At 38.7% G+C, this 71,909-nt stretch overlaps 3 protein-coding genes across 3 annotated transcripts; all 3 read left to right on the forward strand.

Annotated features, from left to right (window-relative positions):
• Window positions 1–18,412: 18,412 nt before the first annotated feature.
• Window positions 18,413–20,811, forward strand: LOC134856043 (IWS1-like protein). Its single transcript, XM_063872413.1, has one exon. It carries the CDS (start codon window positions 18,447–18,449, stop codon window positions 20,487–20,489), a length of 2,043 nt encoding a protein of 680 aa, XP_063728483.1. The 5' UTR covers window positions 18,413–18,446; the 3' UTR covers window positions 20,490–20,811.
• Window positions 20,812–20,954: 143 nt separating this feature from the next.
• On the forward strand, window positions 20,955–59,161 carry LOC134856042 (uncharacterized). Its single transcript, XM_063872412.1, has 12 exons — window positions 20,955–21,095; window positions 21,301–21,674; window positions 24,072–24,543; window positions 25,940–26,120; window positions 47,771–47,853; window positions 49,037–51,973; window positions 52,604–52,773; window positions 54,478–54,675; window positions 54,968–55,147; window positions 55,722–55,810; window positions 55,968–56,785; window positions 57,694–59,161. Exons 2-12 carry the CDS (start codon window positions 21,470–21,472, stop codon window positions 58,676–58,678), a joined length of 6,318 nt encoding a protein of 2,105 aa, XP_063728482.1. The 5' UTR covers window positions 20,955–21,095; window positions 21,301–21,469; the 3' UTR covers window positions 58,679–59,161.
• A 6,161-nt stretch (window positions 59,162–65,322) lies between these two features.
• On the forward strand, window positions 65,323–71,224 carry LOC134856044 (proteasomal ubiquitin receptor ADRM1-like). Its single transcript, XM_063872414.1, has 5 exons — window positions 65,323–65,610; window positions 66,251–66,794; window positions 66,954–67,384; window positions 69,920–70,463; window positions 70,611–71,224. The coding sequence occupies exons 1-5, from the start codon at window positions 65,373–65,375 to the stop codon at window positions 71,047–71,049; spliced, it is 2,196 nt and encodes a 731-aa protein (XP_063728484.1). The 5' UTR covers window positions 65,323–65,372; the 3' UTR covers window positions 71,050–71,224.
• The last annotated feature ends 685 nt before the right edge of the window (window positions 71,225–71,909 follow it).

The raw sequence follows: 71,909 nt of genomic DNA on the forward strand, positions 1-71,909 counted from the left end.
CTTCCAGCTCATCCAACCGTTCTTGGAAGACTCGATTCAACCAAGCTTGTCCTTCGACACTGTCGAAGTGGATGCCATCTGTGGTCAGTCTGGCTTGATCCATGGCTCTCAATTCATGTTCAATGTCCATGAGGATCATTCTTCCGGCGTTTCGATTTGCTAGGTTTCTCAAGATGTTGTTCCATCTCATGACTCCCTCGTTGTGCCTTCTTCCTGATACTGTCAGGCTTCTTGTGTTCATTGGCACCGTGCAAACGGTCAGTACCGCGCAACTGAACTTCTGCCAGAGAGTAGTAAACAAACACACCATCATTGCTTCCCACAGTGCTTCCTGCTCATCTGATCCTCTGGAGATGTCATTCGTCCCAACTAAGATCATCACATTGGGTATCTTCCCTGGATTCATCAGCTCCACCATGCGATATAATTGGGCAATCGTCGCGCCTCCAAAGGCCATCACCGTGGTGACCCATGAGGTCCTCAAATTCGACAGCACTCTGACTAAGCTGTCTCCCAATATCAGGTGAGATGTCCCGAGTGGTGGTTGCTGCAGGTTCACAGCCGGGCTCCAGGTAGCTCGATTGAAGCAGGCTCTCGGATCCGTCTCCGGAACTCCCGTGAAACTATACTTCAATTGATTATTCTTCTGCACGTCTATTACACGAGACACTTTCTTCGCTGGCATCTTCCTTACTTTCCTCTCTGGGATTCTCGAGTTCTCCATGAGTGGTGTCACGTTACTCATCCTTTGTCTGATTACTGTCTGGGAGAGTTGTACTCTGCCCGTATCGTCAATCGTTCCATAGGGTGCAGTCACCCCGGAACCTGGTGCATTCTTGTTAGCGACCAATCGTCCAGCGGTCTCTATCAGTTTTCTCACTGTCTGTTCTACGACGGGATCACCCAAGGTGTCACTAGGATCCGGGATTGTTACTCGGTTCGTCTCTGCTGGAAGCCGTGTCTCCGTTGTTTGACTCATTTCTCGAGGTGTCAAGAGCTCCATCGGGGACTGCCCACGAGGAATATCCCTTGCAGGTATCATTTTCTCAATGGACGTCGTCAACGCCACCTGCTCCGATCGCTCTTTGTATTCCTGCCTTAAGCGTTCGATCTCTTGACCCTGCTTTTTGTTGCAGTCTTCAAACAACTTTCTCCACATGTCCCGGTCTTCCTCCATCGCCAGCATGGTCTTCGTCATATCGTCTAACTCCTTCTTCGTACTTCTCAACTGATCGTTCATCTCGTCCAGATCTTGTATGGTTTGGTTCGTCTGAACCTTCTGTGTTACTTTCGCCCCTTTTGGTGGCACAGCTGCTCTCAGTGGTGAACCAGACGAGGTCGCCTCGCTGTTCATCTCCCGATGCATTCTCGTCAGCCCAGGTTTGGGCTTGGAGGGCATTGGCATCTCACCTGGTTGGTAAGTCCTAGAACTTCCCAACCCAGGCTCATTCGCCAAGTCACTCCCTGAGAGAGCCCCGTTTCTCCACCTCATCACTCTCATGTTCGGGCGGTCTAGTACTCCTCTTTCTCCATATGCTGCCATCAACAGGACTTCCGTGGGGCGGTCCCCACGGTTGTCGTGCCCCAAGATGTTAATCAGGGCGGTCAGCAACATGACCACCTCTGGGTCCTCCAGAGCGAAGTCTCGTTCGATCAGCCGACGATAGATCGCATCTACCATCGGTCCTACATATGCCTCTGCCAGGTCCATCAATTCATCCAGGTTGAAATTGTCCATACTGTTCTTTCCAAGTTTGATTTGATTTCGATTTCAAGTTTTGACTCAAGTGAGCAATTAAATGATCAATCAGGATCTAGAAAAGAAATCACGAATGTCACACCTGTCAATTTCACCTTAACATACATCGTTAAAATTTGCTTAAAGACAGTTCAGATAAAAAGATATTTATCCTAAAATTTATTAAAATCAATTGGTTTCTAAAATTTTGGAATTCGACCTAAGATTGGACAGTCCAAACTTTGGATCTATTCCCAAGATCGTCATTTAGTTGTTCATGGTCACTAACCCCTACTTACCCATGATCTTAATAACCTAACACATAACATAACATAACGCACCTCTCACATATTACACACAACTTAGTCTTTGGCCTAACACCCTCTCGCACATCACTCAGCCTATACTTAAGTAATATTTCTTATGTAGATATACTTGTATGTTCTTATCAGAGAATATCACGTGTACAAGCGCGTACAATTCACGAGGATGCAGTCTTCCTCTATTTGGATCGTACACTGGAAGCGAGAGCTCCTTCACGTCCATTTCCACAAGGAAGTCCCTCAGCCTCGTCAAAGACAAGACTAGGTTTTCTGGGTCCACGTGCTGCTTCTCCGTCGCCCTCGTTACCAAGAAGCACAAGTACTTTCCCGTTATCTGCGACACCGCCGGGGGTAAGGCTGCTACGCCCCCTATCCCTGGTCTTTGCTTCCAAAGGAATTCCACGTTTTTATATTCCCTCTTAAAATCTGCCGCTAGCGCCGTCCTAAAACTCATGTCTGCGGTGATAGCTACCGCACATGTTCTGTTTGTGAGTATGAAATCACTGTCTGTTAGTATTATGTTACTAGAATATTCATTTGGTAAATTAAAATATGACTCAACTACCCTGCCTATGTCAGGTTTCTTAGGTTCTTCACCTGTTTCTGCTTCTAAGTTTCCTGTTTCTCTTGCTATTCTCAATTTTTTTATTATCAAGTTTTCAGTGTGGGTAAGTCCTACCCCCACTCCCCGGACAAAAATATCCATCGGCGTCCCCGTCGATCGCATACCGGGTATTAAGTCAAGATTAGAAGCTGGAATGAGAAGTTGTCCTTCCTGGGCAGCCCAGGAAGGATCATCTCGTTCGGTCTTAATGTATTTCGCGCTTTCGCGATCTACGTCTTGAATCGTAACGCTGGTCTTTTCAGGGTCTGATGTCATTTCGTTCAGCCACTCTAAGACACGCAGGTTCGTCAGGTCTTGTTCATTTGACTGCTGTTGCTCATCGTCGAACTCCACCTCGGGTTTCGACCAGTCGTCAACCCACTCATCGTTGTGATCATCGACTATGTCAATGTCCTGTGACACTGTTATTTCCTCTAAACCCACTACTTCCTCCACTATTTTCTTTAGATCTATCCTATCCACTACAAAGTCGTCACCGTAAGGATTGTGTTTCTTTCTTAGTCTCGTCCCGTCTTTCTGACGAGTCTGCATCGTGAACGGAAGATCTGGTTCCATGTTCTTGGGAACCTCTGTCTGTTCGGAATCCTGCCAATCTTCCTCTGCGTAGGGCAAGGTTTCATCGTCCGCTTCGATCTGTTCGTTTGGATCCAGGTCCAATGGTGTATCCATACCTTCCTCTACGACTTCGTTTCCATCGTTCTTCTCCCTGGTGCCTTTTTCATTGACCTCACAAGCAGGATCCATCATTAGATAATCCCCTTCTTCCATGTCTGCAGGTATACACCAGTCTTCTGTCGATGGATTGTGTGGCTTGATGTTCTCGTAGTGGGCGGCTCGGTCAGTACTCAGTCTATAAAAGCGTCCCTCTTGGTGCACCTCTGTAATCATGAAGGGTCCCCTCCACTTCTTCAGAAGCTTTTTCGTCCCTTTCGGTGGTATAACGTTCTGAAATACCCATACGTAGTCTCCCACCGAGTAAGCCTTTGCACCAGCTGTTTTCTTGTCGAATCTTTTCCTCTGCCTTGCCTGTGCCTGCTGAGTGTTTCGTCTACACAAGTCGTTCAACTCCTGTTGGCGTCTGATCACATCCCTCACGTAGACCTGTGGGGATGTTTTCTTTCCCTCATACTCTGGGTAGAAGAATGTCAAGGGTAAAGACTTCTCGTGTCCCGTCAGCATCATGTGTGGACTGACTCCAGTGGTGGAGTGTTGCGTGCTATTATAAACTCCCATCACCTGTGGAAGGTATCTGTCCCAATCGGTCATGTACCTGGAACAATATACCCTCAGCATCGACACTAACGTCCTATTCTGTCTTTCCACTAAGCCATTCGTCTGAGGGTGGTATGTCGTGGAGTGAGCCTGAGCGACTTGTGACCGTCTCATAAGCTCTTTCGTAAGCTCGCCTACGAAAGCCGTTCCATTGTCCGATTGAAACGTCATTGGACATCCGTGTCTTGCTATCCACGTATTGATCAGGTGGTCGCATGTCTCTTCCGCCGAGGCAGTGATGCAGGGCACGGCCTCTGCATACTTCGTGAAGTGATCTATCATGACCAAGACTTGGTTGTAACCGCTGTCTGTCATGCATATCTTCTGGTGATCTATCTGCACCACCTCGTTGAATTCAGACGACTCAATTGATTGTAAAGGAAATCGCAACTTCCTAGGATCCTTGACCTGTTGGCATGACAGACATGCTGTCACCCATTTCTCGCATGCCTTTTTCATCCCAGGCCACTCAAAGCGCTTCAGGATCCTCTGATACACTTTGTCGATCCCTTGATGGCCCATCTGATCATGCGACCTGAATAATAGTTCTGTCTGATAGAGTTGCGGCAACACTATCGCGTTATATTTGTATAAGACCTTGTCTTCTTCTCTTCTCCTGCAAGCCACGATCCCGTCCTTGTTCAGATATAATCTCCCCTCCTTCTGCATGAAGTATTGTCTCAGGATCCTATAGCTGTCTTCTTCCAGATCACCTTTGTCAGGTGCACCGTTTTCTATCCACCTTTTTAGGTTGCTTGTCATGCGATCATTTCTCTGCGCCCTTAGAAGGTCCGAGAGTCTGTATCTCGCCTTCAAGTACGTCTTCATGACTCTCATCTGACTGTTCAGCTCGTTGGGCTGATGTGTGTCTTCTTCCATCTTAACGCACCAAATCTTCGCCAACGGTTGTGTTTCTTGTTGAAACGGCTGAAGATCAGTCCTGACTACCTCTTTCTGCGGCAACAGGCTTATCGAACGTTTCGATACCGCTATCGTTTCTAAGTCATCCGCTGCATTGTCAAAGACTCTTTCGCTTGGTATTAGGTAGCGATCACTGTCAGGATCCTGGTACACCTCTCTGTCCAGGTTTCTCGCCCGAGTTTCCACTAGTAGCGTGTGTATCGCTAGTTCTGACAGTTCTGATCCCGAGGTCGAATCCCTGTCTGAATAGGTGTTCATTCTCGAGCTTTCTGACTTATCATCCGTCGAAGGTGTTGTGCTGGAGACTGCACGCTCCTCCAGATCATGTCCGTATTTCCTTCGCATCCATCTGAACTCCCCGGACAAAACTTTGTTCTCTAGGTCCTGTTTCTCATCAGGAATTTTCTCGTCTATCTCGGACTCCCCGGACAAATTTCCTTGTCCCGGGTGTTGATCTTGTGATCGCTGGTTTTTCTCCTTATCCTTCTCCCCGGACAAATAGTCTTGCAGCAGATTTTGTTTTACAACTCCACCCTCTTTATCCCGGTCTACAAAGGTGACAGTTTTCTTTTGCTTGCCGCTCTCCCGTCCTTTCTGTCCGTAAGAAGTACTGGTTAAAATCTCTTGGGTATTGAGGATACTAGTTGCTGAACTATTGTCCTACAATCCCTCTTGTTCTCTTCGTGCTGTTGTCTGGACGGCATGATCTTCACTTTCTCACTGACTGTTAGCGATGCCACTGCTGCTGTCCACTCGGGGTCATCTCTGGTCACTTCTCTTTCTAACAATCCACCCAGTATCCGCATCACTTGTGGTGTGACTTGCACCGTTTTATCCAATAATGAGAGGCTGTTTATATTCATGCGAGAGAGTTCTTGCTGTACCAGGTTCGAGCGCAGCAACAAATCCAAGGGGACCGGGTCCTCCCTTGACAGGATCTTTATCTCGGCTGCTTTCTCTACAGGTAACTCAGGATGCCCCGGAATTGGATGTCCAGACTTATCCAACCATTTCGTTAAGGGAAGCGCTTCATAAGTTTCTTTGTCCAGAAACGAGAATCCCTCCTTTACGTCCGCCTGATTGGCCTGCTTCTGCTCCAATCTTTCATAGAACTCAGTTTTCTTGCTGAGACTGTCAGCATTCTGATGTTTATCACGCATCCTATGTTCGATTATCATATGGTAGCCATCCAATCTGACTATCCATCTACCAATATAACTCTGATCCATCGAGTAGGTCTTCAACCAGGATAACGCTCTGTTGTCCACGCGTAACTTGAAGGGAGCGCTCCCCAAATATGCACGGTACTTTTCCACGAAGGTGACTACTGCAAACATTTCTGCTTTCGGTGCGCCATATTTCATCTCTGTGTCACTCAAGACCTTGCTGCCGTATGCAATGGGACGGAGGACTGTTCTTCCGTTCCATTCTTGCTCTTGATGCAATATTCCTGAGATGGCCACCACCGATGCGTCTGTGTCAAGAACATACATGCCCTTTTCTGTAGGCATGCCCAGCACTGGCGCTTCGCACAGTTCCCGCTTTATGTTCTCGAAAGCAACTTGTGCCTCATCGTTCCATTCGAACTTTTTCCCTTTGTTGCGCATCAGCTTCTGCATCGGGTACACCTTGTCCGCGTATCCTTTTATGAATTCTCGGTAGTAATTGGCAAACCCTAGGAAGCTCATGAGCTGTGTGTCCGTTCTAGGAGCTTTCCATGTCAGCACAGCCTCTACTGCTTCTGGATCTGGCCTCACACCATGCCGGTCCACCATTCTTCCCAGGTACTTGATCGAATCCCTAAGGATTTCACATTTCGATGGTTTGCATTTCAAGCCTGCTCTTTTCATACATCCGAAGACCTCATCGAGTCGATCAATGTGATCCTCCAGGGTTGGTGTCGCTATGACTACGTCATCCACGTAGCACATCAAGAGATTCCCGTACTTTTTGGTCACTCCTGTCAAAGCCTGAGCCATCAGCCTTTGAAAGGTTGCTGTTGCATTGCACAAGCCGAAGGGCATCCTCTTCCACTGGTACAACCCCAATTCGCACGCGAATCCGGTTTTCTCCCTGTACTTCTTTCGCAGAGGAACCTGCCAGAAGGCAGAACCCAAGTCCAATGTGGTGAAGAACTTTGCATCACCAAGTTTGGATAGGCTCTCGTCTATTCGCGGTATCGGGTACGCATCTTTAATCGTTACCGCGTTCAAGTAATGAAAGTCGCAACAAAATCTAAGCTGCCCCCCCTTCTTTTTCGCCATTACTACTCCGCAAGCCCATGGTGATTTCGAGGGTTCTATCATGTCGTATTCAAGCAACATTTCTATTTCCGCTCGGCACGCTTCCGATTTATGTGGCGTCATTCGCCTTGCGCCTTCCCTATGGGGAACGGCGCCCTCTTCTAGTTCGATTTCGTGTTCGACGAAATTACAGCAACCGATGTCCGCCTTATGTTTTGAAAATACTTCGGCGTTCCGATCTAGGAGGTCCCGCAATTTTTCAAAATCTCCCTCACCTATTTTTCCTTTTAAATGTTCTATTTCTGGCAAAACCGGTTTGTCAGAATCTAGTTCATATGACGAGGGGCGTTCCGGAAAATTCGAGCAGCTTGATAAGCCGTCGTCCGTTTCGGATTTCATTGAAAACAATTTACGAATAGAATTTAATTCATTAATTCTCTTTAAGATTTTATCTTTATTTGCATGATAAGGACAGTCTTTCACACTATATTTCTTCAAGTTTTGTGTCTCTTCATAGTCGGTCCTCATCGGCAATGCGTAACCAAGCTTCTTTCCACGCTGGATTGAAACCGTGGTGTCCAGTGTGTTCAACAACACACTGACACACAGTCCGTTTCGCGTTACCGAGAAGCTCCGGCCTAAAATCACCGAACTCTGACTATTTGGATTCGGTACTAAGCAAACCTGTTTACTATCACTTAACGAATTTAAATTTCTCATTCTAAAAATCGCTACTACAGCTTGTCCTGGTTGTAACTTTACTTTTCTATCCAAAAAAACTGGTACCTTATTTTCATCTGTTATTATCCTATTAATGGGTCTCTTAACATACTTTCGGTCCGGGTTTCTAATCCGTATTAGACCGTTGTTCAAGTCAATCATCACGTCAAAATTCCTGACAAAATCTCTGCCCAAGATGAATTGGTCGGCGTCGTCCAGATTCTCTACCACCAGGAAGCTCATCCAAAGGTTCCGTCCTCCCATGTGAAGGACCGTCACCGGTGTTCTTCCGGCTACGTACGTAGATAGCTCCTCGATTTGCAGCGGCTAGTCGGAGATTCGTAGGAATCAAATCTTCCCGCGTGAAGCCCATTCTCTCCCAGGTTTTTATCGGCATCACACTCACCACCGCGCCTGTGTCCAGAAGCCCTGTGACTCCGATTTTTGTTCCGTTGGTGTCAAGCAGGTGTGCTGTCACATCTGCTTCATATCCAATATGTACCGCGTCTTGTTCCATCATGGCGTCATGGCCTATCCTGCGGACTTTGAGTTCCTCTTCACCCAAATAGATCTGCCCCATTTGGTCATCATCTGTTGTTATGTAAGTCCTGGTGTAGATGCTGATTCCATCCACGTTCAGCATGATTTGATACGGCCCATAGACCTCCAAATAGCGTCCATGAAGTTTCTTCATGCGAGGGCCACCCGTCGTTAGTAGTGCTCGCACAGCTCTCGACTCAGTGCGTGGCTCCACCTGCCTCAGATAATCTGCATATGTGTCCAAATGCATTAAAGTGAACTCTGATGGTTCACTCAAATTTCTTATTACCTGGTGTCCAGCCACTGAGATTATCGACTGTATCTTCTTTCCCTGCGGCGCCATGCCGAACCTCTTACCGGAGATCACTTTAAGTTTCATATCTAAACTGCTTGGTGTTTTCGTCTCTTCGAACTCCGTTGCCTCGAAGGTATTCAGTTGCTCCTGAAGCTTTTCATTTTCCAGTTCAAGTTTCACTTTTTGTTCGATCTCTTTCGTCACCAATTCCTGCTGTACTCTATTTAAAGCATCCTTTGCGGCTGCCTAATAATCGATCTTGAAGTCATCGGCCGCAGTTGCTGGTTCCGGTTCACGTGCTTCTTCTGTTACTGCTTGCATTTTCTTTGCCGCCAGCTCTTGAGGTTTGTCCTTCCTGCGTGCCTCTGCTTCGCCCAAAAGTCGAGCCTTGCTTGCTTTCACTCCTGACAAAGCTTCTCCATGCCTTGGATGCTTGATGTCTGCCACTGCATCCCAGAATTGCGGACAATCTGATTTAAAATGACCTTCCAAGTTACAAAAGAAACACCTCGGGCCAAATTTCGCAATTACTCCTCTCATGAAATCCTCATGATCCAACTCTGACGCATCTTCGTCCTCGAGGCTAAAGCCTATTGCTTTCATGCCTTGTTTGTAAGCTGGGCATGCTGACACATGATGGTCTGTTGAACTGCAATTAGCACAAGAACGTCTCTTGTCCATATCATCCCTCGGTTTGTACCAATTGTTCCCTTGGTTAGCTGGTCCGTTGTTGAAATTGCCATAATTGTTCTTGTAATATCCAGATCTCGAAGGAGGTTTCAACAAAAGATACTCTTTTGATTTGAGCCTCAACTCCTCCGGTGTTGGCGCATTAGTTGATAGTGGTGTGTAATGCGTTGCTAGCATCGTACGAAGTTCATCATTTTTCACACCATCGATGAATTTTGAGGCTACGGCCAGGTTCATCCTTCGGTTTGACTCATCCGGTTGGCTGCGTCTTCTCAGCATTTCCAAATCATCGAGAAACTTGTCTATTGTTTCATCTTCTCGTTGCCTCCGTTTCTCGAAGCGCATCATCGCCTGGTGCCCCTGCACCCCTGATCCGAAACGGTTTAACAAGATTTCGAAGATTTTCTCAGCAGTGTCACGTTGATACTGTTTCTTAGCCATGACACAGTTCAGGGCTGTCCCTTCTAAGTTGCTGGTGAGCGCGCTGCATTCCTGTCTCTCCGACAAGTCCTCTTCCTCGAAATGCAGCTTCATTACCTCTATCCAGGTATCAATACAGCCATCAGATTCGTCCTTGTAGCATCTTGGCTTCTTAAAGACTCTTCTGGGCTTTTCACTGCGTTCATTGGTTCTAGATAACCGCGTCAGGAATGTCTCCAAAGACCTGTTCAGGGGTTCAAATGCTGTGGCCATTGCCGTAGCATCCCTTGAGTGTCCCGCCTGAGTGTCCTCACACCTTGTCGTAGGCTCTGTGTGCGGTGCATCCCTGCAATCCGAATCACCATGAGCGTTTCCCGCTTGGCCCATGTGACTCCTCCTCGGGCTTGTATGCCCCATGTTGCCAGAATCGCTTCTCCCGGTCGCATGTGTGCTTTGCGTTGGTCGTTCGTTCGAGGTTTGTCTGTTCCCCGTTGAACTTGCTCTACTGTTCGGGCCCCATGCTGTATTACCCCTTGTGGCATAGCCTGATGAACTGCCCCTGCCTCTAGTGGATCCATTTGTCATCCTCCTTTGATGTTCATTGAAGTTCACCCTCGGTTCCCTGCTGGGACCTCCCGAGTTCGGCTCTCCTTCTTTTGGTCCACTCTTGCTGCTTAGTAGCCCGTCCAACCTATCCATGATAGCCTGCGTTCGCCTCTCCATCATCGCGTCTATCTTTGTGTCAAGAGACCCAAGAGACTGCTCTTGCTGAATTCTTAACTTCTCCATGTCGGCTCTTAAGCGTAACTCCCTCTGTTCCGCCTCTCTTGTCATTCGCGACAAGTTCCTCGTCATATGTTCGTCCGTTCTTTCTTTCAAGCGTTTTTCGCTTCTGCCAACTTCTTGTCTGTTGCGGTTTATTTCTTCCCGCAGACTTTCTCTTTCAATGTGAACTGCTCTTTCCAGTTCACTCATCCTTATCGACATCTGTTCATTTTGTTCTCCTAAACTGCCCACTATGTTGTTTAAGGCTTCCTCTAGTGCTGCCCCGTTATCCATGAGTGGCGTCACTAGTGGTGGTGTAACTCTGTCGGTCCCAGGTAGCTTCGTGCTGGTAGAGATCCGGGCCTTGACTCTCTGTCTTGACGTTTTATCATTATTTATTTCAGGATCCGCTAACGCGTTGCCAAGCCCTCTTGTTCTACTCTCTTCAGGTTGTGGCTCCGAACTTGTCCTAATCGTGAAGTCCTTCGACTGGCCCGGCGTGTTTGCCTCTTTGCTTATCGTTGTCACTTCACCAAATTTATCCATGGTTCCAGTCTCTCTTCCGACGTATGCCTCGTTCTCCTGGATCGAACTGTTGAGGCTGACCTGAGATCCAAGGTCCCCTTGCTCCTCTTCATCCTCTTCCTCCTGGGATTCACCGTCATTTCCTGCTCCTCTCCCATGCTGAATGGAAAGATGTTTCCGAAGGTGTTCTTCATTCTTTCTGAGAATGATGATGACGTTGTTTGTTTCCCCGTTCCGCCTGCCATCATAGTGTTGTCTGTCGGAGATCTTCTAGTTGCCGTTACTTCAGTTGAGATGTCGGACAGTTCCGACATCTCCTCTCGATCCAATGTCCCGGTGGAAGTGGCAAAATCATGGCCTTGTTCTACCGGGGTAGATTCACTCGCCAGCCTTCTGCCTCTCCCTTCCAGTTCATTTACTTCCTGGTTGTCATTCATGGTATGGTCCGTATTGACCTCCACTTCTAACAGTTCTCTTCGCTCTTCTGAGGTCTTTTGACTTCTCGTTTCAACCATTCTGCCTGAAACCGTCCCCCTTTTGTCAGACCGGGATCGCTTGATCCAATCCACAAAAGGATCGGTCGTCGTTTTTCTTTGCTTTTCAGGTATGAATTTCCTAGAGCTATTACCTCGTTTTGGTATCCTTGACTTGTCTAAACTCATTCTTTATTTGTCACTTTCCTATGCCCACTCTTGACTCAATTGCTAGAGACCTTATAGTTTTATTAACAATAATAATGACACAACACAATAAATTTCACCAGATTCTATTAAATAGTGACCACGAATCCCTGTATGTTGTCAGCGTACAGTTTGTATAAAATTTATTCACACTAGCCGATTATCGGTCCAAAGATCTGGAAACTAGCACAATATGATGTTATCAGTCAATTTTAAAAGATAGTGTACTCACTACCCAATCAAGCACAGTTTAGGTTGATTTAAAATCAAAAAAAAAAAACAAAAAAAATATATATTGACACAATATGAATGTATATATAAAAAAACGTATGTGTCTTGTACTCTTAGTCGGTCGCAGTACAATAGTCGAACCTGTCTTTTAAAGAAAAAGCTTTCCCTGCTTGGTGCTGCACCAAACAGACAAACTTTGAAGGCAGTAATTTTCTCAAGTGGGCGTCTATTGCACCCACCGAGTACTGTGTTACCTATCTGCCTTCGGACTGCCCGAGCTAGACCTACTAAAATCCTCAGGGCAGTCACTTTTCCCAAAAACGTATTATGTTTCAATCCACACCAATGAGTCACGCTCTTTTTAATTTAGACTTAGTGTCGCGAATATCCGAGTTCGGACCTGTTTTGTATTAGTCTGGTTCTTTTTGAGAGGCAAGTTACCAGTGCAGTCACTGATACCTAGCCTGTGTATTAATAACCTAATACCTCTCGCTTTTTAGTCTTTCTTTCGTTTACCTAAGTCCTTAATAAAATAATACCCCTCCGGATTGGCACAAATAGGACCCTTCCGGACTGTCAGAATATGGACCCCTCCGGATTTGGACCCCTCCGAATTAGCAACTATAAGACCCTTCCGGATTCGGACCCCTCCGGTTTTGTGGAAAGTAGACCCCTCCGGATTCGGACCCCTCTGACTTTGAAAAATTTCGACCCCTCCGGATACGTTCTGCGTTGCTTTTATGCTGTTTGAATTATCTGGGAAGGGTATAGGTTCTTTTCCTAGACCCCTCCGGGTTGAAGTTAAGGCACTTATTTGACAATTCACACTAACGGTGAAGGGTCTTATCACTTGCCTAATTTCGACTGTATTATGGTTGTCTTGTGCCTTCAGCCCTCCCTCTTTGTCTAGAACTGTCCTAAGTTACTTAGTTCAATCGCTATCATCTTTTGGTAGAGGTATAAGGGTTTTTCAGAAAAATTTATAAAACGTGAAGGGTGTACCCCTCCGGATTTGTGTAATTTGCTAAAAACAATCTCAAAAAATTTTCTCGCTCGCTTTTCCGAAAAATTTCTGATCCTATTAGTAAGCTCAGCTAATTTCTGATCTATTGGTACCAAGATCAACTCGATATGATCAGTAGTTCCAAAGTTATTAACCAAAACGTCTTTTTTTTCGAACTCAAAAAATTTTCTCTCTTATAGGTTCCGCCTAACTTTTTCCGCAAATCTGGTCCTTTCGACCTAAAAATTATTGATCCGAGCTCAGAAGGCCTATACTCTTCTAGTTCAATGCAAAAGACCCAATCTAAAACGCTATTGTAGAAAAATTTTGCGAAAAACTATGCTACCTGGACCCCTCCGGATTGATGAATCCACCAAATCAAACACGTTATGTTCGATTTCTCTGCAACCCGGAAGGCTTTCGGGTACCGGATTTTAAGACTTGTAGATTCACTAGTGGACGTTGTCCGAACAACTATTTTTACTGTCCTACCTCAAAAATTTCAAAAAATTTTCTAAATTTTTAGTGTTTCTTACTATCAAAAATTGGGAAAATTTGGTTTTTGGTACCAAACTAGTTCCAACCACTTCCGAACTAAAGTTAACCGGTTCTACTTATTACAGTAGTGCAGTTACGATGTAACACACTAACTTAGTGCTTTTTTCCGTTTCAAAAAATATCGATATCTCAAAAATCGCGACTTGTGGGGGGATCAAAATATCGCTATTTTGACCCTAAAAACCGGTCTGTTTTCGTTGTTTTTCACTGAAAAACGATATAAGACTATTAATATAGGCTATATAAGTAATAATATTAGTAATACTATACCCCTCCGGGTTTGTTTATTATCCGAATTAAGGTGCTTAACTCGGATATTCGCAGTTCGGTGAAGGGTCACTACAGTGCAGCACTGTCGAGCCCCCCACAGATTACTATCTTACTTTTTGTACCAAAAGGGATACAAAACTTGTTAACGATACCCAACAGTCGATTGTTGTTGTCGTTGAGCCCCTTCTTGTTGCTCCTTGAACTGCTTGCCGGATCGGTCTTCACCCAAGACCCTTCCGAATTGAGCGCAAATCAGCTGACCCTTCCGGATTGAGCGCAATTTATCATTAACGTGCTTAAATGCTCAAATAACCCTACAGTACAAGCCTCACAAACGGGCTACAAAATTGATCGTAACGATCCTGACTGATATAAATGCCTGTAACAACAATATATCTATCAACAACAAACGGGGGGTTGAATCACATCTTGTCTGGGGGGATGATTTCTACTGATTTTTTACTTTTTTACTGTTTTTGGTTTTTTCGGTTATTTTTTATGTTTTTTGTTTTTCTTGGGTACTATACTACTTTTTGTTTGGTTTTGCTGATATCTTTAAGTGTTTTTGGTCACAAACCACTCAGGGGATGAGGGGTTCATGATTCCCCCCACCCTTCCTGGTTCGTGAATTTTCGGTCTTAACTAGGTTAAAAAACTATTCACGGCAATCCGGAGGGCTTCCGCGTTCCGAACTACCCTTCCGCCCCGGCAGTTTAGGCCTATTAAGGGCGTTAATGTGAGCATCCGCTCGGCGCGGAGTGCTCGTTAACGGTTCCGCCGGTCATGATGTTACGAAAGAATAACACCCAGGAGCGCCATAAAAACATACATGTAACATTCGCCCGGAAGATACATATCGACGGATAACAAAACTAAGTCTTAAGACGACTGGCTAGCGTCTAAACAGAGCTTTGCATGTTTTTCACCGTCTCTACCAAGCCAGTACTTTTCGGTGGTCTTTCTTACATCAGGCTGACAAAAACGTTACTGTTCTCCGGCTTCGACCAGAACGCTCAAATTAACTGAATTACATGCAAAAATAGTGAGCTCATGGCTGGGTCTCAGTATCCCCGGACCACGAGGTCACTCCTAAAAACAGGGCTACTACTTATCATATTACTATTGTTTTTGTTCAGTAGATAAAAATCATCATCTCCATCGAAGATGGATCAACCCTTTCCCCCAACTCCTAGCACCTCATCCTTGTCAAAACTAATCGAAATATCAGTTAAATTCAAGTCAGGACATGACAGGATGCTAAAAGTTTATGTGAGTTAATAAAAGTTTCCGTCCCGAGACCCTTCCGGATTCTTGAATCCGCCGAATCAAGCTCCTTACTCTTGATTTCTTGCTAATCCGGAAGGCTGGTTCTCACCCTTCACCGTTGTTGGCAACGGCCTTGCAACTATTGTAGCAGCACAATAGTTGCAACTCGGAGCGTTCTCTGCTATTCTGTAGTTCGTTGTCGTTTTCCAATCTCGATTTTCGTACTGTTCGCAATCGCAGATAAAAGTTGTTCTGTTTTTCACTCGCTTTTTGTTAAAAATGGCCGTTTCAGCATTTCTCAGAAATGTGACGTCATCATTCGAATTTTTGAAAATTTAAAATACTAGAATATTCTAGCCCTCACCGTTTGGCTAAACGTTCCAATAACGTCGCTAATCCCTCGAAATCATCAACTCGGAAGGCTTACTGCTCAAAATTCGAATCCTGCATAAATTGCATTTTGGCCATTCTGGTCGAATGTCACATAATCGAATTTTTTAAAATTTTAAATTACCAGAATATTCCAGTCCTCACCGTTTGGCCAATCGTTCCAATAACGTTCTTAATTCTTATTAATCACCAATCCGGAAGGCTCGCTGCTAAAAATTCGAATTCTGCAGAGATTGCATTTTTCACATTCTGGTCGAATGTCACATCCATTGAGAGCTGTGCACCGTTAGATCCGAAAAAACGCCGTTATCAGGCACGCGAAACCGTAAAAAATTTGGTATAATGTCGTTATCGAGACATTTTCTCCAGGAAACTGCTAATAAAACTTTTTAAATGTTTTAAATAATCTAATATAAATTTCCCAGTGAGTTTTCTCTTCACGGCCAATCTAAGGAATGCTGGTGGCAGCAACATTGCGTTCATCTTTTGTTTGCAGGCCACGAGCATTTAAACTCATGTGGCAATCAGCAAAGAAAAAACAGCCTCAACAATATCTTACAGTTTATTGGTCGTTCGGCACCAGCTGAAGGTCCCCAGCCAACACTTACGCTCCCCGCGCTTTTGCCCGGCGGCGTCCCTGCGTTGGTTTCTTGGTCTGGGGCCGTATCTTTGAGAAACAGCCTGGCAGGTAGTCTCAATGGGACAGCACCACCCGTAGTGACTTCAATACCAACTCGCTTGACTGTTGCAGTTTGAGATACTCTCTGAGGACCGCAGGATTCTGTCTCTTGCTTCTAGAGATAAGGTTACCGGTTGTCGTTATGACTAATATCTCTGTCTTCCGTAGATCCTTAAAATTATCGGGAGTGCCCGTTCTCTTGCAGTAGGCAATGGCCTTTATTTGTTTTCCCACTTGATGAACAATACTACTATAGTAACATAATGATGATAGTGTATCAGCCCTGTTTTTCGGATTGATCTGTGGATGCTGAGATTAGTAATGAGATCTTTAATTTCGCATGCAGTTAAGTTAATTTGCGCTGCTCGGCTGACAGCCTTTAGACAGTAACGATTATGTCGACCCGACGTTACGAGAACCTTGGAAAAAATGGTCGTGACTTGAATTCGGCCTTAGTCTCAACGAACGAACTCTCGCAAGACAGTAAAACCAAGTCCAAGTAGTTTTCTCATACTTGAGTTCCTTACAGCAAAAAAGGCTGATTGCTTTTCTCGTTTCAGTTAACATTATAACGTCGTGTCGGCTAATATCGAAAAGACCAGCTCGATCTCCATTGCTTGCGGCCGCTGCAAAGTGAAAAGCCGCTGCAATTACATCCAGTTTACCAGCTGCAGAGTCTGAAAACTTTCTGTAAACCAAGTTTCTTATTGTCTTTACCTTTGCTATTAGCAGGATTATTGCAACCAGGCACAAGTATGATAGTTGGGTACCTAAATTCTCAATGGTTTACTGATGAAAAGTTTTTAGGCCTCGAAATCTTGGTTTGCATTGGTGAACTTGGAGTTTTCACACAAATTGCGGGACTCATTTTTCAATATGGGGAGGAACATTGTATTCGAGTGTCCAGTTTTTTGTCCACGCAAAATCAGGCACCGCAATTTATCATCGGAATGGGGCGAGTTATATATCATATTAAAGCCTTTTCAGTCGTAGTTAGAACGGCATTAAAAATGGCTCAGTTTCGTGAAAAACTGGTTTGAACCGTTGAGATTTAGCGTAACATCGAGCGAGTAATGCAATCGCGTAACGTTCGTTAAATAGAATTTTTTACTTTTAGATGAAAAACTTGATTTTGTTTCAAAGTAAACTAGTTTGGAATGTAACATTTAGAGTTTTTTTGGAAAAAAAGTTTTTTTAATGAAAAAACAAAATTACTGAGCAAAAAGGTAGAAAAAAAGTTTAATTTATATGTTTTTTCATCATTTTTTTTAGTTAATTCATTTTTTGTAGACAAATGATGTGATGCGATCAAGCATAAGTTACTACTTTTCTACGTAATTGTATAGTTCTCGAATCACTTCACGCACTAAAAATGACATTAATTCGAAGAAAAGTAAAAAATATATAAATTTTTTCACGAATATGGTCGGAAATTTCTGTGCTACACTTACACAGCAACCGCCTGTACTTGCTTTTTATTGGGACCCAACTATCTTGGCTTTTTTCCCGTTAAAACTTTTTACATAGAGCTCATCAGTGTTAGCATACTAGATTCCTGCTACTCGTTTTGCCGCTTACCGTGAGGGAAACGTACATGACTGGGAAGAGACAGGTATGGTTTCGAGTTGGGCCAGGAGCCGTACTTTGTTCACAAAAATCAGCAGTAATTCATTTTTTTTCGTTTATTCTACAAGCACTAACTAATTAAAAGATTGGTTTTTTCTCTGAATTGTGTTTCTGAAGCACGCTAGCGGCCATTTATTCGTCTGTTTAGGCTGACTTAGGTATGTTTTGGAGGATTAGATTTCCCTGTCCGGTGACCAGCTGTTAGTTTGCCGTTTGATTAGAGATGTAACCGGAATTGTTTTTGCCGAAATTTCGGGACCGGAATTTCCGGAGTTTTCAACTACCGGAATTCGTCTATGGTGCTGATGAGTCGCAGCACAATGCATATATTTTTGTTGGCTGGCTGTGTTTCACTGTGCTTTGCGCAGCAACAACGTCCTTTCCGTTAAACGGAACAGATTGACTCCGGAGTTTTGGGAAAAATTAGTTTTGCTTCATGATAAAAGTTCGCTTTCGAATCAATTATTTCTAAGTGTTTGAAATTTAGTTTTTTGATTGGAGATAGTAAAATCGTTCATAAATTTCCGGAAGTTTCCCGTATTTTTTTCTACTGGATTCCGAAACCGGAATAAACTGTGAAGTTTGTTGGAACCGGAATTCGGTACCTCTCTACTCTTCGTAGATAGTTACAACGTAAGTTTGAATTATTTTTCAGTATATCCTAAAATGGATGATTCGGTATCAAATGATGCAGTCAATTCATCAAGTTCTGAAAGCGAGGAAGATGAAGTAGTTCAGGAAATGAATCAAACGCTAGAAATTGTTCCAACTCAACAGATTAACGACGAGGATGAGTTAAACCAAACGTTACACGTATTGCCAACTCAGTTCCAAGAAAGTGATTCTGATAATAACGACCCAGAAGATAGCAGAGATAACATAGATCACAACTCACCGAGTAATCTCGAAGAAAATTCCGATCCTGTTAGATTTGACACAGCTAATCTTACTTATCCTGCGGATGGTAATGATGATGATGAAACGAGCCCACAATCACCCCAAATTTCCCCTGAGTCGCCAGACCTTCTGGAATCTGATAACAACGAAAATATATACTCACCGGAATTACAAGAAGCTAATAAGAATACAGGATCTGAAAATGAAAGCTCATCAAGTGAATCAGAGACAGAAGGTATTCCAGAATCAGCCAATAATTCTGAATTACCTATCAGTAGTCCACCTACGTCTCCAGTACAAGCCAGCAGTGAAAAAGAAAACACGGAACAGACTTTGAAAATTGAACCATCTGTGACCGAGGAAAAGGATGAGACTAGTGAACTTAATCAGAGTGATAACCTGAAAGATATTTTCGATGAAAATGGCGAGGAAGCAGATGACGAATCCGGCGACTCGTCGGGAGATGAATCAGAGGATGAGTTTACGCGGCCTGTCGATGAGCAAGAAACTGAACAAAATGAAGATGGATCAATTGAAACCAAAGGTAAACTTCCCTCGTCGCCTCCGTTACAACCACCGACAGTTGTTGACGAAGACGAAGAATATGACCCTGAAGCACCTGAAATGGGAACTAATGACGATGACTTTGATGATTTTCAAAATATTAAAGACGCAAATGAGCAGAATACTGGTAATAACACTGTCATCGACCACCAGCCTGATAATGACGCTGAAAATGAAATACAGCAACCTCAGGAAGTTATCAACGACATCTTCGGGTCATCAGATTCAGGCGAAGAGTTCGAAGGATTTGATGATGCAGACCTTGAACGAGAACAAGAGCCCGAAGAGGCTCCAGGCGAAAAACCTCGGCACGAGGAACGGGGCGAAGATGTGGATGATACCGTATCTGATTTTGATAAAATGATGATGCAGAAAAAGGCGGAACAGTCCAGGCGAAGAAGAAAACGTCTGAAGGACGATATTATCATTAATGACCAAGATGACAAAATCTTGAGCATGGTCAGCGAAATGCGCCGTGCTTCAGATGATGACCGTAGGCTTAATAGAGAGAACAAGGTCGCAATTGAGAAGTTGAAACTTATGAACAGTGTCATTTACGAGCTCAAGAAATGTCATCTTCTCAGCGCTTTTGTTGAGAACGGAGTGTTGCTTTCTATTGCAGAATGGCTGACACCGCTTCCAGACAAAAGTCTCCCTCATCTTCAAGTTCGCAGCAATATGCTTCAGATCCTCGAATCATTTCCCGCTTTGGACTCCTCTATGCTACGTGAAAGTGGCATTGGCAAAGCCGTAATGCTGCTGTACAAACACCCGAAAGAGACTAGAGAAAATCGAATAAGGGCTGGTAAACTTGTGAATAAGTGGGCACGTCCTATTTTTCAGCTCACTGCCGACTTCGGAGCCATGACTAAGGCAGACAGAGAGCAAAGAGACCTGGAAAAGATGCCACCACAGAAGAGAAGAAAAGGTAACAATGACAAGAAACGCGATGAAGATGATGAAGATGGACCTAAAGGACCTGGAGATGCCGGGTTTGTGCTAAGAGCACGTGTGCCACAGCCTTCTTTCAAAGACTATGTCGTCAGGCCAAAGTCCAAATTCGAAAGAGATGACGACGACGAAGATGATGATGAGGAAACGGCTATGCCAAAACCGATCAGGGCTCGTGGTACGAATATAACCGGCAAAACAAGGCTGGACAAATACATAGCGAAAGACAGGGAACGCAAGACGATCGCCAAAAATACTCACGCTGTTAAAGTCAATTTGAACGGAGGGAAGCTCTGATGATGATGATGATGAAAGCGTTCGCTGGAAGTATCGAAGCAGGCAGTAAAGATATGGTGCTAATTGACCTCGGATAGACTTGTTGTCGTAACCATATAATAAGCTGGCATCCAGTCAGTCATATCAGCGAGCAGATTGGAATGTCTACAAATCGGATCTTTGGGAGAAAAACGGATCTTTGCGATTTGCTATGTGTTCATAGTCTTTTTCTTTTTTCCTATGGATAACTATTTACAATTTGTTTGTTATCTTAAATTAGTTATAGTATGATCTTTCGTAAAGCAATCAAAAATTGCTGTAACTTACTTATGTTGAAATTAAACACGAAGTTGAATTGTTTTTGAACGTAAGTTGTCGGTACGTATGCCAGTTTTGGGATATCGGTATAGGCAAACTGCTTCAGAACTGTTTAGAGAAAATTGTTAATTCGAAATCAAACCTTCAATTGAATTCTTTTTCAGGTTCAGCGATGATTTTCATAACTTTTTTAGAGACTTGGATTTTACATAAGGATGACCGCGATTATATTAGACTTCTGAAACATTTTCGATGCCATCTGAATCAATAAGCATATTCTGGCTGAAACAAAATCAAAGCCGAAGCATGGTGAGTCCCTAGCTGCTATTCAACATAGGTTTAGTGAAATGTGTTGACAGTTTGTGGAACAATTATAAAATTATCGACGTAAAAGCCTAAAAAGCGTTTTGTAGATGCATCTAAAATCCATGCATGGTTAGATTTTGGACCGATATTTTGAAGCTGAACCGATGAGCTTCATTTGATAATTTCATATTTAAGGCCTATGTTTCAGTATGCAAGGAATATATATGTCGACTCTGAGAACGAACGAATGCTCCGATTCAGAACTACTGCATATGTGTACCACTGAGACATCTAGACTGGTCTTGGACCCTCTGATAAACTCACTGGAGACACTTAGTTGCTGATTGGTAGTATCGAACTCTTTCTGGGCGATTCAAATGATTACGAAGCGGGAACCGATGGTGTCTATGGGAGTGAACGATGGCAGTAGTCGTATTTCAACTCCCTCGCCCTCATCATCCTGCTGTTCTTCCTCAACTGTGGACCAACTCCAGTTTGCCATCTCTTCACCACCATCTACTGTGTCATTTCCCCGCTCAATGGGAAACTCTTCTGGCACACATAACCTCCTGGACGGTAGAGGTGAGAGTAGCACAAATTTTTTTTTGTAGTGTAATTATTTGAAGTTAGTTGATCGCAAGCTAAGACAAGTATTGAGCATATGTATATGAATTTCAAGCTTAAGTTTTAATTTAACCGGGAAATTGCATTTCTCTGAGTGATTGACATTTTCCGAACTGTCGGTTGGCTGTGTGCCGCTTACTATAATCTTGGCCTATTGTTGCGAATAACCGCTCTGCTTCGGTGGTGAATATTATAGTTAAAAGTGTTTTCTCGGCTATTCAGACACCACCCCCCCCCCCCTCCCCTCCCCTCCCTTAGATGATGAAATATGAAAATCATTTTTTCACAGCTGCGAAGCGAGTGTGTTAGTACGAACCTATTTTCCAACCTAATTCGTAAATATTGGTGCCACTTTAGGGGCACCTTTACAGCTTTTTCATAGCATTTGTTTTGACATTCGAATAATAATAAGTTAACACAGTTGATGCATTTTTAATTGATCAAATGAATCGAAAAAGGTATTTGTTTCAAACAAAACAATAATGAAAACTCGACTTAAGAAATTTTCTAACTCAACAGATCTCGCAAGTTTTTGAAATACATAGTTTATTTGTTTCATGCAAAGTTAGTGTGGATGCCTTCAGTTTGTTATATTCCAAATTATTACCTGAAAAATTTGTATTATTTGTATTAAGTCGATTGAGTTATTTGGAAAATTATTTGAGTTATTTATTCCTAGAGGTACCTAAGTTAAGCGGAAAAAAAACAGATCCGTACGCCATAGTTTCTTCCCTTTCATGAAGTGGTCGGAAAAAAGATCCTCTGAAAGTCAGAAATTTGAATTGCATTGAAAATCCGACCAATTAGTTTTATCAATTGGAATTTAAAATAAATGAATTCTATTGGTGAAAAAACTAAATGACTCGCGAAATGTCAATTTTTGTGAACTGATGCTAACGATCTAAAACAGATCTGTTTTTCGTGGAATGGGTGATTTTGAAGAAAAAATTAAATTGAGTAAAAAATGTCAAGTTTGTCTTTTGAATAACATAGTTTAGCCATCAAAAAGAGACAGAATTTATGAACTTCGTACTTTAAATGTAATATTGACCAGGTCGGTAAATTACCAAAATCTTTCATAATAACAGAATGCTGTGATAGGGAAGTTTAGGAAGGGTTAGGGAGAGTAGTATCTGGTACATTGTTGCACCAAGTTCTTAAAGTGATAACATATGGTGTGGTATGAAACTTCCTAGTCTTTTTAACTAGGCTTACAGGACCACCCGCAGATGTGAAACGCCTTGTTCTCCCTTTTGCGTACTTCTTTCTGGGGCGTGGAGGTCGCGATGTTTAGGAGGAGGGCTTGTGTGCTCTAATAAAACCTCAATTCTCGCTCTCATCTTTTTCTGTAAATCACTTTTTCTGTTTCTTAGTTCGCTATTAAAAATCCTCAAGTTTTCATTTCGAAGTGAAAAATAGTGAAAAAATAGATATATATTTTTGTGAAATTGACTTAAATATTGCCCATATTTTTGGTAATGAAATGATGATTTTCGACGCGCGAGTTTTCATACTAAAGTGCTGCCACCAGAATTGATTGCAATTTCCGCCCCAAAACAACTCCATAAGTGGTTTCAGTTCGCTTTAATCACTATGATTGAAAGCGTACTTGGAACATGGTTGAAAAGTCTCTTGCGTTAGTATTGTTTTTAGTTTATTTTAATTATCTTTTTGATTTTTTTTCTGAAATAATTATATCTGAATGATAATTTCTTAATTTAGCTGTCATTGAGGCCGCTGCTTGAATTTTTGTATTTAACCTTCCTTTCGTATCGACAGTGGATGCGGTTTTCTAGAACAGAGAGCAGAGAAAAAAGGAAAAAGTGTGAAGTCTGTTTAAATGTGGATGCTTTTGTTTCTGTTCGGTTTGGACTTGATTCGTTTCTGCTCTGAAGTAGTGAGACAGTACGCCACCTGAGCTACTGGGTCGACTTTCTTCATCCTTCTAACCGGCTATCGGCACTTTTTTCTTTGATCTTCTCTTTAAAAACTATTTGTTCTTTTTAACGAAGCCCAATTAAACATCCGCTACGTTTCGCTCTTGTTATAGTAATAAAGTTAAATTGGTGGTTTTGTAACTTGATCAGGGAGCAATGATTTAGTATAAATCTCATCTCTAGTTGTGATCTAGACCGATTGGAGCAATGAGTGCTTTACCTCATCATTATCAGTACGACTATAATAACTACAACAGCCAGTACCAATACTCCTATAATTATAACAACTTAACTAGTAATAACCACCATATCCAATGCACCTACACGTGCCCCCCGTACCCTTACACAGCAGAGTGTCTGCAGCTACAAGACTACTACAGCTACTATTGTTCTAACTATCACTCTGTATATTCTCCAGACCTCCAACACCTCTCGCCCTCTCCTGGAAATGGGAGCAACAGCAGCATCGCCGGAGTCATGTCGCTGGCATCAATGGCCGCCGCAACGCCATCCCCCACCCACTCTCTCCACGCAATGGGGATGGGGGGAAGCAACATCTTCATCACGCCCCCCTCACATCACATGCACTCGCCCCCCGAAATAGCAGGTATGGGGGGACTCAGTCCGGAAGGAATCGAGGGTGTGTCCGCTCTATCCCCATCGTCACTGAACATGGCAGCTGTATTTGCGAACTCGGCTCATCATAATACCCCAATGGGTGGAAGTCCTGGAAACAATTCGATGGGAGTGAAGAATCACCAGATGTGTGGAGAGTGTGGTAAAGTGTTCACTTCGTCCAGTGCTCTGGCCAAACACAAGCTCACACACAGTGACGAGAGGCGCTACTCATGCAACCTCTGCCACAAGAGATTCAAACGGCAGGACCACTTGTGAGTAGTCCGTATTATGGTTAAAGCCAATTTTTTTGACAAAATCATTTTCAGCCAAAGAATTTCAACGACGGCAATAAAAAAAATGCTCATTTTGATGTCGGAAATCATTTCTTTGCTCATTTCACCTCGTAAAAACTGTATCTTGTTTTCTGATCAATTAAGTTTCTCAAGGCCACTGGTAATGCCAACAGTTTGGTAGTTACTATAGACTATCACCAATTGCTATTTTTAAAATGAGCACCAAGAAGAAAGTTAATCTTTTTAGAGAAAAAATTGAAAAATATTTTAATCAGATGAAAATTGGCAATGAGCCTGAAAGTAATTCGTTCGCTTAGAGAATGTCAGACCTTGAATTGATTTCCTACCTACCTCTTTAATGAGCTTTTTTAATGTGAGGTGAGCTTTTACCTAGCCTTTAACTTCAAGGCTACCACCGCCTGAACGATTTCGACTTCAATAGTGGAATCTTCAGTCCTAAAATAGAGCTTCGCTTATTAAAATAACAACTTAGTCTAGAATATAGAAAAATGATAACTAACAGACTATCATTAGTTTGGCCAAATTTAGTTCAAATATCCTTTGACAGATCCTCTGCGAATATCAGTAAAGAAATTGGTATCACTGCGGATTTTCAAAAAATTTCGAAAGTTTTATTCACCTTTTTTTTTAGGTTCACCAAATAGTTTTCCGCCTAGCTAGGTTCACCTAGCTTTCCGAAAGCACTATCAAGAAATTTTTTTGTAAATGCTGTTTTTGGTCATTATTTTTGGAACGTTTTGGCCAAAAGTTTAAGTTCTTTTTGGCCAGCGCTCCCGCCTCAAAATTATTATATATTAGAGCCATAGGCGCCTTAAAAATGTACGTTCTCAGAAATGGGTGTTGTGACTAAGTACTTACCTTCCTAAATCGGGTCTAGGACGGGACTTCAAGCCGAAATTTAAACTTTACAAGCACCTTAAATCAACGCTACATTTTCATCAGTAAAATAATTCTTTTCAAAAATTTAAGCAAGTTTAGTTCATATTAAGCGTTCTTCATAAGAATGCGCCACTTGAAAGTGGCATCAGACAGTTAGATCAGCCAGATTTTAAAATGCATAAATTATATTTTTAAAAAATCCCTTCAACAACAGTTTTCAAACTAATCATTTTTTTATTGACAAAATGTTGGGCTTGAAGTCCCTAATTTTACGATTTGGCTTTAAGTCCCGCCGGCTTGATGTCCGGCAGCACCTTAATCGGCCCCTGATTTGTATTATGAATCAGCTCGTCAGGTCATAATTGCACCTACTCATCCTGTTGTTGCATGATTTCCGTTTAGGTTTAAGAGGTCGTTAAATCCTTGATATGTCCTTCTGTTATGTCTTTTATTATTGTGTGATGTGGGCTTTCAGAAATGGGCACAAATTGACTCATAGTGCGACGAAGCCGTTCGTGTGTTGCGAGCCAGAGTGTGGAAAGAGCTACTGCGACCAGAGGCAGCTGAAGAGACATTTGGCCAACCAGCATGGCAAGCTACAGGTGGACTATGCACAGCTGCGCAAGAGCAAACTCTTCTCGCCCTCGAACACCACTGTGAGTACTGCTCATTAAAGTGAAACACAATGAGGGGAGGGGGATTAAGAACAAAATAGTACGGTAGAAAAGAATGTAAGAAAAAAAGATCATGAGATTTGACCGATCCTATATGTAACTTTTGTTTTCATGTTCAATCTCTTGATTCCTGCGTTTTTTTGAAATACGTCTGTTTTTATTGAGACTTTATCGGCAAGCGAAGGTGAGAATCTTTTTCTTGAAAGAGTTCGGAATTTTGCCTTTTGAGTCAGTACTCAAAGTTTCATAATATTAATTTAGGTGGTCGATTTTAATAATTGTAATTTAGCTATAGATGTACGAAGTATCTGGCTGCTTTGCAAACATCATATAACATTTGAGTTAAGTTATTTTTAAAGAGTCGATGAACGCGAAATTGTAGGGGTCTCGAAAAACTTGATCGACTTCTAATTTCGAAAATGGAATTTTGAAATTAGAAATTGTGTGATAGCCTGTATGTTGGCTATGATTTTTTTACGAATCCGAAAAAAATTTCAACAATTGTTGGCACTTTGTCAGGAAAACGGACTCGATTAAAGTATTGATGCTAATTTTTAGGCGTTAGCGCAAACACCATAGTTTTTTCCTGTCCCGAGAAAATTTATGTGAACATTCATTGCGGGATAAACTGATTTAAAGATTTGAACATGATGCTACACTCAATCAATGGCCAATAAAAGTTATAATTTTATTTATTTGATGGAACGTTCCAACCAGAAGGCTTGTAAAAAAAAAGTGGTTCAAAAGTTTTAAAAAGTGGAAAAAAAGCTAATATTTCGTCGCGTGAAAAATTTGTCAAAAGGTTTTGAATAAAAATTGGATTTATATCATTGAAACAATTTCGAAAACATGCTGATCCAGCTTTTGTTGTTTCGAAGGTTCAATTGAAGGATGTGACATTTCATTTGCTTAGGTTTTGTGGTCTTTTGTTTTGGTGTAGTTTTCTTTCTGACGGAGTTCTGATTTCTTATGATTGTTTTTCCAATATATGTTTTTAGAAGAGCTCAAAATATGATCTTCCATTACACAAGTAGAAATAACGCCAACAATTGTATAGACTATGGGATTCGAAGCGCATTTTTGGATTGTATTTCGCCGGTTTTGTCTAATTGGCTTTTTTTTTCAGCTAACATCCATTACAAAGGTTTCTTAAAATCTATTGTCATTAAGTTGTTTTTTTTTACGTTGGCAATAAGCAAGGGTTATTGGACTTTTTTTCATTAAAATTAGACTTTTCTCAGGTGAATAACTTGTCTGAAAGAATATGCGAATCATTCAATAGCTTATTGTATTCTCAGCTCAATTCAGGGATTGATTTGGCCAAATTAGTGTACCGGTATAGGATCTGATTGGGAAGACAAAGGTCAAAGGAAGAGTCCAGTCAGGTGCTGTACTTTTCGGAAATATATATTTTTCGCTTTCAAAAATTTGTTGGTCAGATTATCGTTCGTCGGCTCATATCTTGTCGGGTTAGACTCACAGCACGTATGTTTCTGAAGTCTTAAGCCTTTTTTGTTATTACTGAGGATAATTTTGGTTCGTTCCTGTAATATTGAAGGCAATTGAATATCCGGAATTTTTGTGATATATTTTTCTTACTCAAACGAGCGTAGTGTAATAGTATGACTACTTGTGTTCCAACCGAAGGCAAATAAAAAATGTTAATTTTGTTTCATTTATGCTATTATCACGATATGTAGCATTGGAAATTCTATAGCATTTATTCTATGCGTTGTTGGAGGCCATTGTTTGCTGTTCGTTAATCGGCCGTGGTGCAGAGGGATTGACGTGAGGTTTGCAATCTACTTGTTGAAGGTTCAATGCCGCACTTAGCGCTAGGTTTATATCTATATATATTTTTGCCGCCAACCATTGGCATTGTATAAGCATCTAAAGCTGCTTTTTTGGTGGATAGTGTCAGCGAATTTTCAATAGCTTGTGGCGCAGAGGCGAGAATGTGGCACTCGAAATATTGAGGTCGCATTTCGGCATCCGACACAGCTAGTTTTACTAATTAGAGGTTGATTTCTACTTTTTTAAATTAACTTTTCAGAGCTGATTTTTGTCGTTTTCTTGCTTGTGTTGGCGTAGTGCAGCTTCGCCTCTGTGTAAAAACGTAAGATTTGATATCATCTTCCTTCAGTTTTTTTTTCACCCCTCGACCAGTTGAGTTAGGACCGAGTTGGTTAACTCATAGAGTAATTTCGGATAGGGTACACCGTCTGCTCGTCACGCTATCTTATTTTCGGCCGGATAGATTCGTGCAACTTCTTAGTCTAATACCGATCCTAATCTTACTCTTATACTATCTAGTCTCAGGTTGTTTAACTAGTCTCTGCTAGGCTCAATAGATCTAGGGTATACTGGTTTATTGCGGCTGCTGAAGTGCTCGGGAGAGTCCAACTAATTTCTAAGTTAAATTCAAATCTCTCTGGTGCTGAAATTACAAGTAACTTCAGCACTTACAAATAAGTGGGTTGTTAGTTAGATGGATCATGATTGGTTAATATTAAATACTTTACATTGGTAAAATATCTAATTTATCCAATCATAAAATGTAGTTTAGATCAGGTTCCACCCATCCGGGTTTTACAGAGTTTTTTAGAATAGTTCTTCTGCAATTTGAAGGATGGATGATGGACGTTGGTTTTTGGCGAACATCATTTTCTTCCGTTTCCTCTTTGTTAAAAAAGTTCCAGGAAGCTGGAGTTAGAGACATAAGACGTTGTGTCTTCTAGTGACAACGACTAAGTCTTTGCCACAAACTCAAATCTGATTTCAGAATGGTTGGCTATGTCAGGTTTTTCTGTTCTGCGTGGAGAACTTCTTTTGTGTCTGATCTAGTTTGGGAATGGCGTGGAGATTGTGCGTGGAGGGGATGCCTGGTTACTCGGATCTGTACGTATACTTGAACATCGAGGTGGTCATTGGTCTAGTTCAATGAAGTCCTTTTCTGCGAAGTCAAGTCGTACTCTAAATCCTTTGAGTTGTGATTGTGAGTGGCATATCGATTGTGGTTGGTCATTCTCTCTCGAGTGTAGTGGGATCTTTAGATGTTCGTCCTTGGTGTTGTATTCTGATCTATGTATTGCATAATGTAATTTACATTTTATAAAACATTTATTAGTTTAATATTTTTTAATTATGATTTTAGTTAGTTGTTTTCACAAAAGCTTTTTGTTTTAGTTCGGTTATTTTGAAGAGTTACTCACACTTGAGTAGCTCTTATTAAAAATAGAGGTGTGGTCACAAAGCGTGGATGTAGCGCGGTGGGTTAGGCCGGCTATAGAGCATGCTCAGGACGTCCTTCCTGGTGGGTTAGGCCAGGAGTGGGAGTATGATTTCATGCGGTTTTTGTGAGGGGTCCTTTTATGTGACAACGTTTTATGTTGGGTTTGTTGTGGTTTTTCTTATGTCTTGTTGGTTATGTCCTTTTTCCAAAAAGCAAATTGTTCGTGGTATGGGTTTGTCTTTCGACTTTTTTGTGTTTTATTATTTCTTTCTTAGACTTTATAATAGTCTTCAAAAGAATAAATTATCCAGTTTTAAACTGGGTTAATCCGGTTTGGGTACCGTTGGTTTCCTTTTCTTAGTCATGCTGTTATTCTATGATTTGTGGTATTTAGTAAGCTGCGTTGGTTAGTTTTGTTTAGTATATGATTCCTTTCCAACCGGGTTAAAGGAAGGTTTGAAACATGTTATTATATGTTAGAGTTGTTGAGTGTGAAAACTTGAAACTGAAATTCATTATTTTAAACAATTCTTCGTGGGCGAGCTGTGCGAGTGTGGATAGAATTTCTGTGCGAATGAATGAAAATATCAAAAGGTTAGTACTGCAATTGCATTTTATTAATTTACTGCATAGAATTTGGAAATTTACTGCTAGTTATGGGGGAATTTTAAGTTACAAATTTTCATTATAATTAGATTTACTGCTTGTGGGGAAAATTTTAGAAATGAATTTACTGCATTGGTATTAAATTTATAAATTTATAAGTGTAAGAGATTAATAGAATTTTTGAAATCTGTTTGATGAAATTTGCGATTTTTATTTGTCTTTTGTGGTTTTTGTAGGTGATTGTCGGATGAAGGCTAAAAATCTAAAAAAAACATGGATAAAGTATGGTGAGTTTTTTAATATTTCAATTAGTTAGTTATATTCATTTAATTCATACTTACCTGTTAGTCGTCGGGGAAAAAACCGTGGGGGAAGATGTCGTGAATTAGTTCTGAAGTTGTTAGTAGTTTAGCTAAGATGCGGATGATATTTTTAGTCTGAAGCAGTGGCCAAAGCAATTGGAGTGCCTTGATAGTGGTTAGTTCTTCAGTGCCAACTGCAAACTCATAAGGTGTGTTTTGGATTAGATTATATAATTTGTGATTGAATTTAGTGTTGTGGATGAATTCTAAAATTGGGATTTCTATAGGTTGTACAAACTCGTGCGGGATAAGGAAGGGTCGGGATTCTTCGGCGTTGAAGGTCTTGGTGATGGGACAGAAGATGTACATTTGGGTTATGGGGTCATAATTACGAAGAATACCATGAAGGTTAGTATCTTTAATGCAATATGTGAAATTTAGGAAAAATGGTGAAGTGTATTTGGAATTAATGAATTGAAAACGATGGTGTGGTTGTCTAGAGGGTGTGTGTAGGTCAAAGTGATTTTGGATGAAGCGATAATAACTATATGTGTGGGTTTGTTTAGTGCGCAACATAATATCGTGTGAGCAGTGTAAATCTCTTTCGTGTGGTGCAAGGAAATGAAAGGTTAGTGAAAATATTTGGAAGCGTTCTTTAAAACTTTCGTATGCTTGTGTTTCTGTTAGTGCTTCTGAAATAATGTGATCAAACTTTCGGTCGAAGATGTTTAGTGTAAATATATATGGTGTCTTGATGAAAAATTTCTCAGTAATTTGTGGATTAGCGAAGCGATCGTCGTCTAAGAATTGATCTTGGTTAGCTCTGATGATGTTGTGATCATAGTATTCGAGTGTATATTCGTTAGCTCTAGGTGCAGTGTGTGTTTTTAGTGATTTTTTATATCCAACGTAAGTAAATTGTCTAGCGGTTAGTGGTGTAGTGAGTCGATATAGCATGTCCGTGTTTCGCTCTATATCGATGTGAGTGTTAGATAAAGGTAAGCAAAGAGGGTTAGTAAAATGATAATATGAGGTCCAAGAGAGGGTGGGCATTAAAACGTATTCATCTACAAAGTTGCGTGTTTCGTTAGTGTCGTGGGGGGTATTTAAGGTGTATTGTGGGAATGAGGGTAAAGTGATGGCTAAAAATTCTTTTGTGTTAGTATGCTTGGGGTGGTTGATGTATTCACGGGCTGTTCCTGGTTTTGCTGGGAAAGGATGGTTGGGGAACTTTCTTTTAAAAGTGCGGTAAGCTCTATTAGTGTTGAGTGAAGATTCAGTTGATGTGGATGATGGTGCTAATGATTCAGTATAATTTGAAGAGGGTGTAGGGGTAGGGGGGTTGGATGAATTTATTGTGGAGGAGATTTGGTTTATGGTTGGGGTATTAAGGTGGTAGGGTTGTTGTTGAAGGGTAATAAAATTATCTAGCTCTGGGGAGATTCGGGGGGTGTCTGGAGAATGAGATGATTGGTCAGAATGGTATGAGGAGTAGGTTGGGGTAACTTGGGAAGCATAAGAGGGTGTGGGAGTGATTGGGTCAGGGTTATTGGATAATATGGGTTGAAAAGGGGGTTGAGAAAAATTAGAAGAGTTATGAAAATTATTGGATGGGGATGGTTCTGAGTCGGCAAATTCATCGGGGGTTTCAATATTCGGGTTATTGAGTTGTGAGATGGAATATAAAACTGAGATGTGTGAATTAGTATCGGAATTCATGCCTGATGTTACATTACTAGATGGAAAATCGGGTGGCGGAAAAGCAAAAAGTGGTATTATTGGGATTGGAGAGGTAAGATTGGTTGGGTGGGAATTTGATCGGTGTAGTGATCCAAGTTGGCGGCTCATCGTGGGCTAAAAAAATGATTATTTTGAGACTGAAAAGCGGTGGTATGGGGTTGTTCAATAATTTGTTCATAAGTATTTTGATCTTGTGACTGGTGTGTCATTATATGTTGGATGGGACTTTGTGATGTGGTGAGTCGAAAATTTGGATTATGTGTGATGGCTAAATTTCGAAAATTTCGTGGGACTAGGGATAGTGGATGGTTATTTGGTAGGGGTGGTAATTGTGGTGCCGTTGGCGTTATGTCTACATTGTTATGTTCTTCGTCGTATGTATTTTGTCGTGTTGCTATTTTTGTGTTATATTCTTTTATTTGTGCGTCTAAAAGAATTTTGTTTATAGATGTAGAAAAGATTCCAAAAAATCCTGCAAAGAGTATGCGTGCTACGCTTGCTTGTCTGTTTACTTGTGTGTGTATAGCACACGTGTTGTAGATTCCTTTTAAAAGTGAGAAAAGAAATCCAATAAAGTTAAACATTGCGTATAAAATAGTCAATTTTTCTAAGATGTAATAGGGCCATCCTAGAAAATCGAGGATCTCATTTTTGAGTGTAACAAAGCTAAAAATGTTAATTGGTGATATATCTTGGGGACGGTATTTTTCACCGTTTAGATATATATAATCTTTAATGTCTTTAAAATATCCGCTATAGTCTTGCGTGTAGATATCGGCAAATCCTGCGGTTTCTGCAAGTTTGCGTAAATTTTGGTCTATTGATTGTCTTTGTATAGTGTCCATTTGTGTTAATAATTCTTGGAATTGTTGTGTTCTAATGTGATGTTGAATATCTGATTTTGAATAGATTCCTATTGATTGTAAGTCTATATTTGGGTTTCGAGCAATAGCGCGAATGCTTTCTGGTGAAAATTTTTTGAGTGATTGCATTAATGTGGGATATGGAGTGAGAAGATAATATTTATTTTCATCAGGGTTTAGTTGTACTACATTGTGGCTGTTTTCTGATCCACATGGGACTGCGGTATCCCAGAAATAGGTTCTTCGTGAAAGTGTATCCACGAAATGTACTTTATTCTTATAAAAGATAGGGATTCTTTTATAACATCGTTTATCTTCAAAAACGTATAGTGGTGATACTTTTTTAGTACAAGTATAAAACCATAAGATGTTTCCTTCATAGTCTAAAAAATTTGATCTATTTCCAGATAATAAGTATCCTGCATAGGGTATTTTTAATACTGCTAGTGCAAGTGATTGTAATATTTGTGTTCGTTCTAATTCGCATAGTTGGTGTAGTGTTTCTAATTCGGAGAGTGACATTTCTTGAAAAATTCGGCTAATTGTATAATCTAGTTTCATATCTAAATGAATATCATAGTGGATATTACCGAAATATGTAGTATTCATTAGTGATAATTCTTGTAAGCGTGTGCTTCTGGTGTCATGGGGTTTTAGATGTCCACCAGGTTGTCCGTTGCTTTTTTCAAAATTAACTGGTATATAGGATGTTCCTTCGTTTAGAGGATGACCTGTGGCATATGGGTCGATTTTTACTTTTCCAGTGGTCATGTCGAATCCTTTTTCGTATTCAACTAATATTTCAGAGTATTGTGTTCTGTGAAGTGGATTCCTGTATTTACATGCAAGTTCTGTTTCTTGATATATTTGAAAACGTGTCAATTTATTTTCTATATTGTCTATGTTTCTAAAATTAGAACTTAGTTTTCGTGATGGATGGACTTGTTCATATGGAATTGATTGTATAAAATATTTTTCGTGAAATTTTATCATACGAGCGTGTATTTTTGCTACTTGAAATGTTGTACATGTATCTTCGGGGAACCAAACAATTGTTGCTTGTGTTCTCGTTGTAGGGTCGCAATAACCTTGATCATTTTTACAAGGTAATCGGATTCCTTGATAGATCATTGTATTATCTGATAAATCTCGTGTTAGTTGTATTTTTTCGAGTTGTATTTTCCAATCAAAAAACATTATTTCTTGGTATCCTTTATTTTTTGTGTCTGCTTTGCAGTTTGATGGGTCATTTATACCAATGTGTGGTATCCAATGTTTATCGTGTAGGTCATAGGTTAATCGTCCGTGTGCGCCGTTATACGGGTATTTTTCGTCTAGTTTTATATGTCCTTGGTGTCTTTCAAGTTGTGATTGATGTACAGAGTCTGAAAAAACTTGAAAATTAACTAATTTTCTTTGGGAGTTTTTATTTTGTGTGATGTTTAGTCTAAGTAATTCATTTTTACAATCGTCGGGATTGAGATGTAAAAGACGTTCTATATTACTTTGATAGAATGATTCATGGTCAAGTCGGTTTTTGTTTCCGTTCGAGACTTGTGAACAATGTACTTTCTTTTCGGAAAATGTTGCTGTGAATTTATAACCTGTAACTGTTGTTGCTCGGGCTTTTGAATAGAGTGTTGCTATTACATCTGTGGTTTCTATGGCTTGTGGTTCTGTTTCACATTGTGATACTTGATTTATTGCATATTTATGTAGTGTTTTTTGTTCATTTTCTTCACAATCGTAATGTGTTACTAATAAATCTTGTGGTCCTGTACGAGGGGAAGGGTTTATGTTTTGATTTGAGATTACTAGAAAAAGGAGTTGGAGAAAAATTAATAATTTTAGAATATACATGTGTATGATAATCCTGAGTATGGATTATAAAATGTAATGTAGCCAATTGTGTTTTTGGTATATCTGTCGTATTTGTATATTACTTCAGTAGTTATAAACGGTGGTGGTAGTGATTGAGCTGTTATGTTAGGTGGATTTAATGGGTAGGGATGTTGGGTAATATTATTTAACTTAACTGTGATTTCAAACTTTAATTGTAAACTGTTTTGTTGGAGTATTTGAATATTGTGATCACGGATATCGTTGTGAATATCTTGGCGATATTGTAATCTATTAAGTGCCCAGTTATGAAGGCGGTTACTTTCTTGATGTTGTCCAAATAATGGTGGAGGTGCTGTAAATGTATTCCAATCTAGTCTTAAAGGAATATTTATTGATGATTGTTCTCGATATCTGGCGTCGAGATTATTTGGAAAATTTAAGTTAAAAGGTGGTGGTGAAATCTGGCTTATTGATGGTGTTGATGGTAGTGATAATGTTTCTGGTAGTGATGAGGATGTTGTTGTATCCGTAGAAATATCTATTGGATTATTGACTAAATTTAATTCACCTTGTGTAAATGAATGTGTTGTCCAATATGGTAGTCGTGATGCCTGGTTTGGGGGGTTAAAGGGATTTTCACGTATTTGTTCAGATGTTGGTGTTGAACCTAAGTAATCTGATGGTAGGCTTGAGGTGCTACGTTGTGAAAGAAGCGTAGGGGTTTCTGGTAATATACCAATGGGGTTTTCTGGAGTGTTTTGTGATGGGGATTGAGGTATATCAAAATGAACTCGTGGAGTTTGAAAATTTCTGTTTCTTCGAGGATGTATAATTTGTCTATTTATTTCGACTGTATTTTGGTTTTGACTAGGATTTCTTATTCTACTTAGTTCTTGTGGTAGTGTTGGGTATAGGTTATATGTTGGTTCGCTTAGAGGTGCTTGTCGTTGAACTGGTTCTAGTGGTTCTGATAAACGAGCATGTCGTTCTTCAAAAGTGTATGGATTGTCTTGAAAAGAAATTCGTGTAGATGTTTGAGGATTTTGAGTAGTTGAAGGTGGTGTTTGGTTATCTTGGGATGATGTCGGTGAAGACTGATTCTGTGACTGTTGGGTAGCAATTTTTGATGGATTTTTGAATTGTTACTTTAGTGGGAAGGTTTATGTTTATTATAATATTCTTCCAAAAAAAGAATTAGAAGGATTGTTGCTAGGGCAAATGTGAAGATTGCTTTCTTTATACATTTACATATTGTCAAAATGAGTGATGATAAGAATGCTATGAAAATTACAAACAATAAAAAAATATCAGTTCTACTGAAAATTGTTCGTATCATTTAGACAAGTTGTATAAATCGTACCTGTGGATATAATCAAGGGTTTTGGAAAGTTGGAGGAATAGTTCGAGAATAGTGTAGAAAATTAAAAAAATGTTACAAAAAATGATTAGGATTATTAGAAAAGATTCAAGTATATCAAAAAGAAATATTATAAAGGTTTCAAGTATTGTAAAAAAATGTTTAAAATTTATGAGTATTTGAGTAACTGATTGAGAGAAGAGCATTTAAGAAATGATCTCTTGGTCGAATATTTTTTGCTGTTTGAGGCGATTTTCTAGTGTGGTCGGATTATTTATTAGTTTTTTGACAAGTGGGTCGAGTTTTGTAAAAAATTGTTGGGGGCAATTTTCATGGTGATTGGGAGGTCGTCTTTTTCTTTATTTTTGTTTGTCAAATGATCCGGGGTATGGTGAGATTTTTATACTTTAGGCTAATTAAAATGTTCATTTTGTTACTTTAGGCTAAGTTAACAAATTTGCTTTGGGGGTATTCGTGGTCTGAGTTGGGGAAATATTGTTGATCTTTGGGTTATTAGATAAGGGAGGGGTACGGTATTATGGTGATATTTATTTTAGTTGTCAAGTTGGAGTGGTTTGCTTATTTTTGACCTGGAGGTCGTAAAGTTATAGTTATAGATGTGCCTGGAGTTCTATATGATTCGTCTAATTGGTCTTAGTTTGAGTTAGAGAAAGTGACGGATTGGATGAATCCTATTGGTCTATTTTGAACTAGAATTATTACGTACTTGTCAGCATGTTATTTTGAAAAATGTAAATGAAAAATGTTTCGAAGGTTTCAAGATAGTGAAGTATAATGTTAAAATTACTTTTGAAATTCCACTTTCTTTAAAATTTTAGATTGGGGGATGAATATTTTATAGTTTTTACGTGGTTGATTTCGGAGTCTTGTTGTTTTTCTATTTTCTGATTTGTCGATTTGTTCTTGGGGTATTATTTGTTCGGTCATTTTTCTATTTTTTCTTTGTTTTGGGGATTCTTTATGGTTTTGTGTATTGTTTTTGGTGGTGGTTGGTTTTGTGTTTTGATTTTCGGTGGGGTTATCATTTTGTTCTGTGTTTTTCAGATGTGGTTCATTTTGAATGATTTTTAATCCTGTGAAAGAATATAATTGAGTTAATTCGCGGAGTGCGTATTCTTTTGGGTAATAAGGTAATAGGTTGTTTCGATGTTGAACGATTTCTTTTTTGTTTGAGTCGGTAATTTTATGTGACATCAGTGGGTTTTGCAATTATTTGGTATGGTCCTTTTCGAAGGGGTTGTAATTTTTTAGAAATTCCTTTTTGAGTATTAAAATTAGGTATTAAAACAAATGTTCCAATTTTTAATTCGGAGGCTGGTGTAAAACGTGAATTGATTTGTTCATTAATGTTTTGTCTTTGTAATAACTTTTTTGTTATTTTTTGATAAATTTCATTGTGTTTTTTATCTCTATTTAGAATCCATTCGGTGTGTGTACCGGAGGCTAGTTTAAGAATTTGTGGGTGATGAAAATGATCTTCATCGTGTGTATGTAAAGGTAGGTTATAACAAATTGAGTCTTTATTTGGTTGACAATAACCTTGTGCGTTTTTATGAGAATTTGCTGTAAACATTATTGGTTTGCGTGGCTTTTGGTTAAAAACCATTTCGTATGGTGACATTCCTAAAGTTGTCGTTATTTGTGAATTATATGCTAAGGGAAATAATTTTACATCTGCTGACCATTCGGTATATTTTGTATCATTTCCGTTGATGATACATCTAAGATATTCTTGTAATGAACGGTTCATACCTTCGACTAAGCCGTTTGTCCAAGGTGCATGAGATGTACGTGGTTTGTGTTTAATGTTATATAAATGACATAGTGTGATAATTTCATTATTTATGAATTCTGTACCGTTGTCTGTAACTAAAATTTCTGGTAGTCCGAATTTTGCTATCCAGTGTTCATAGAGTGTTGTGTAAGCGTAATAAGCGTTACAATGTGGTACTGGGTTAAGTGCTACATAATGTGTAAATGCGTCAACAATTACCATAATGTACGAGTTTCCTTCTGATGAGGGTGAAATTGGTCCTTTAGTATCAAATGAGATACGATGGTTAAAGTACAAGCTTTGTCCTTTAAAATCTTGTTTTTGTGCTATTTGTTTTTGATTTGGGTAAGGTTTATTTAGTTGACATACTATACAATCATTGCATAGTACTTTTATCCAAATTGGTGCATTTGGGAAGTAAAAATTTTGTATAAAATTTGAATATGTTTTTTCTGATCCAGAGTGTCCTTTAATATTTTGTGTATGTGAAATATTAAAAGCTATAAGAATCATACTTAAAGGGAGACAGGGAACTGTGGATTCATTCAGGTTATACTCTAAAAGGTCTGTATTTTCGTTAATTGTTGTGTTGTTAAATTTGCGAAAGTATCGGAGGAGTGTTTTGTTTCCTAGAATGGTTGAATCTGCTTTGACAGGTTTAGTTTTATATTTGTGCCATGATTTTAGTTGTCTAATTATCGGGTCAAGATTTTGATATTGTTTCAGTGTTGAAATTGTAATCGTTTCTGTTGGAGGGAGAAAAATGTTCTCAATTTCGAATTTAGATAAGGGTATTGTATCAAGTGGGTCGTGAAGGTCAAAAACTTGATTTATTGTGTATTTTGAATCATTTGTTTGTGGTCCTGATAAATTTATTTTATCAGTTAAATCTTCTTTTTCAATTAGTGGAAAATGGTCTTTTTTAGGCGGGTGTTGTTTTGTTCGTTTTTGTTGGGTGTTATTTTTTATCCATTGAGAATATGGGATTGGTTTGAAAGTTGATGTTCCAAGTAAATCAACTTCATAATGATTATTTTGACAATCTAAATAAAGTGGGAAATGTTGTAAACTATTTATTTGTGATTGTTCAATATCAGTTTTTACTGCATATTTGCATTCCAATCGGGGTGATGTTTCGTTTTCTGCAAGGTAGAATTTTATGTTTTTGGGTATTTCAACTGTTGTTTTTCGTGTAAGTAATTCAGGTGGTGTATTTCGACTTAAGGTGTCTGGTAATGCAAGATTTTTTCCTGCAGTCCAAACTATATGTAAGTTTGGAAATTTCATTAGAATTAGTTGAAATCTGTAAACTCGGTGGTTTGGGTTAGATTTTTGTGTAAAGAGAAAGATGATTGGTTTATGGTCTGTGAATAAAACTGTGGGGTGTTTTGATCCAAGTATCAGAAATTCATATTCTGTCAGTGTATATATTATGGCTGTACATTCTCTCATTAGAGTTGAGAGTCGTAGCTCTGCTTGAGTGAATAATCGAGAATTTGCTGATATGAGGTTCATTTTATTTGTACCATTATGTGATTGTAATAGTGCTGCACCGATGCCAAAGTTCGAAGCATCGCACATTGCATAAAATGGTTGATTTGAATCTGGAATTGTGTTTGAAATTTGTTCAGTTAAAAGTTTCTTTATTTCTTCAAATCGTGTTTGATGTTCTGTGTTCCATTCAAAATTATTTTGTTGTCTAAGGATGTTATAAAATGGTCGTAGATATAATTGCATTTTATAAACATATTTACTTAAAAAGTTTAACATTCCAAGAAATTCTTGGATTTTCTTTTTATTTGTTGGTGGTTGAAGTTTTTGAATAGCGTCAATGCGTGATTTCAATGGAGTGATTGTTTTTCTTTCTATATTATGTCCTAAGAATTTAACTCTTGTCAAAAAGAAGTGTGATTTATCGGGGGCGGCCTTCAGATTTTCGTTCTGAAGTATTTGGTGATATTTTTCTAAAACATTGAACATCTCGTCTTTTGTTTGTGATTGCATAAAAACATCGTCTAGATAGGTGATTGCGTTTTTCTTGAGTATTAGTGGTCTAAAAATTTTGCTCATAAAAGCTGAAAATGCTGCTGGTCCTATGGATATTCCATAGAATAAGCGGTTGAATTCATATTGTTGGTTTCCGATAACAAATTGTGTTAAACGTCGTGATTGTTCATCTAGTGGCATTTGATTGTATGCACTATTCATATCGGCGGTTGTAAAGTATTTGCCGTTTATTTTTGTTAAAATAACTTGTATTGGTTCAATGGGCCAATTACATTTTGATTCATCTATAAGTGAATTGAGGTATCTAGCATCGAGAACGATTTTCAATGATTCTCCTTTAGCTAGAATGATAACAGGGTTGATAAATGTGTTGCCTTTTGGTTGTTCTTCTTTGTTTACTGGTGATATAATGTTGTATTGTTCTAAAATGTCGAGTAATCTGTTCACTTTATCATGTAAGTGAATTGGTACTTTACTTGCTCTCTGTTTTTTGAAAACTGCGTCTGGTTTTAACGGGAGATGTAGTGATGAACTGATTTTTCCAACATCGAATTTTGATGTTGCATAGACTGATGAATATTTAATTAGCTGTTTGGCTAATTTTTCGAATTCGTCTTGTGTTATTTGTGAATGTTGGAAATTAAACATTGTTAAAAATTTTTGTTGGTCCTCTGTGTAGTTACTTATGTTGAAAGTAGGTTTGAAATATGGAGTTTTTGTGAAATAATCCGTATTTCTGTTTTCGTTACTTATTATATTATTTATAGATAATTCTTCATTAAGAATTGTAGATTGGCAAATATCTAGTAATTGGAGTATATTATTTACGCGATAGGCTTTTTCGTGTATTGGTGATATTGTAGCGTTGGTTTCACAATATCCTAAAAGTCCTAAAGGTAATGTTACTTGGTAAGGTGTGTTGTTATAGACATGTAAGGAAATGATATCGGAATTCGAATTTTTCAAATATTTTATGGATGAGATTGTGATTTTGAAAAATTTGTGAATAGGTTTGAATTCAAATTCTGACATATAAAATTTTTGTTTGTTTTGTTCTTTATCATATTGGTGAACTTGTTTGATTGAAAAATTATAGATATTTCCTGATAGTGGTTTTAGGTGTTTTCTTTGTTGGTTAAATATCGGGTAGAATTTTGAAAAGAATGGTGGTTGTTTATTTAATCTTTGAAAAAATGTTAAGGATGTTTCTTTTGTTTTTGTATATTTATCTTTGATTAATATTTTACTATTTAGTATGTTAATTGTTGGTATATACTTCGAAATAAATGGTATTCCAATGATATCATATTTAATGTCAGTGATATGGAATATTTGTTTAAATGGCTTATTTAAAATTTTGCTTTGTTCCATTGTTCTGGTGGGGAGGAGAAATAATTGGATTTTTCCGTAGTTTATCAATGTTGATCCTTGTGCTGTTGCTAACTTACTGGAGGTTTCAAGAGGTGTTAGCTTTGGGTGTAAAGTTTTTATTTCATTCCATGTGGGGATGTTTATTATGTTTGATTCTGCTCCTGAATCAATTAAAAAATCTATTTCAAGGTCTGGTGGTTGAAATTCTTTATTTCTTGGGCTTTCTAAGAGAAATGGTATTGTCCAAATTTTTTCTTTGGGTTGTTCTTTTTGTATATTTTGATAAATGTGGTTTGTATTCAAGCATTTTGTTTTGGTATTTTTATTGGTTTGATTTGTAGTGTTAATCTCATTTGTTTCTTGCGTCGTTGGTGTGGAATTTATGGGTGTAGTGTAATAATTTTGAAGAAATTCTGATTGATTTTCATATATGTGTGATGAAAAGGGTTGTTCATATATGACAGATTCATAGTCATTTTCGACTTTTATCATATTGATAGAAAGAGTGTTTTCAGTATCACTTTCTGAATCTGATGATGTACAGTTTATTTGATTGAGTTGTAACGTATCAGTTACTGTGTCATCAATACCTGGAGGGTCTGATGTTGTTTCTGGGTTAGATTGTACTTGATTGATTTGTCTTTGATGTTTAGGTGTACTACTTCTGTGGCGATTATTAGAATTATTATAGTTATTATTATTCCGGTGTGGTGATTGGGAATAATTTCTATAACGATTATTATAACTTGGGTGTCGATTTTGTGAATTATTTCGCGATCTGTTTTGGTAATTATTGTTTGGTCTGTTATAGTTCGATCTATTATATGAGTTATTCCTTGATTGATTGTTCGGGTAATTCTGGTTTCGGTTGTTTGAATAACTTCTATTTCGATTATAGGAGTAGTTTCTATTCCTATTGTATGATGAATTTCGTGATTGGTTGTTTGGATAGTAGTTATTTCTTGATTGGGAATTAGATCTAGAAACAAATCGTTGTGTATTTGAATTTGATCTGGAGTAGTTATTTCGACTATTTGGTCTATTGTAGTGATTTTGTGATGAATTATTCGTGTTTCTTCGTTCTGGTGATCTTCCTCTATAACTTGAGTTATATGGTGATTGATTTCTTGTATAATTTGTATTGTTCGGGAGTGGTTTTCCTGAACTGTTGTTGCTGTAAACTGTTTTGTTCGGTAGATTTTGATCTTTTTTCATGTATTGATAGAATGATTTATTTGGTTCTTTATATTTTTGAGGTTTATTTTGATTGTCTTGCTGTTTTTGTCTACATTCGGAAATACTATGTCCGTATCGTCGGCAATAATTACACCATTTTTTGAAAGATGGTTTGCCTTTAAAGTTTGGGTTCTTTTCGTAAATATTGAGTATTTCAGTGATTTTTTCAACGAGGTCTGTCTCTGATTCCTGTATATTATTAATATTAGTGGGAGTCGTTTCAATTCTGTTAACGTATTGTAATTTCAGATTTTCCGTTTCTTCTAGTTTCATCGTGATTTCTGCTTGTTCTAATTTGTCTACTAGTTTTCGAAAATCTAAATCGGGTTCTCGAATTGAAGAAGGATGGGATGCTCTCTTTTTTATTGCTATTTTCCTTAATTGTGGTGTTAAGGTCATCATTAAGATTTCTGTCATCTTTGTGTTTTTATAGTCATGTGTATTTAATGAATATGCTTTTCGAACTAGTGTTTCGATTCGTACTGCTATTTGCTTGATGGTTTCGTTTGGTAATCTGCGAATTTCATTACATAAAACTCTTTGTTGTTGTTTGTTTCTTTCGGAGTCAAACATTTTTGAAAATTCCTGTGTAAACCTTTTCCAGTTTGATTTTATTTCTAGAGGTAGTACTGAAAACCATTTTTGGGCTGCGCCATCTAAGGTTGTTTGTATTAACGCTGTGCGTCGATGTATCCAATTTTGATGTAGTGGCGTATTAATTGGTTCAGGTCCAATATTTAAAATCAGGTTTGCTGTTACTGCATTTAAATAATCTTCTACAGAGTATTCAGGGTCTGTTCCTGTGAAAACCATTAAAGGTTTGTTTGATGTTATTGATGATCCACCCATAAGGTATGGATTCATTGTCATTTGTAATGATTCTGCTGCATTTGGCATTTGAGAAAAATTCGAAAGTTGGTTTCTTGTTATTTCATGTTGTTGGAGATAATATGGGAGTGGTATTTCATTTTGCATTTGTGATGCTTGATACGAGTGTGCAGTCATTGGATTTTGTTGTTGAATTGGTTGAAAAGATTGTGTATTAATTAGATTTTGTTGTTGAATTGGTTGTTGATGTTGTGCATCTATTGGTTGTGGAGAAAAATTTCTATGATTTGTACGTGTTCTCTGTATTCCTTGTCTACGATATTCTTGAGTATTTGGTGCAAATATATCTGGTTGTAAGAAATCATCATCTGAGGATAAATAATCCATTTGATAAGATGTCTGTTTTTTATTTTTATTTTGTTGAAAAAATGGGTAATTTTCACTGTGATCCTGTGGAGGATTTGTTTGGAAATTTATTGAATTAGGTTGGGTCATTGGGTTATCCCAATTTCGAGATCTTGTATATTGGTTAAAATTTCTTTGTGGTTGGTTATATGTTTTTGATGGATGTGTATAATTATAATTATGGTCTGCAAAGTTGTTTCTAGTGAATGTTTTGTGTGTTTTTGATGGTATTGTCATGGGTCTGTATGTTTGGTAATCCATATGTGAATATTTAGGAGCAACCGAAGGTTTAACGGTTGATTGTAAGGTTACCTGTGTTTGTGAAGGATTTGTATTTCTTGGTGTTGTTAAATTTGGGCGTATTGGTGAAATACTTTGTTGTGTAGTTGTTGTGTGTACAATTTCTTCATTTATGAAGTGTGATGGTGTCTGGATATCTTGTTGAGTAAGATTCCTAGTTCCATTGAGGTTTTCATTGTGTATAACTGTAGAGTTTAAACTATTATTTTGTGTATCGGGTAAAAATGTATTATAGTTTAATGGTGTTGCATCAATGGTTAATGGTATTACTTTTACATAATCTCTTATGTAAGATATCGTACTTATTGCTTGACTTGAGATTGTTTGTGGGAAGCTTATAAATGCGGGATGAGACCATTCGGGGTCCCAAACATAATCTGATTGTTCTGTGATAGCGGTATCATCGTTCGAGTTTTGGGGTCTAAAATTTTTTCTTGCTTGTGCAATTAAATCAATATTGTGTGTGAAATAATCTATTATGAACCATGCCAAAATTTTTTGTAGATCGTGTTTTGTATGTTGTGAAACGTCGTCTTTCGTGAAATTTTCTTTAATGATGTTTAAATAACTAGAGAGTAGTGTGATTTCATGTCGTACTCTTAAATGTTTAGATGTTTCTGTCGGTGAGACATTTGTTATTGGGATTTCGTTTTCTAATATCGAAATATAACTATATATTATTGCGAAAACTTCATTGGTGAATATGGAGTTTGCTCTTTGTGAGTTATGATATTGGATGTTTTTTATATATTCTGAAAAAACTTTTGAAAATTCTAAATCAAGATCGTCTGTTTGAATTGTATATTTTCTATTATTATGGTTTGGTGAGGTGAATTCTATGGAGTAGATTCCATACTGTTGTGTTATGTTGCATATATCTTTTAAATAGTGGTCTATGATTTGTCTTTTGATTTTTACATCTGGGAACTCTGTTTTACATGGACTGATTCCGGGTTCAAATAAATTTAATAGTAAATTTTTGCAAAATATATGCTGTCCTCTATCAGTGGTTGCATCTACTATAAAAGGAAAGATTTCATCATCATCTGGACTTTCTTCACCTGGGGTGTGCGTTGAGCTCATTTTTTCGTTCGATGACTGTTAATATGTAATTATTAATGTGTCGAATTGGTTGATTCCAATTGTATAAATGTACTGGTTTGTGTTTATACTGCTTTTTTATTCTTCTTTTTCCTCTTTTTGATGAATTTGAAGTTGTTTCTGAGTCAGAAAAATATAATTGATCGTGAAGTGGGTAATTTTTATCTATTGATTCTTTTAGTTTGTAAAGTTCGTCTAAACTGTTGGTTTCTGATTCTGAAAATGCGTTTCGATTTTTTGAAAATCTTTTTCGTGTTATTTGTCTTTGTTTCGTTATTATTTTTCTTTTTAGTGTTTGTCGTTTTGTTCGAATGTATCCAACTGTTTGTGTATGAGGTGTGATTACAAGGTCGTATTTTTTGTTATCTATTTCACAATTGTGTAAAACGATTGTTTGTTTATTTCCTAGGTTTTTAAATGACATAAGGTTTAGGATGACGGATGCAAAAGGTTGTTAAATGATTTCTATTTTCCTAAACTGTTAGTTCTTACGATTTTTTGGTTAGCTTAACCTGGGTCTATTTGTTCAGGGTTGGAGAGAAAAGTATATCGATTCCGAAGAATGATTTTTTACTTTCTCGTGGCTAGTATAAGTTAAGGTGTTAACTTACTTAATCTTACTTAGGGGTAGTGATTGTGTTCAAGGGTTGGAGAATATTAAATCGATCCACAAGGTTCAGGTATAATTAGAACGCGAGTAGTTCGTTAGATACTATTTTAAACTTACTAAGTCTAAGATTTATCCTGGGTCTGGTAAGAGGGGGGGTCAAGTGAAGGATGAATAACCGAAGTTCTTCACTGTTTATCCTAATTTGAATGATTAGTTTTGTTTAAAAATTTCTATTAGTCTTGGGTCTTTAGAAAGGGTTGGGTAGTGAATCGACGTTTGAGGTCGTTAGACACTAATTAAGTGGGTGGGGGAGAACAAAGTTGTTCTGTTTGATCCAAGGATAAGCCTTGATGATCAAATTTGAAATTTAATTAAGTAGAAAATGATTTAAGATCCAAGGATAAGCCTTGATGATCTGGTTTTAAAATTAAGTGAATTTAAGTTTTAATAAAATTTTAAATGTGTGTAAAGGAAAGATTTAGTGTTTTGATGATATTAGTGGGTTTATGATTGCTGTTATGTTTTAGGTGATGGAGCTGGAACAACAGGATGATTTATGATTACTAACCATTTATTGTCATGCTACTAATTTTTATTTTTTATTTTTCAATAAATATTTTTCAAACATGTTTTGTATATTACTGCAGAATTTTAGGAAAACGATCTTAGATCTTTTTATCAATCGTTATTGTATATTAATAATTTTGTTTAGCGCCTGAAATGATTTTGAAGATTAACTTCAAGGTTTTATGTTTGCAAATGAAAATCTAAATTCATTGCCAGTAATATTCTAAATATAAAAGTTTGTTCTGGTTTTTGCCTAACTATCATATAGCTATATGGCAAGTTTCTACTTTGTCGTATGTCGTCTCTGGTTCGAGGTCTTCTTCCAATTCCGGGTAGTTCTGTTATGGTTCGGAATATTGGCTCTGATCTATTGAGTCGTAGAGACATTTCGATTAAATTATTGTCGTATAACATTTTGTAAATGTTTTTGTCTAATTTCTAATCTATTTTGGTTAATTCTAAGCTATTAAGGTCTTGTTCGAGACTTATGGTCGCACCAGATGAGTTAGGACCGAGTTGGTTAACTCATAGAGTAATTTCGGATAGGGTACACCGTCTGCTCGTCACGCTATCTTATTTTCGGCCGGATAGATTCGTGCAACTTCTTAGTCTAATACCGATCCTAATCTTACTCTTATACTATCTAGTCTCAGGTTGTTTAACTAGTCTCTGCTAGGCTCAATAGATCTAGGGTATACTGGTTTATTGCGGCTGCTGAAGTGCTCGGGAGAGTCCAACTAATTTCTAAGTTAAATTCAAATCTCTCTGGTGCTGAAATTACAAGTAACTTCAGCACTTACAAATAAGTGGGTTGTTAGTTAGATGGATCATGATTGGTTAATATTAAATACTTTACATTGGTAAAATATCTAATTTATCCAATCATAAAATGTAGTTTAGATCAGGTTCCACAGTCAAAAGATGAGTTATGTTTTTCACTGGCAATATTTAAAATGGATGCAATTTTTAGAAAAACCAAAGGAATGTAAAATGTTTTTTGATCCAATCTCAAATTCGATTGATGCTATCAAAAATATGTCGGTCGTGAGGTCTCTTGAATTTGAAAAATATTTTGATATAAATTGCTCTAAGTTTTTTTAATGCGACTTCATTAACGCTCTTTGGACTGTGTGCTTACTCCGTTTTAACAGAAGTAATTTTGCAGTCTATCTTTTCTTCATTTATTATGAAAACGATGAGACAATAGGAATGTCGCGTTAACTTCAGGGCTTTGACAGATAAGATCACACCCTTCTCTCCCATTTTTCCATTGGCTCCGAATCGACCTCTAAATTGAACTTTATTAGCGCCATTGTACCGTGTCAACTCACATTTGGAACATATCAGCGCATACACTTCTTTTTCAGGTTTAGTCTGTTTAAGTTATGATATGATTTGTTTGAGTTGTTATGTTATGTTTAATGTTTATATGTGGTTGTTGTTTATCGGTTTTGTTGATTGTTTGTGCAGCTGGTGACTATCCAAGGGGTAAATGGGAATGAGACGCAGATGTATGCCATAGCAGCCGCCGCCTCAGACGAGAACCCAACCATGTGAGTCATTCACTCATGATTAATTTTAAATACAACTATATTGTCCTTATTTTTGTGTGAATAAGCGGAGTTTACATGCTTGGGACTATTATGTCAATACTTTCTATCTTATGGAACATTCTGAAAGCTTATTTTAGTTGTAACGAGAATGTAACAAGTTCACCCGGCTGTTGTGCAAGACGAGCAGTATATTTCGACTAAGGTCGTTTTTCAAAAATAGAAAAATAGAATTTTTTTAAAAGGATTTTTGATTTTTTTTGTTTTTTTTTTCTGAGGGAGGATTGAAGAACCAGTAGCGGATTTGGAAGGGGGCGGCGGATGCCCCCCCTCAGGGATTCGACCCCCTGCCGACCCAAAGGGTCCACCTCTGTACTATTTTGAGCTATCTTTTGGTGAGGTACTCAAAATTTTTCTAAAGGCGCCTTGGGAGTCAATATATACTAATTTTTCAGAGGGTAGCGCGCGCCGAAAAAACGCGATTTTTTTAATCAAAATTTTCCAAAAATTGCCTGCAGCGCAGAAAATTTGGTCAAAAGGGGGTATTTATAATGATTTGGGAGAGCTCAGATAATCAATTTGTTCGACCTACAAAAAAGGTCGACAAAATTTTCGAAATTTTTTTGAAAATCCGCCCCCTTTGAGAAAATTCTAGATCCGCCCCTGACCCAAAGCGACTTTCAGGATGTTAATCCTGTCAATAGCTCTCACTTGTTCTTCTTTTTCTTACCTGCTCTATTTTGTTGATGTTTTCTCATGTAATGTAGGTCTCCCACTTTATGCAACTGTTCGTTCTCTTTAAACAACTCTGATTGTGAGAACATGGCCACTCCTTTTCTGGGTTTGTGGGATGGGGATTCATTTAGTATATATCTATAACAGTTATAATAAGAGTTAAGTGGGTGTCACTGTCCATCCCCTGTCTGGAATCAAGAGTTTCTTGTTATATGAAACAGTTAGACAGACGTTGACTCTATTCTGACGCTGTGAACCTCTGCCTCTGTGAACTTTGAACTGCTTACATGGATAGCACTAATTGAAAATCGTGTCTGCATACTAGCAATTTTCTAGAATGGATGCATGTTATGTACTTTACAAAAGTAAGGGTAATCTTTTCTTGATATTTAACGGTTGATGTATAAATTTCGTACATGTCATGTCGAATCATTCATGTGGTGTCTTTTAGCGAGAAAGAGTCAACTTGTCCTGTCTGTCACAAGACATTCCCCACCCTCCCTGCACTCAATGGCCACATGCGATTGCACGGGGGCTACGACAAAGAGACAAAAGAGCAGGCACTCAAGGAACGAGACAGGGACAAGACATCATCTCACAAGTCAGCTAACAAATCATCCACAGCTGTCAGTAGCAATGGAACCCTTTTATCATCGACGTCCGGCTCCTATTCTGGGCTATTTGATGATCGGGACCGTTTTGGTGGCGGGTCTGTTGGGGAGGGAGCAGTGACAGTCAGTCTTCCCCTGAGCATCAATTCCAATCCAACATCTGCATCGCCGCCTCTGCCCACACTCTGTAGTCTGAACAGTAGCAATGGGGGACTAGGATCCAACTCTTCCTCCAACGTGTCTTCCCCTGCCCAGCCGCTGGCTTTGACAGTGCCTCACAAAACACTATCATCCGAAGTGCAACTGCCCCGCTCACAGAACCAGAGTCCTCAGCTTAACCTACAACATCATCTAGCTGCCTTTTCTCAACCGCACGAGAAGAGCCTGACGACAGATGTTGAGCAGTCACGCAATGTACTGAATCAGAACCAAGTGCAGAATCCTCATGATTTGGTATCCTCGAATCCCCTGATCTCGGTTCTGAGAGATGCCATAGTATCACAGTCCATATCCATGTCCTCTCAAGGGAACCTGATGCCCTCTCACCACAATATCCCATTCCAGAACCATTTTATACCTACCCCGCCCTCGTCGTCCACACATAACTCCTTCTCAGTGATGGATCTGATGCAACCATATGCTTCCGAAGCCTTGGACTCATTGAAGGGAACTATGATGACTAAAGTAGAACAATCCACTTGTGAGGCGGACCGGAAACCACTCATCACCAACAAGTTTTTCAACCCGGCAGTGTTTGCTTCTAGTTTTGAGAAAGTGGTGAAACATCGAACGATTCCTGGCACCGCCATGCAATCTATTGAGCATCCCATGGAAAGCGATCACACGATATTAAATGTACAGTCGCCTCAAGGAGTCGCAATATCAGAGCAAAACTACACGCATATCACTGGTTCGTTGCAGAAAAGTCAGTCGTCACAGTCGATGACTCTGGCCTCTTCTCAAAACAGCTTTTCTGTGGATTCAATCCAACAGCCTTCGATTAACCGTGTGGATCTCAGCAAGTCAAACCACATGGGCCTTCCCCCTCAGTCTGCCTTGAAGTCGCCTTTCATCGCCAGGAGTCCGGGGCCTTCCAAATCAGTGCACTTCGTCTTTCCCCCACCCACAAGTCACGCCCTCACGAGGAACAGCCACAGTGACCAAAATTTATTGAGAGAGCAAGGGTACGCTGGCAACAACATCCAAAGCAGCTCCCCAGAACTGAAAAACTTTCGAGGTTTCCCAAAACCCACAGCTGGAATCGTGGCGTCATCCTCTGAGATGAAGCGAGATGTTCAAAGCACTTCACGGACATACGAAAGACTTCCACCGCCCTACAGCGTAGCAGCCGACTCAGATGACTATGGTAATCTGACAGCAACAAAATCGGGACTGAAAGGGCCTTCAGCGTTGCCGAGACATCTGAATACTTCTAGAATGGACTCGGTAACGAGCCGGAACCGCAGTTTCTCAGTGGATGAAAGAGCTTTGAGACCGAAGCCGGAGCTAGATGAGTTCCTGACTGTATGTGACGAGTACATTCAGAGTGAATTGGAAAAAATGAACAGGCGTCGAATGACTCTGGGTGGTGCAGACAGCCGGGAACAGGGTTATCTGAAAGTGAGCACAGATGGTTCAAGTGCTAGGATGGGAGCCACTGGAGGTTCTCAAGACAGCACGGGTAGTAATTCAAGTTCCAGGCATGAATCGCCCAATATCTCGCCGACAGAAAAAGACGTGGTGTCGCGACTTAAAAGTAATATCGTAGAGGAAGCAGAGGCGGTCGAAGGATGTTTTGGGGAACAGGAGGATATGGATGATGAAGATGATGACGCATTCCTACCTCCTGATGCAGTAGTGACTTCTGCACAGCTATGCAATATCAAATACCCTCTTCACATGCCTTCGTCGTCTGCAATGACGTCAAGCAAATCGCAGTTCAAAAGACCAGCGCCTTTGAACATTCCGAAAAGCGTGAGCAACTTCACGAGAACGAGTCAACAGACAAGTGGCGCTGGGTCGTGGAGACCCGAATACTACAAGCACTGTCTGTCAGCTTCTTTCGCTGTAGACAACAACGACAATTCTTTGTTTCCGTTTGCAAACCCAGCCACAAGCCAGGAACAACCCTTGACTCCATCGCATGCAAACACAGGACTGCTTACTCCAGACCGATTGGACGAACTATTTCCAGACGAACCTGTTTTGAGGCGCAATTCGGTTGCAACATTCCCATGTAGATTAGACGAGGAAATTGTGCATTGTTCCAAGGAAGTCCCCATCACTACCTTCGCCATGCAGCTCGTCGGTCCGCCTAACATTTCAGCTGAATCTAACCCTACCAAGGGATCCCAATATAGCACAGAGTCGGGAAAGAGTTCTTTTGGCGGAATTAGCGGAGGAGGAAACTTGGGTCTAGTTGTATCGGTGTCGGGAAGAAGACATTCAACAAGCGAAGTGTCCCCTTCGAAACTAAACAACAATCTCTCTCCTCCAGGAGTGTTCAAAGTGCCAGGTTCCATAGCACCCTCAGTCATGACTGCACAGCCGATGTCTGCAAGTGGAAGCAAGATGGGTCCTGGTAGTAGTAACAGACATCACAGTTCTATGGCGGTGGTGATGGAAGAAAGATTCCAGTTCCAGGGAGATAGAGATGGTTTGGGGTCTTGTGAGGAGACTCCTCCGAGTAATATGCGACGCAGCTTCAAGCCCAGACCCATACACATTCCCAAGCATATCTCAACTGGTGTCTTCCGAAGCTGCCTCAAATCTCCCAGGTGAGCAAATTGATTATTGTTTCAATCAAAGACACGCTTATTTCGGACTTAAATTGAAAAGAAAAATATTGATGCACTTAGATATAATGCACTTTTTGAGTCCAATTGAAATTTATCTGCTGAAAGTGTCGTAATTAGCACTCTCCAAATACGAACATGGAAATGGCGCAAAAAAAAACGTGAACGATTTCTAATTTCGAAAGTGGAAATTATTTTTAAAATTTCCCAGCGGAATAAAAACTTTACCTATTGGTCCAGTTTTCTCAAGTTGGGTTCATGTTATCAAAAAAGTGCCAATCATAAATGGTTCTAGAAGTTTAAAGAGCTTAAAGGGCATCTACTTCTTTGAAGTTCGAAAGTTGAGATTTTTTTCAACATTACTCTTTTCCAATCTTTGATTAGCTGTTCTGTAAATTAAGTTTAATTGAAAAAATCGATCATATCGATCAATGTTTGTTTATTGAGGCTTTGAAGAAAGCCATTAACGCTTTTAAAACTATTTTGAGTTTGTTTTTGTTTGTTTTTATTCGAAAAATATCTAGCGCAGATTTCTAGTAGCAAAATGTTCTTAATAAGCATTTTGGAAGATTTCTGTCAGTGTTGTCTTTAATTGTTTGACCTGTGACTTAGACTGAGTGTGGGTGGGTATGGAAGTGGCGCTGCTCTGATGAGTGGGGGATTTGGACTGGAGAGTGCCCCCTACACTCCCCCTCCGATGCTCACCCCCAAGAGACTGGGACCAGGGCTGTTCACCGGCAACTTCCCAAACGCCTCCTTTGAGAACAGACAACTCCGAAGAAGTGAGTAGTGGCGCAGTACCTATATGAACTATTAGTTTACCCATTAAATTCAGACAAAAAGTGATCCATTTATGAACCTCAAAATAAATTTATAACCGCCGCCCATGCTAATATTTCATCAGCTTTCAGCTCTGATAGAGATAAGTTATTTTTGTTCCCTAAAACTTTGGTTCGACTCTTAAGATTCGTTGAAACTATCTGCAAAAGTTGAAAGGCCGAAATGAAATCGTTGATTGTGCTGAATCTGTGTACAGAATATCGTAACATGATAGTGTCTGTTGTAAATCTGTCTGTGATTCAGTATTTTTTTAAACCATATACCAAGGTTGCTTTTTAGTGTCAATTAGCTTAAAAAAAGCTAAAGTGTTCCTCAATTTTTTGTGCGAAAACAGCGTCACGCGTAAAAACCGTTTTAACACGGCATCACAGTTGATCAGTTTTCATCCTTTCCATTTAAAAATCTTGAAAATCAAAGAGCAATAGTTTTTTGTTTCCTTGCGTTCATTGAATTTTTCCAAATGTATGTTGGCTATGTTTACGACTAATATTATAAGCTTGTTATAAGTCTATTATATTTGCTTTGTTAGCTCGAAATTAGATTAAATATCAAAAATTTCAAACCAGTTTTTCTTGACACTGAAAACTTTGAAATTTTTGGATGTCGTTCGAAACAAGAATGAAAAGGCTGAAAGCAATCATAAAAACAAACACAGAATCTCCTTTTCAAAAATTTTCTAACTCAGTTTATTTCCCGGTGTTTTTTAAAATCAAAGTTTATACAAAATTTGGCTTTACACTCGACTTGCTTGAAAAGTGTGGGTGACTTTAGTTAATTATATTCCTAATTAGATTTGTGTTTTTTATTGCTTTGTAAATCTTTGGTCACTCTATCGCTTGTGTTTGCGAAGCTGCAACTTCGCGTCTGTGCAATAAGTTGAAATTCAGTAATACATCCAATGCATCTGGTTCAGCAGTCACGCACCTCCTTAAGACGACAAAGGAGTGTGGTTCCATTCCGGCCGAGACCTGTTTTTTTTGTAAACTGTAAATTTTCGGCTTAGAGTTTAGATTTTAGTCTGTCTGCTTATTTTGTCGGCTGAGAAAGATAAGCGCTAAATGAAGTATCCAAAACTAGTTTTATTCGTAATATAATCTCATAATACTCACTCCTAAGTTTTTTATCCTAAAAATTTAAAAAACACTCAATTTCCATATAACGAGCGTGACTCGCTCGAAATTAGACTGAATCTCAAAAATTTCAAACCAGTGTTACTCGACAATGGGACAACTTTTTGAAAGTTTTAGTGTTCACATCACGGTTGAAAGGGTTTTAATATGATGTATCACTCGGCCTATTCCGATGATTATTTGTGGCACATGACAACAAAACATCCGAGTACAAAGTTCCTCTCCATTTTCAGTGGTCGGAGCAAAAAAAAAATATGACCTATAGAACCAGTTTTCTCTAATTTGTTGCTTTTATGAACAAAATTTTAATCAGAAAGGATCGTTGAAATCGAAAGAGCTTAATTGTTATGTTATTTTTTCTTCGAATTTCCGTAATTGAAAAGTGTCAATCGTTTTTTTTTGCTTTCTTGGGTTCTTTGACGCTTTTCCAGCCATCTGTGTGTTTTGTATATTTGATCGAGTCGATGTAATGATCTTGTGCATGTAAAAGTTGAGATGTGTTTAATTGTGATTTAGGTGAACGATCGGGGAGCTTCAGTGCGGACATAGCTAATATGAATGAGCCGGAACTGGAGCCGAAGATCAATGTCGGAGCATCGTTCCAAGCAGAATTGCCCCCCTCTCCTTCCACCCCAGGGGGGTTGGATGAGATAGAAGATAGGGCAGTCCTTTTGTGGGCACCCATGTTTGACTGGTCCGTAAACGACATCGAGAGTGAGTGATTGAGATTGAGGCCAATGTTGAGAAATAACTGATTGATTATTAATTAGAATCAATTATTAGTAATAACAGATTGAAGGGTAATTGATTGATTGGAGAGTTTAATTTGGCTATCAGGTCATATTTCTTTATCCTGCCTAATACAAAGCCACGATTTTATCGAGACTTTAAGCTGAGTTAAGGTTGACGTAGGGGTGAAGTATAATATGACGCCCGCCATCATCGTGCAGACTTTTTCTTATGCTAAGCTATGGTTCGTGTGATATGTATGTTTTGTATTATTTAGTCGACCAGTATCTGTCGGCGGCGAACTCCTGCTGTGTGAATGGGGGAGGGGGCAACACTGAGCTGGCCTTCCACCAATTGGCGAAGGCGGGGGGCAATGTGAAGGTTGCCATGCGTAGTCTGCTGCAGAGAAGACAAAAACTCCACCTCACAGACCCTCTGTCAGACTATCACTACCAGAGTAAGACAAACTTGGAACACTTTCTTTATTACATAGAGTGCGTCCCCCATTTACATATGCATAGCTAAATAAAGGCATTCTAGTTCCTAGTTCTTTTCCACCACCCCCACCCCCCCCCCCCTTTTCAAATTCAACTTTGAAAAACTATTTTAACAATATCATAATGCAATGAAATTTGGCACAATGAACAAACTAACAATTGTGAACAGTTTTTTTCTTCATACCTTACATTGTAGCATAGTTCGTTTAGCCATAATAACACGGAAAACAGCTGGAAAATTAGACTTTTTGAAAGGTGGGGGAAAGTGGAAAAGAGCCGACATTCTAAATTACAGTTCTAATTTCTAAATTAGAGTTCTAATTTTTAATTTCTATTTTCATTACAGTTCTAATTTGTTGTTATTTGTATCAACTTTTTCATACAGTGAATCACGAATCGTATTTTAAGAAATACGCTCCTCAGTCGAGTCTTATTCGAAAGGTAAAATATCTTGGGAATATCGCTGTAAAAACGAACAGAAATACTTCGCGATGGGTTCTCGTATCTCATACTTATCACGAACGTCTGTTTTAGATGGTGCTTACTGGTCCACCGAGGAGAAGCAAGTGTTCGTGAGATGCTGGAGCTCATTCGGAAAGGACTTCTACGCTATGGCTAAATATGTACAAACACCAAATATTTACCTAATGAACAGTTTTAACGAGGAGCTCGTTTCTGATTCAAATTTTTGGAACTAAAAGTACTTGAAATTATTAAGGTCTTACGCTGTTTTCTAATGTTTCGTGAATCTCAGTTCAGATTGTGTATACTGTTTTTTAGCTGACGAGCAAGCGACTGTCTGACATAGTGGAGTACTACTACTGTTGGAAGCTAATATCCCCAGACTACAAGAAGATGAAGAACAGTGGGGGAGATACGATCTCACACAAGAAAATGACAGCTGTCAGTCCAGCCTCGAGTATCCACAGACAGAGTAGCAGTGCTAGTAGCATTGGCAGTACAGGTAGTGGGAAGGACTGTGAGTTGATGAGTAATAACATGGACCAGAAACAGAGGCAGAGAACAAGAGTGGCGAGTAGCGGGTTTGGGGGACTAAGTAGGAGTGGTAGTGTGAGCGAGTCCCCCTCGTGGCATTTAGGAGGGGGGTTGAGTGCGGAGAAGAAGCGACGCAAGTTAAGTTGTCAGTGGGACAGTTGTCATTCCCAGTTCGACTCAATAACAGCTCTCAATGCCCATTTGATGTCTGTGCATGGAGCAAATCCTAGTCCAGTTACACCTGGATTGGTGGGTAGCCAAGGTCACGTGATGTCCATGTTGTCTCGAACTCATTCGGAGTCGGACGTGGGCGAAGTGGAAGCACAACAGCAGTACAGAAGGACGCCTCCGGGAACACTCACGGAAGGCGAAGTTGTACCTGGAACCAGAATTGTCACTCCTGAGAATGGATCACCGCAAGGAAGTAATATCAGCCATAATAATCGCTCTCTCGTGGAAGTGAAGAAGGAACAGGCCTTTGGCCAGGGTTCTGATGTTGGAGGGAGAGGAGGCAGTTATTCTAAGTCACCAGTGACAGACGAGACGGTGTTAGAGTTGTCGCCTGCCTCCAATGGTCACTTTCCCTGCGAGATATGTGGAAAGTAAGAATCCAGCTTGATAGTTTCAGCAGTTTAATATCTGTAAAATAGAAAGATCAAAATGAAGTTGTTGGAATCTCAATACTCATACTAAAAATTATGAATTCTTTCGTAACACCTATGCACATCAAAGTTAGTAATTAGTCCCAAAATCCCAGGTTAATTAAGAGTCGATGAGCCTAGTTCAGACTCTTATATAGGTCGTGATGTTTTTTTTTCAGGAAAAGTGTTGAAATTTGTTCACGCTCAAATTTGATTTTTCGCGGTTTGACTTTTGATTTCTTTTTAAGTTCTGTTCTTGTTTTGTTTTAAGGAAGGCAAACTCCACTATCGAACAGCAAAAGTGTAAAGGTCACGAAAAACGTGATCGATTTGTAGTTTCGAATGACAATGGCAATACGTTTTGGATGATTAAGATTCCAATTTCAGATCGTAGTTTAGTTGTTTCTTTTTTAAATGATTTCTTTTTGAGTTTTGAGTCTTTCAGTTTACTAATTTGGCGGCATATTCATGTCGAAAATGTGGCAAAATTAGGTTCGGCAAAGAATAAAGTTCAAATGTCGTAGACATCGAAAGTGGAATTTAATTTTCAGATTTCCTAGAGGAATAAAAACAATTTTCTGTTGATCCAGTTTTTTTTTACAAATTGAGTAAATTGTATCAAAGAAGTGTCAATAATCAATATTTCTTGAAAGTCAGAAGGGCTAAGTTTATATAATTTTTACTTTGAAATTCGAAAAGTTTTTTTCTAAAAACAAGTCTTTTTGTTTCCTCGCGTTCATTGACTCTCTTCCAACGATCTCTTGTCTATGTTCCAAAAATTGGACCTCGAATTGTTTGTAAATCGACTGGAGCTCAAATGATTTGATATTTCAGTTAAATTTTCATTGATGACCAAGTGTTGTTTGCAGAGTTTTCTCGAAAGTGAAGAGCCGCAATGCCCATATGAAGATGCACAGGCATCAGCAGCAGCATCATCAACCACAGAGCAGTCAGAATCTACAGCCACACCAGCTAAACATGCATCCGCTAGGGCACTTCCAGGCTGGAACAGGACCCTTGGGCAATATGTTGACGAACAGTGAAATGCACATGTACAATATGGCAGCACAGCAAAACTCGACAGGACTGGTGGATCCGAGAACCCCTCCGCCTCTGTCACTAAGCCAACAGGCAAACACAGGTAGTGCATTCGCCTTCCCAAGACTGAACGGGACTCATCACAACTCAGCTGCTTCTGCTGCTGCGATGGCCATGCATTCCCACTTGAAAGCTAACAACATGAATAGCAATGTTTCGAACGATACCTCAAACCAGATACATCGAGCAATGCAATTCCAAGGAGCAGGCGGATCCATGGGAACATTCCACTTGTCAAATGGGAATGGCGCCGGGTCTATGTCTTCCTTGATGAATGGCACCGGAATTCAAATGCAGATGAACCATGCGTTAGAAAAGGGATCTCAACGCGGGACCCTTTTCGAAGATAGTTTACAATTGAGTGGACAGAACCACGTAAATGATAACAATAATTATGGAATACGAAACAGTGTTATGGATCTGGGCATCCGCCGGAATTCCGGAACTGCTTGTGGAAACTCCGAGGGAACAATATTGGGCAGTACTAATCAGCTACAGTTGCATCAGATGGCGTCCAACTTAGAAATGAGTCGGATGGCGGCGGCCGCTGCTGCTGTTGGACCCGCAAATTACTCTGTAGGTTTCAACCACAACTACACGACAGTAGCGGGACAGCACCAACAAGTGCAGCCGACTGTTGCGGGGTCCTCTTCTTTAGCAGTGTTGTCGTCGTCTCCACATCCCCACAACATGCCTCTTCATGACTCAAACCAATTCAGCCACCCACAAATACACTCTTCCATTTTCCACAGATGACAATCAAAAGACCTTCTAAATGGGCAAAATAAGATTGGAACTACTACAAATTGGTATTGATAGGATTTTTTTAAAGTATGAGCGAGCTGTATCAGTGGATTCCACTTCTAATGTTGCTTTGGTTTGTCTGGTCCGAAATGTCGATCATGTTTCGGTATGTCTATTTGATAAATTTGTGAGATAGCTGAGTACTTCTGATTGGGTATGGATTGCTATATCGTCTATTCTTTCTTCTGTCCTATAATACGGTCCAATGATTCCTTTCGTTGTCTCTTTTGGTGTTTTGTGTTGGTAGATTAGTTTCAATTGTATATGTAGTAGTCATAGAATAGTACAGTAATACAATGTATTATAAATGACCTCAAATATTTCAAATATCCTCACAATGATAGTTACTATGTGTCTTTCTGGACACACGAACTGATCAAAAGTTATCTCGTTGAATTATCGCAGAAATTGAACCTTTTTTGAAAATAAAAAACAAGCTATCTTCTTTTGCTTAAATCCCAAAATTAATTCCTGTTCTTATTTGTTTTGAATCAAATGGATTTGAATAGTTGCAAATCAGGCTTACAGAGCTTTTTTTCGAACTATTTTCTAATATCGGTTCAAGTTCTGCTTTTACCCATTCAGGTTTTATCCATTATTCAATTTGCACGCTTGTCTGTCGTTTGAAACGAAACAGTGCTTTTGTCTTCTTATCAATAAATATTCACTAGTTTTGTTAGTCCCGTTTTTTTTTTAATATACGAGGACATCTTTTCAATTCGACTAGTTCTGACTTGTTTTATTCTATTCAAAATGTAGAGTCGTCTTTGGTGTATTTGATAAATTATCCGAACTTTTCTGTCAAAAATATTTTTCTAGCTTAGAACTTTTCAATCAATTCAGTGCAGTTCCTACGCTACTAATAAACAAATGATTTCGTTGATTCCGCTTCAATTTAAAACATGCTCGATGTTAATTTTTTTCATCTCGCTCTGAAACTCAAAATTTATAAAAGTCAAATTGATAGCGGAATTACTTCAATTTTTTTACACCAAATTGTGTGTTTAATATAATGTTTGTTTAAATTGAATAGAATACCAAAAAATATTTTCTTCTAAATTATTTGTGTCTTCATGAGAATTTTATAACTTATCGTAGCTACCCTGAATCCTCTTATATCAAACAAATTCAATTTGTATTAATAACAATTTTTTTTAGCTGAGCAGAAAATATGAAGTCAGCTCTTGAAGTGTTGTTGAAACAAGGTCTTACAGTCTCATTGATTCAAAACTGCGTTTAAGTGTTTATGTAAGAACTGGATTTTAACGTATTTAGGCCTTTGGTTTCTCTTTTAACACAAACTGAGATTGTCTTATAGCTGTTAACAAATTTATCGGACAACGTCTTAAGTTTTTCAAAGAATTCTGACCTTCAAGCTGAAACTAATTAAAATAGTTTTTTGAATTTTCGAGTTAGCCTTTTAGTTGGCATTTTTTGTGTTCTTTTGTATTGAAAATTTGCATGTCAGATCACAGCTGAATGGAAATTGTTTTGAATGCAAGGGCTTGAAGTTATATTAAAGAAAAACGGTCCTCTGAAAAAGCGCAATCGTGTTGGTTTGGTTTTTTGAGTTCAAAGGTAATTTTGAAACTTCGTTTGCAGTTTCAACTATTCACTGTTTCGAGCTTAAATTTTCACTTTTTGCAATCAAAAGCTCACATTATATCTTACATTTTGTGCAAAATTGATGATTCTTGGATTTTGTCGTGGTGTGTGCTGAGCTGGTCTGGTTATATTTTTTTATTAAGAGTTATGAACGTAGTGAAGACTCTTATATAGGTCTTAGGTATACATGCACTTGTTGAGTTCAATGAAATTCATCTGAAAGTAACGTAAATAGCACTCTCCAAATACGAACGTGCAAATGTCTTGAAAAAACGAGAACTTTTTCTAGTTTCGAAAGTGGAATTTAATTTTCAGTTTCCAAGTGGTAACTCAATGGAAAATAATTCTCTGCTATGAAAGTGATAATGACGGGAAGTGATGTATTTTTAAGTGTAATTTTTCATAGAATACAGAATAAAGGGAATAAATAAATTGCCAATTAATCCAGTTTTCTCAAATTTAGTTTGATAGATCGAAAAAGAGGCGGTCAAAATTTTCTTGAATTATAATATATTTTTTGCATTTAATTTCAGCAATCCTGAGAGTATGTTTGAACAAATGTTATTTTATTTTTAACAATAATCTTCAGTTTTACTCTTCAAATTTAATAAGGTATACTTTTGCGAACTTTCTATTTCAACACGTTATTATTTGTCATTTTTATTTGCCTTTTTTGTAAGTTGGGAAATGTATGCTCTCAACTAACGGGAAAATGGCGCGAAAAACGTGAATGACTACTAGTTTTTTAAAAAATGGATTTTATTTCTCCGAATTTCTAGCGAGATGAAAAACAGTGTAATTCAATTGTCTCATTCATAAAAACAGCTTGAATTTCAAAGGTGATCTATGTTCATCTTTAAAACGCGAATCTTGAAATTCTTTAAAAAGAGTCTTCTATTTTTTCTGTTTTATTGAGTTCTTGGGCACTCAATAATGCCTATTGGTGCCTATGTTTTTTTAATTAACCAGCCAGAGGCCTAACCCGAAGGTAACCTATTTTAAGTTGACTAAGCTATGGTTGTCTTACAAGAGCTGACCTTACGTGTGATTTGAACCCGCAATCAAATGATTGCTGGGCACCATCATTACCGATGCGGCACAACGCCACATGTTTGTTAAAGATTTTTCAAATTCATTTAAGAAATGGAAATTGAATTCTTCATTTCATTCAAATAAGAGCGAAAAAGTGATTGAGTTGAGTTTAACAACTAGTTTTTCTAAGAGTCGATGAACGTAGTTCAGACTCCTATATAGGTCGTGAAGATTTTTTCGTTTTTTTTTCAGGAAAAATCTTAAAATTTGTTCAAATTTACTTTTTCACGGTTTGACTTTTGAATTGTTTAATTCGCCTTCTGTCTTTTTTTAAAAAGGAAGGCAAACTCCACTATCGAACAGGGAAAATGTAAAGGTCACCAGAAATGGGATCGACAAATCTAGTTTCGAAAATGGAATTTAATTACCGGAATTCCAAGCGAAATTTTACTTACTAATCCATCTTTCTTAAATTGGGTCAGTGTTAAACAGTGTCAATCAAAAATTGTTCGAGAAACTCAAATTGTTTACGCTTTGCGATTAGCAAGCGTTATCAAATCGTAACGTAGACCTTTTTCTGGTCAACAACTAGTTTAACAAAATCAGTGATTCATTTGATGCTGCTATGAAGAGGGTATATGATACTGCTGTTCAGCTGACAAGCTGATTTTTATGAAAATTTAAATTAAACTACTGAGTGGGTACTTGTTAGGGTGTTTTCATTGGGGACTTGAAACTTTTAAAGAGTTTTTGAAAAAAAAATCAATTTTTTTTTGGCTCAACTGGTGTCTGCTCAAAGATTGTCGGCCTTGTTTCTGCTTTGTGAAATTTGTTCAGTTGCTAATTTGAATTTCAAATGTCTTGTTTCGCTTGTTTGCCTAGAATTTCTGGTTGATAAAAACATATTATGAAAGTGTATGGGATTGGGTTTTCTACTTTTTTTTTTAGAAGTTTTGGATTTTTTTCTCCTAAACACTTCTACCAATTTTCACAAAAACGGTTTCCTTTGAAAGTGTGCCCGCATACTCCTCTGGTCTCATTTTGCTTTAACCCTTTGTTTCCAGCCTTTGAAAAAGCCTGTGGGGGAATATTTGACCATTTTTTTGGATTTTTTTTTCGTTTGTCAAAAAAAGCCTACCAAATCTGAGACTTTGGTTTCAATGAATACAACGGAGAGTATTCATTTGAGATTGTGGGTTCAATGGAGATAACGGGTAGTGAGAAGCTTCCTGCAATAGCGGCCACTCACAGTTTGGTTACACAAATCGTTATTGTCCTCGGAAAAGTCAATTTTTTGAGCGTTTTCTTTCTAATTTTACGATTTTTAACGAAAAATTTCCTCACATATCCGATAATTTGGGTTCAATCCACAGAAGCGGTCGTGGAAAGCTTGTTTCCACGAGCAATCAAGCGCAAATTTTGTTGACGTAAAACAGGTTTCTCGGAAATGTCAATTTTTTTATTTGATGACCGTTTTTTGACTTTTCTCGATAATTATCTTGCCAAATCTGATATCATATGTTTAATTGACACACTAGGTTGTTAGAACTTTACTTTTACAGTTTTATACACTCAGTTTCTTTCAGAAAAAGTTATGGACTGAAAATAAATGAAAAATTTGAAACTTTGACCGTTTTTGGAAACTTACTTTCCTCGAAAACTACCCTGCCAATTCCTAAATTAAGTGGTCAATCGAGAAACATGGTTTTTGTAAATATTTTCTGCTAACGCGGCTACAAACTTCTTTTTGCAGAGAAAAGTTCATTATCTCGGAAAGTCAAGTTTTTGAACTTGACCGTTTTTCTTAGAAACTTTTTGTATGTTCTTAAACTACCCTATCAAATCTGAGATGAAAATTTTAATCGAAAGAAGCGGTTGCGCAAGTTTTTCCTGTGGAATTTTTCTTTTTTTACTTTTTTTATGATAGAATAAAAATAACTGAATTTTACTGAAACAGTTTTCATAAAATGGAAATGTTTTTCATAAAACCAATTAATTTAGAGTCTGGAAATTTGAAGAGCTTAAAGATTGAGGTTTCTGGAGTTGGTAATGATTTTATTAAGAAATACATCATATTTTCACCATTTATTTCGTGGTTTAATCTAATTCTCAGATGCTTAATTAAGATAATTGGATCTTCTATCAGTTGTACGCACGATACGTGTTGACTTGTTGTTGCTCTTACAAACAAAATGAAGTTTTCTTCTGAAAAAACTTGGTGTTACTCGAAAATAAATTAAAATTGAACAAAATGCTTGAGCAAATTTACTGACGTCGCGGCTTGTGTGCGTGATCATACAACGTATTGTCAATTTTCCCTTTTATTATCCAGACATTTTTATTGTTTTTCTCGTAGATTTTCGTAGCAATTATAACGCAATATGATACAATTTTCGGATTTTTGTAGCAATTTTTGTCGAAATCAGCCGCAATTTATTGCTCAATTTTTGGCGCAATTTTTTCGATTGCGCCAAAAATTGAGCAATAAAATTCTCTTGAGCAATAAAACTTTCAGCCTATTGGATGTCTTTCTTTATTCTGTCGGCTTATTTACCATATTTTCAAAATCACTTTGATTCACATGAAATCAAAATCAGGGCGTTTGTTCGCTTATACGGCGTAGAGGTAACGCACATGCCTGCAAAGACAAAGGTCAGGAGTTAAAAATAATGGTAAAGTTGTAGTAGTAGTAGTAAAATAACGAGATCAAATTAAGGCTTCAGTGAAAACAATTAAGGACATTAAATTCAAAATTGGTATTATAATTTTGTTCAAGCAATGCAAGTACGACATTTGCGTTTTAGAGACCAGCTTATAGGAGCATAATAAGAACAAATAGTAAGGATTACCATAATCATAATAAGAACCTTATACGATAAAAAACCATCAAGATATATATAAGTATTTTCGTTACGCTCATAGACACTCAGCATTTAAATAGCCTCCTGTTGTACAAAGTTGCCTCTGTTTTTTTTTTGAAATTCGGATTTTTTGCCGAGCTTTTTTCTGCTAGTATTTGCCGAGCTTTTTTCTGCAAATTTTTCCGAGCTTTTGTTTACAAGCAATTATGTGCAAACAATTGCGTGCCAAGAATTTTCGCTCAATTTTTTCTTATTTTTTAATGATATTTTATATTTAAAATTTTAAATTAGTGCCTTTATTAAAATTTTTGAAATCTGATTACAATAGTTTGAAAAACTATATATTTACCAGTACTATGGCCTTGTAAAAGTTACCCGTTTTTGTCTTTCACAAATGTTTGATTCGCCTTGTCAAGTGAGCTTATATGAATCATTTGGTTTAGAGAATTGCTAAATCTTAATATCGTACTTATGTTATATTTCAAAAAGATATTAAAAAATTATGAAAGATGTCGTTTTTTCTTGCAGTAACGCTGTATTTGTTACGCTGTTTTTTATATGGCTTGTATTTTTGTATTACAAGTGGTGGGAAGCCCTGGAACGTCAAGAGAATTTTGTTTTCAAATTGTCTTTCTTGTCTATTTTTTTTGCTCGCTAGCAAGGTAATGTTTTAGGGTTGATAGAATTGCTTCAAGAAAAGCACACTGAAAAATAATCCAAATTTCAAAAAAAAGCTGGAGCAAATTTGGACAACTGCAGGTTATTCAAATGCTTATAATGGTTTCAATGAACGTGATGAAAATACTTACATAGGTCGTGATGGTGTTTTTTTTCTTCTGGAAAGACAAGTTTTTTTGAAAGTTCAATTCCTCTCATTAGTTCAAAGAAAGGTAAAAATATACCGGTCAAGAAAAACACTAGTTTCGAAGTTTAGGCTAGATTTTGATCGAATGACTGTCGACTGCTCTCTAAAATGGAAAACTGCATATGTGCGTTTCTCATTTCAAAAATAGTCTATATTGAACCCGCAAGCAATGCCGCAAACATTCATCGCCGCAAACATTCACGATTGCAACGCCGCAAATATTTACGTCGCAAACAGCATTGTATTCCTCTAAAAAGACTGTATTGTTTTCAGACTGATATAAATGGCCGCTCTGTTTTCCGCCGGATCTTCCTCCGCCAGGGGTTCGGGAGGCGCTGACTCCTCGTCTGCTTCGCGCAATCTGATTGAGTTCCGGGCGGGTAAGATGCAACTGAAGGGCACTAAGGTGGTGCCTGATAAGAGGAAGGGTCTTTTCTACATTCACCGCGAGAGGGAGACCATGTTGACACATGTGTGCTGGAAGGATAGAACCAGTGGGACTGTTGAGGATGATCTCATTGGTACGTAGCTTGACTAAGCTTACCCGGAAATATCGGGTGCTAAATTTAGCCCAGAATCAATTTCATCAGCCGGAATAATAATACAAAAGTGTGTTTCATTCAAAATAGGAAACAAAATAAGGGATGGATGGTATCATAATAACAGTGCGAAAGATCATAAAAGGAAAGCAACGCTTAGGAGGAATGATATTTTATGGTCGAACTCGATATTCCTGGGTAAATTTGCCTAAAGCTCACAGAGGGTGATCTAATCCTTAAGCATCAATTTTTCTCTCGCCTCTGAATTTTTAGCCATATTTGGTCCTGATACAGAACCTTGTAGAATATCTCAACGCGGCATAACATCGTTGATAGCGCGAGTCGAGCATGGGAGAGAGAGGTAAAATTTTACCTCTGAGTAGTTAAGATTGAGCTGATCCGGTACTTCTCAAGACGATTTCAGTAAAATAAGTCAGTAATATATTCATACTCGCAGGCATCACTATCCGCTGCAGATATTCAAGATCTCAAATCCGATTTTAGATTTTAAGTCTTAGATCTATCAACCAGAAGAGAGCATCGAGATCAAATATGGAAAAAATGTTTCTCCTATTTCATTCCGGATAATTTGAAAGCATTATTATTGTTTTTACTGGTGTAGTTTTCCCGGATGACTGCAAGTGGAGTCGGGTGAGTCAGTGTACCACTGGGAGAGTGTTCCTGCTGCGCTTCACCAGCTCAGCTAAGAAACTCTTCTTCTGGATGCAGGAACCGAAGGAAACCAAGGATGAAGAGTACTCTGAAAAAATCAACAAGATCCTCAACGACCCCGAGGAGTCCCAGGATGCTATGCCTAATATGAACAGCACTAGTACTGAACAGTTACTCTCCCATATGTTTGGAGCTGCAGGAGGTGGTCCTGGGGGATCTTCCCAGGAACAGATGTTGCAGCAGCTGTTCCAGTCGGGTGCCCTGGGAAGCAGACTCAGTGCGGCTGCCGCAGGAGCAGGAGCAACTGGCAGTTCTTCGGGTGGGGCAGCCGGGGCTGGGTCCCGTGTACGCAGTGCAAGGGCCTCGGAGTCTGAACAAGCCGCAACAGCAAAGGCCAACACCTCGAAGGCAGTGAGCAGCAGTCAGCAGCCATCGACCATGCAGTTGGATCAATTCCAGGACCTCATGAGCAATCTCAGTTCAAAAGGAGCAACGTAAGTGAATAAATTCTTTCAGAGATTTTTAAGACTTTTTGATCATGACATTCTATTCTGAATCGCTTCGACGTAGATTTAAGCTATTTCTATGAAATATTTTTATTCGGTTTCTATATTGGAGCGCTTTTGAATATGAAAGCATGGCTGCTGTTTCAGCTCACATGTGAACCTAGCTGCAGCTTTACCGCTGGATCTGTCATCTATGCTGGCATCGCCACACATCATAGAGCGTCTGAGTGCCCACGTTCCGGCAACACCAGAGGGGCCGTCGGGTTCTAAAACAGCTGCAGCAACAGAGCTACGACAGTCGCTGGCTGCACCTCAATTCAGACAGTCTCTGTCTTTGTTCAGTGCCGCTTTTAGCAGTGGCCAGTTGGCTCCAGTCATCAGCCAGTTTGAACTGGGCTCAGAAGCAGAAGAGGCTGCAAACAGCGGAGACTTAGCAAAGTTTGTCGAGGCACTGAATAAGAAAGTAAAGGAGAAACAGTCCACATCAGATTCTAAGCCAGGCGGAGAAAATGAAGGGAAGAAAGATGAAGATGATAAAGAGAAAGATAACGAGAAAAAGACTGATGAGAATATGGAAACCAACTAGAAATTCCAAATGGCCAATAGCTAAAAGGACTACTGACTGTTCAACAAAGGACTGATATAAGTTAAAGTATTTTTTGGTTGGACTCTAGCCGAAATAAGGGACAAAAGATACAAATCTGTTTGATTGTTTTGAAAATTAAGTATTGAAAATGAATAAAAATAAAGTTTCTAACTTATTAACTTAAGTTCAAGCAGATTAAAGTTAGGATAGGGTTTGCGGCGAGACGCTCGAAAATCTAAGAAGGTTCATAATGTGGAATTTTTTTAAATGTGGATCACTTGAAGTTTCGCAGATATCAGAAGCTTCCAAATTACCCGGTTGAGCCAAAAATTTTGTGCCGCCTTCTTTACTCAAAATGATATGAGCCGAAATAATTACATGAGCTCAAAATTACATGAGCACAAATCTCTTGTGCAGAAAATACACAATAGATAATATGTCATTGCATCAGGAAAAGTATAACAGACTGTTCAGCCTACGAGGAAGCTACTCTCCGTTATATTTATCAATAAAGCTAAGAAAACGAGTTAACTCAAAGACTAATTATAAAAAAATGATCGGACAGCTGACAAGCATCGTAATAGATTGACTGATATATCATATTAAAGACCTTTCGGTCCTGATTCAAACGACATTTAAAAAAATCAAATTCATCGTCACAAGGTAAAAAAACGGTTTAAAATTTTGTCTCATTTCGTGAAATTAAAGCAAACTAGCCAGCTTATTTTACAAAGATGAGTCATGAAGCTTAAGTAAAAATGTTTTTGAAGTTTTTCGCGCCATTTTGGAATTAAAAACTTCAAAAACTCAAAACACTTTCTGCAAACAAGTAGAAAAAACTAATTTGTTTTTTTTTCTAGTAATTTTTCGACAAAACTTGCCCAATTTGCTTATTTTACTGTGACTCAAATATACCGAAATATCTGGTGTTTTTCATCCTTTCATCAAACCACGCACAAAAAAACAACACTTGTTTGAAAAAATAAGCATGAAAAAAGTATTTTTGTAAGATATGGTCGGAACATTCTGTGCTATTTACACAGCAGTCCTATTCATAAATAACTTTTTATGAAAAAATCAGCATAATTTCATGAAGTTTTTTTCAGAAAGTCTATTTTATCTGGTAGGCACGCACCTGACAAAAAATACTGAATTTTTATATTTCATTAGATAGTTTGTCATTTGACATGAAAATATGATAATATCTGGTGCATCGAGTCATGACAATGGAGTAAGAAAGTCCCAAAAAACATTCTTCAGTCATTTTCTTGTCGTTCTCCTGCCATTCTTCTGTCATTCTGCCATTCTTGTCTCCTGCCATTCTTGTCATTTTCAAAAGTATGATTTGGAAAAAGTGAAGTTGCGGGGTCCTTTTTGGCAAAAAAACTCTTGGGTTATTGTTAAGTCATAAAACCTAAATTCAATTTTCATTCAAAAGTTTTTTTCCGTAAACATTTTTGTTCGCAGGACCATTTGGACGTCTGGACTCATCTCTACCTTGTTTCATAATATATTCAATTTTTTAGCGTTCCTGGCCAACTTAGCGTGGAGGTAACAAAAATGCCTGGGACGGCAGAGGTCCTTGGGTTCGAGTCTGATCAGGACTTGTTTTTTTTTCAAACGGGAAACATTGTTTCAAAAAAAATGTGTCCGCCAATTATTTGTCTGCTTATCTGATGTCGGCTTAGTTGTCACATCTGTGAATTGTTTTTTTTTCTTTACTTTCCCACGTTTTTTTAGTGTTGTTTAAGTGTTTGATGTACGCCTACATTTTGTGATTTTACTTACCTTGACTTCAAATTTCCTCGGTCAAAAAAATTTCGGTCGAATTTTTTCATCGGCTTAAAGACCTACTTTTGTGACATTTCAAGATCAACTTAAATTTTTTTACTCCCTTGACTAAGCTTACCCGGAAATATCGGGTGCTAAATTTAGCCCAGAATCAACTTCATCAGCCGGAATAAGAATGCAAAAATGTGTTTTTATTCAAAATAGGAAACAAAATAAGGGATGGATGGTATCATAATAATAGTGCACAAGATCATAAAAAGAAAGCAACGCTTAGGAGGAATGATATTTTATGGTCGAACCCGATATTCCTGGGTAAATTTGCCTAAAGCTCACAGAGGGTGATCTAATCCTTAAGCATCAATTTTTCTCTCGCCTCTGAATTTTTAGCCATATTTTGTCATGATACAGAACCTTGTAGAATATCTTAACGCGGCATAACATCGTTGATAGCGCGAGTCGAGCATGGGAGAGAGAGGTAAAATTTTACCTCTGAATAGTTAAGATTGAGCTGATCCGTTACTTCTCAAGATGGTTTCAGTAAAATTATTCAGAAATATACTCATACTCGCAGGCATCACTATCCGCTGCAGATATTCAAGATCTCAAATCCTATTTTAGATTTTAAGTCTTAGATCTATCAAGTAGAAGAGAGCATCGAGATCAAATATGGAAAGAATGTTTCTCCTGTTTCACTCCGGCTAATTTGAAAGCATTATTATTGTTTTTACTGGTGTAGTTTTCCCGGATGACTGCAAGTGGAGTCGGGTGAGTCAGTGCACCACTGGGAGAGTGTTCCTGCTGCGCTTCACCAGCTCAGCCAAGAAACTCTTCTTCTGGATGCAGGAACCGAAGGAAACCAAGGATGAAGAGTACTCTGAAAAAATCAACAAGATCCTCAACGACCCCGAGGAGTCCCAGGATGCTATGCCTAATATGAACAGCACTAGTACTGAACAGTTACTCTCCCATATGTTTGGAGCTGCGGGAGGTGGTCCCGGGGGATCTTCCCAGGAACAGATGTTGCAGCAGCTGTTCCAGTCGGGTGCCCTGGGAAGCCGACTCAGTGCGGCTGCCGCAGGAGCAGGAGCAACTGGTAGTTCTTCGAGTGGGGCAGCCGGGGCTGGGTCCCGTGTACGCAGTGCAAGGGCCTCGGAGTCCGAACAAGCCGCAACAGCAAAGGCCAACACCTCGAAGGCAGTGAGCAGCAGTCAGCAGCCATCGACCATGCAGTTGGATCAATTCCAGGACCTCATGAGCAATCTTAGTTCAAAAGGAGCACCGTAAGTGAATAAATTCTTAAGACTTTTTGATCATGGCATTCTATTCTGAATGACTTCTACGTATATTTAAGCTATTTCTATGAAATAATTTTATTGGTTTTCTATATTGGAGCGCTTTTGAGTATGAAAGCATGGCTGCTGTTTCAGCTCACATGTGAATCTAGCGGCAGCTTTACCGCTGGATCTGTCATCTCTGCTGGCATCGCCACACATCATAGAGCGTCTGAGTGCCCACGTTCCGGCAACACCAGAGGGGCCGTCGGGTTCTAAAACAGCTGCAGCAACAGAGCTACGACAGTCGCTGGCTGCACCTCAATTCAGACAGTCTCTGTCTTTGTTCAGTGCCGCTTTTAGCAGTGGCCAGTTGGCTCCAGTCATCAGCCAGTTTGAACTGGGCTCAGAAGCAGAAGAGGCTGCAAACAGCGGAGACTTAGCAAAGTTTGTCGAGGCACTGAATAAGAAAGTAAAGGAGAAACAGTCCACATCAGATTCTAAGCCAGGCGGAGAAAATGAAGGGAAGAAAGATGAAGATGATAAAGAGAAAGATAACGAGAAAAAGACTGATGAGAATATGGAAACCAACTAGAAATTCCAAATGGCCAATAGCTAAAAGGACTACTGACTGTTCAACAAAGGACTGATATAAGTTAAAGTATTTTTTGGTTGGACTCTAGCCGAAATAAGGGACAAAAGATACAAATCTGTTTGATTGTTTTGAAAATTAAGTATTGAAAATGAATAAAAATAAAGTTTCTAACTTATTAACTTAAGTTCAAGCAGATTAAAGTTAGGATAGGGTTTGCGGCGAGACGCTCGAAAATCTAAGAAGGTTCATAATGTGGAATTTTTTTAAATGTGGATCACTTGAAGTTTCGCAGATATCAGAAGCTTCCAAATTACCCGGTTGAGCCAAAAATTTTGTGCCGCCTTCTTTACTCAAAATGATATGAGCCGAAATAATTACATGAGCTCAAAATTACATGAGCACAAATCTCTTGTGCAGAAAATACACAATAGATAATATGTCATTGCATCAGGAAAAGTATAACAGACTGTTCAGCCTACGAGGAAGCTACTCTCCGTTATATTTATCAATAAAGCTAAGAAAACGAGTTAACTCAAAGACTAATTATAAAAAAATGATCGGACAGCTGACAAGCATCGTAATAGATTGACTGATATATCATATTAAAGACCTTTCGGTCCTGATTCAAACGACATTTAAAAAAATCAAATTCATCGTCACAAGGTAAAAAAACGGTTTAAAATTTTGTCTCATTTCGTGAAATTAAAGCAAACTAGCCAGCTTATTTTACAAAGATGAGTCATGAAGCTTAAGTAAAAATGTTTTTGAAGTTTTTCGCGCCATTTTGGAATTAAAAACTTCAAAAACTCAAAACACTTTCTGCAAACAAGTAGAAAAAACTAATTTGTTTTTTTTTCTAG

This window comes from Symsagittifera roscoffensis, unplaced genomic scaffold, assembly GCF_963678635.1.
Source record: "Symsagittifera roscoffensis unplaced genomic scaffold, txSymRosc1.1 SCAFFOLD_156, whole genome shotgun sequence".
NCBI classification, from domain to species: domain Eukaryota; kingdom Metazoa; phylum Xenacoelomorpha; order Acoela; family Convolutidae; genus Symsagittifera; species Symsagittifera roscoffensis.

Coding starts and splice junctions, on each gene's coding strand:
- LOC134856043 (XM_063872413.1), top strand. CDS start 18,447: ATGGATGATTCGGTATCAAATGATGCAGTCAATTCATCAAGTTCTGAA.
- LOC134856042 (XM_063872412.1), top strand. CDS start 21,470: ATGATTACGAAGCGGGAACCGATGGTGTCTATGGGAGTGAACGATGGC. Junction 26,121..47,770: donor TCTCGCCCTCGAACACCACT/GTGAGTACTGCT, acceptor TTGTTTGTGCAG/CTGGTGACTATCCAAGGGGT. Junction 47,854..49,036: donor TCAGACGAGAACCCAACCAT/GTGAGTCATTCA, acceptor GGTGTCTTTTAG/CGAGAAAGAGTCAACTTGTC.
- LOC134856044 (XM_063872414.1), top strand. CDS start 65,373: ATGGCCGCTCTGTTTTCCGCCGGATCTTCCTCCGCCAGGGGTTCGGGA. Junction 65,611..66,250: donor TGTTGAGGATGATCTCATTG/GTACGTAGCTTG, acceptor TTACTGGTGTAG/TTTTCCCGGATGACTGCAAG. Junction 70,464..70,610: donor CTTAGTTCAAAAGGAGCACC/GTAAGTGAATAA, acceptor CTGCTGTTTCAG/CTCACATGTGAATCTAGCGG.